The sequence below is a fragment of the Mustela lutreola genome, chromosome 16, assembly GCF_030435805.1.
Source record: "Mustela lutreola isolate mMusLut2 chromosome 16, mMusLut2.pri, whole genome shotgun sequence".
Lineage (NCBI taxonomy): Eukaryota > Metazoa > Chordata > Mammalia > Carnivora > Mustelidae > Mustela > Mustela lutreola.
This window is the reverse complement of record NC_081305.1, coordinates 49,028,366-49,099,381: the sequence shown is the minus strand read 5'-3', so window position 1 is coordinate 49,099,381 and position 71,016 is coordinate 49,028,366. Positions and strand designations below refer to the sequence as shown.

Genomic DNA, 71,016 nt, shown 5'->3' with positions numbered 1-71,016 from the left:
TTAACCTTGGAACCTATGGAACATTTTATAGACACCAACTATATATTATGCCATACAAAATCCTTAAGTGTCAAAGAATTAATACTAGTCCTATTTGATCAAAATACATTAAAACCAGAAAAATTTCTTTTTTTTAAAGATTTATTTATTCATTCCACAGAAGGAGAGAGAGAGCATGTGAATATGAGGGGGGAAGGGGAGAGGGAGAGAGAGACACTCGGACTTCCCATTCAGCAGAGAGCCCCACGCAGGGCTCAATCCCATGACTCTGAGATCATGACCCAAAATCAAGAGATGGATGTTTAACTGACTGCACCATCCAGGTGCCCCCAGAAAACTTACTTTTAAACAACTCTCGTGTAAAAGAGAATTTTTTAAAAAGTAGGTTATCTAGGAAACAGCAATAACAAAAATAGTGAGTATTAGAGTATCTGGAGGACAGCTGAAGCTATATTTCAGAGGAAAATTCATAGCCCCTAATTAGTGAATAAGACAAGTAAACAAATAGATTACGCATTTGTTTCAGCAAAATGGAGAAAAAAAATAAACCTTAGAAAATGATAATAATTGCATTAGGGAAAGCAGAAAATAAAGAATTGGAAAAGTGAATAATGGTAACACTAATAAATCCATAAAGCTGGATTTTAAAAATAAAATTAATGTCTATCTTACTTAATAATTTTTTAAAAAAGAACAGCTATACAAAATAAAGTTGAAAACTATAGCTATAAAAAAAGAATTATAAGATTATATTCTTCAGATTCATGGAAATACATTTGATAACATAAATTAAGAGATAGTTATTTGGAAAAGTAAAAATTTGTAAAATTTCACCCAACACAGAAACTGTAAAGAGACTACCAGAGAGAACATTCAGAAAGTTGTCAAAGATCCACTTTCCCAAAAAAGCCCTCATGCCAGGTTTTATCTCAAACTGTAAAACTAAGTGATCTCATCCATTCATAGTGGCATCTCTAAATCACTTTTTTCTGAGCCTGTCCCCATCTAGTGGCATGCTGTGTTTCTTCACTCAGAAGTTTCTCCATCTTGTAAAAATAAGTCTCATGTCCTAAGTCAAATTATCATCTTTCCCCCCTACCAGTATATTCTTTTTACTATTAAACCATCTCACTTTCCAGTTACCCAGACTTGAAAATATAACTGGAAATTCTTTCTGTGATGGTTAATAAGCCTCTGAATAATCTTGAGAATTTAGCAGAATAATTTTCTCAAAGTAAACACTAAATGAATCTTGGTAAAAGAGTAAGTGAATGAATAGATGAATCAAACCATTCTAAAAGGAATGAGTGACTGAAAATGAAAAAATAGACATTGCGTGTCTAAATTTTTTAAAGTACGATGGAGCAACTTATGCAAAACTAAAAAGCAATAACAAGCAGACACTGACATTTTGGACCCAGAGAATAGGAAAAGGTTATCAGAGAAGAACATAATTTGTGAGAGAATATATACAAGGAGAATAAGTTAGGGAGATCATGCTAATGGCACCTCAGTGCTTCCTCCCAGGCCTTACACCTTTAAGAAAAGTTACCCAGGAAACATCAATGATAAGCTGGAACCTCTCAGAACAGCTGAGCTTTTCCTCACAATGGCCTCTTCTACCTTTCTAGTTCTTTCCCACTCACCAGGGCATGTGCCTCTTGTCCCCTCCTTCTTCACCATCCAGGGTTCTTTTCCTTGTTCCAATAATGAGATCACATCTGGCTTAGAAACTGAAACTCCTGCTTACAAGAAATAAAGGGGGAGTTAGCTGGGCCCATAAGTCACATTACAGAAGGAAGCAGAGGGCAAGGTGAAGTATTCTGAAGAAAGGGGAAAGTGATGTTGTAACAACAGTTCCGTGAAGCTGCCAGTTCTACAAACTCAGCCTATTTTGGGAAGCACAAGAAAGGGAAACTTAGTGAAGTAAATCGGAGGCTTCCCAAACATTGGAAAGAAGCCCTATGTGTGGATTCTGAATTCTGGGGAAGCTCCTTACCCAGTGATACCAGGCTCCTATAGTTCTCCAACATCACCTTTCTGTACAAATTCCTCTGAGCAGGGTTCAGCCATTTCCACTCCTCTTGAGAGAAATCTACAGCCACATCCCCAAATGTCACCAAAACCTGAAATGACATGAATATATTCTTTTATGCTCAACTAGCCTTTTCACCTCAGATTGGCATAGCTTGAAGAGTTAATTTGTACTTTTGGAAAGAAATATTGCATATAGCAAAACTTTCTGGCAATATTTTAGGTTCTCTACAACACATGTCAAGCAATTTCTAAAATTCTCTGTGCTTGGTTTTAATATTTTCTCATGGAAAGTATACTATTTCTAACATAGCCTCTATTGATGGGGAAAAGAGCAAATGAGCAAAATAACTTATTCATACTAAATGCTAATGCATTTCTCAATATGGAAAATCAGGATAGACTAGAGCAGTGAAGAAAGGCTTTAAGGAGTAGGCGGGAACATGAGTTTCACCCTGTAATTTGTAGGTGGTCTAAACCTACATTTCCCGAGCTCTTCAATGGAATGGCTAATGTTCCAGCTGGATCAGTACATACATAAATATATTTGATGCTTGTAATACTGATTTCCTAAAACTAAACATACAGGTAATAAAAATTTAAGCAAGTTCTACAGTGATTTTGCAAAAATATAACTTAAATGAATATACGCCGTAAGAGAACGACAAGGGCAATAAGATTATCCACCAGCTCTTGCTAACCCCACTGAGTTTCAAAGACAGTTGGTAGCTGTAACAAAGATAAAATAATAGTAATTTTAAGCACTATTGAACATTTCAGATGTGATCATGAAGTACAACAAAAAATCCTCACAGCTCTCACTAGAGGAACATACCCAGTTGTGCAGGTCTCATATGTGAGTTTTTAAAATGTTAAAGTACAGTTCTCAAGTAATACTCCGTTGAATAAAGGATCTTTATAACCTGGAAGAAGACCTTGTCTGCTTCCTAAAAATTCAAAACGGGTGTTCTTCCGCATGAGGCACATCTGCTGCAGACTTCCTAGGGCTTTCATACGGTTTGCTTTTTTTTTTTTTTTTTTTAAGATTTTATTTATTTATTTGACAGAGATCACAAGTAGGCAGAGAGGCAGGCAGAGAGAGAGAGAGAGAGAGAGAGAGAGGAAGCAGGCTCCCTGCGGAGCAGAGAGCCCGATGCGGGGCTCGATCCCAGGACCCTGAGATCATGACCCAAGCCGAAGGCAGCAGCCCAAACCACTGAGCCACCCAGGCGCCCCTCATACGGTTTGCTTTACGCGGCTGTGGTGTGGCATGTCACAGAACAGTGTGTGCTCCTTATCTGGGCTGATACACAGATGCAATTAACGGTACACATCTGAAGGGCTGAACTGACTTGTTAAATCCTGAAACAGTGCCACTGGTTGGTAAACAGCTACTGCACTGAGCACTGCTAGTGACCATCACAGATCTCCCCACAACCCAGCAACTTAAAGGGGAACGCCCAGCACAGCAGCAGCCTCCAGTTTCCCAGCTGGGGTAAGTTCTGGTGTGTGCCCTTGCCTCAGTGGTTATTGAATATGAACATCATTCCTATTAAGTGTGACTCTGCAGAGTAATGGTCCAATTGACAATGCATTTAAGCACATCAATGATTTTATGCAGAAACATTTTTAATGGAGAAAATGAGTTCATATGTGAATTGCTAGTACCCAAGTAATGGACAAAAATGTTTAAGGAGACTATAAGGGAAGCAGAAGTTTGCCTCCAAGAAACATCAGTTACTTGCATCAGCTTGATCTCACAAGCCTCCATCTCTAAAACACTTCTTAACACTGGGAAATACAGGAAGTGAGTAAAAGCTTCAAGGAAGGAAGGGAACATGAACTGAGTCTTAAAAGATGAAACTTGTCCTAGACAAGGCTAGCTACTGTCAGTCATCAATTCCATTAAAACTCAAACACTTAAGTATAAACTAATATTTTGTGCAAACAAAAATGTTCTACACACATTTCCTCAGTAAACAGAGACGAGGCAGCTTTTGCTAGCTAAAGTCCTTAAAAAACCTTGTTTAGCTTCACACACAAACTAATGGATTCCAGGTTTCAACTGTCTGCTTGACCTTTTCCTCTTAGCCATTCAATGGGACTTGAATATCTTTAAAATGTTTCAGTATTTATTTTTATTTGATAAAACAGGAATTTCATACAATTTATAATCATTAAGGAAACTTAACAAATAATGTCCAGTATTTCTACCCTCAATGATTTTTCCTTTTTATAAATTGCAAGTCCTCCATCCCCACATCTACCCACAATGTCACCCTTCTTCCTAGAAACAATAAAAATTTACAGCTAGTATATATTTGTTCAAATAATTCCTTATACGGACATGTCGATGATTATCCGTGTTCATTATAACATCACTTTTGTTAAGTAGATAACATTACGTGGTATAAATATGCCATTATCTTTACTAACTCCCTGTTTATTTTCATTTACATGAATCCAAATTTTTCACTATGATGTGAGAACAGTGATGCACACTATTTTTAAATGTTACAGTGCAGTTCTCACTACTGTATGAATTAAAGATTCAACAAAAGTCTCTGTTTCCTTAAAATAAATCCAAGGAGGTATTCTCTCCACTGAGACTAGGATTTCCCAAACTTACTTGACCTCAGAAAAAATTTAAAATTACACTTTTTGATCTAGCAAGACTAGGAGCTAATGAAAAGATAATTCCGTCTGGGACTAAAGGGTTGACCTGCAAAGAAATACTAATTGTTCTTCGAGTAGAAGGAAATGGAAATGAAAATCAAGAAAAAATCAAGAGCCTCAAAGGAATAACTATAAATATAATATCTACTACTAATGATAAGTTGGAGTTAAACCACTATTGAGGTCATTTTTTGTCCAGGAAAGTAGTAAGGATACTAATTATAGAAGGAGGATTACAGAAGGAAGAAAGAAAAAAACATAATTACATAATTAGAAATGGGTAGGGGCGCCTGGGTGGCTCAGTGGGTTAAAGCCTCTGCCTTGGCTCAGGTCATGATTCCAGGGTCCGGGGATCGAGCCCCACATCCGGCTCTCTGCTCAGTAGGGAACCTGCTTCCTCCTCTCTCTGACTGCCTCTCTGCCTACTTGTAATCTCAGTCTGTCAAATAAATAAATAAAATCTTAAAAAGAAAAAGAAATGGGTAAATATCCTATAGTGGCCACTTAAAGAATAATAATGTATAATTAATAAGATAAGGAGAAAGTACTTGATTTATCCAAAAGAAGGCAAACAAGGAGAAATAAAGGAACAAAGAAGAGATGGAGTAAGTAGAAAACAAACGGCAATATGATGGGTTTAAATATGTCAGTAATTACATTAAATGAAAATGTACTAAACACTCATTAAAAGACAAAGATTCTCAGACTGGATTTCTTTATAAATCAATGTTTTGATGAAGACATGGGATTTGGGGAGGCACATGGAATCACTCAAGTGCCTTCCTGTGAGTACAGAGAATCATGGCTGGCACAGAGCTGAGAGGCACACAGCTGACAACCAAGAAAGTGTTTATAGAGGCACCCTTTAAATATAATCTTTAGAAATGAGAGGCTTTCAAAAACTGTGTGAGGCAAGGATCCTTGGACTTAATAAAAATGCAGTTTCCTGGGCCTCATCATCAGAGCCTGATTCATAAGGTCTGGGGCGGGGTCCCAGAAACACCATTTGGGCTGATGGGCTCTGTCTGTTCTACAGGTCATACCCTCTGCTTTCTGCTTTTTCCATTACCAATTTTGCATCAGGAAAAAAGAAGTAGCTGGCTCTTACCTCTCTGATCATACTCACAGATGAGGAACTCACAGTCTTGTTCATTTATGTATTAGTTTGATGAATATTTCCTGAATGCCTACTACCTACAGTGTTCCAAGCACTGGGAATGCAAAGGTAAACAAAATGCAGTTCTTCTTGTGGAGTTAAGATTCTAACAGAGGAAAAAGACATTAAACATCAGGTCATACAATGTCAGGTAGTGACACTGTGACAAAAAACCAGGGTGACTGAGAGTGAAGCGTGTTTGTTTTAGATGAGGTAGATGGTCAAGGTAAACCTCAATGAAGCGTAATGTTTAAAAAACAATCTAAAAGTGAGAATAAACCATGTCCAGATGTAAGGGGAAAGAATTACAAAAGAGGGAGGAGCAGATGCAAAGGTCCAGAGACAGGCAAGAGCTTGTGTGCCTGGAGCACAGGAAGGTGAAGACCTGGAGAACACGAGGTCTGGGGTAGCCAAGAGGGGGATCACGCAGGGCCTTGTAGACTGTAGAGAGAACACTGGGAAGCCAGTGACAGTTCCAGGCAAAGGGAAATTATATACCCCATCACTGTTCCCCAGTTCTCCGTTATTTTCTACACACTCTTCAAATCATCACTCATCAGCCTCTATTTACGCTGACTTTCAACATATTGTACAACTGCCTACATCTGATACAATCACTAGTGACTTAGGTGTGTCGTTTTCCTCCCTTGGCCTGTCTTTCCTCATCTGTAAAATGAATGACTTGGACAAGATCACCCAAAACTTGGCATATTTTTTTTTCAAAATTTTATTTATTTATTTGATAGAGACACAGCGAGAGAGGGAATACAAGCAGGGGGAGTGGGAGAGGGAGAAGCAGGCTTCCCGCTGAGCAGAAAGCCTGATGCGGGCCTCCATCCCAGGACCCTGGGTTCATGACTTAAGCCGAAGGCAGATGCTTAACGACTGAGGCACCCAGGCGCCCCTGGAATATATTATTTTATATTCACCTGCCTCTGTTATTTTATTAGCCTAGATGTATGCTGCCCAATACACAGCTACTAGTCACATGTGGCTATTTAAATTTAAATCAATTAACGTTAAAGAAATAAGGGAAATTGAGTGTGGTATATATTCTCTAGTATTCACTATTTTTCTGGAATTTAAAAGTATTCTAAAATAAAAATTCATTGAAAAAAAATTAATGTTAAAGATTGAGTTCCTCAGTCACACTGGTATATTGAAGTGTTCCATAGCCACAGGTAGCTAGTGGCTACCGTATGGGACAGTGCAGATATAGAACATTTCTGTCATCAGTCATCGCAGGAAGGTATTTTTTTTCTCCCTTTTTAAAGATTTTATTTATTTATTAGAGAGACAGCACTGAGCTGGGAGGAGAGGGAGAAGCAGGTTCCCCTCAAGCAAGGACTCAATGCGGGGCTCGACCCTAGGACCCTGGAATCATGATCTGAGCTGAAGGCGAACACTTAACCGACTGAGCTGCCCACACATCCCTTACCATAGGAAGTGCTGCTGGACAGTGTTGCTCTAGTGGATTTCTGCTTCTGGTTCATCTTCCTCTTATAGTCATTCTCTATATTTTCATCTAGCAGTTCATATGGCTTTACTTTTTACATTTAAAAAGAAAAAGATTTTATTTATTTATTTGACAGACAGAGATTACAAATAGGCAGAGAGGCAGGCAGAGAGAGAGGAGGAAGCAGGCTCCCCGCTGAGCAGAGAGCCCGATGTGGGGCTTGATCCCAGGACTCTGAGATCATGACCTGAGCCACCCAGGCGCCCCTACTTTTTACATTTAACCTATAGAATGTATTTAACCTCAAAGAGAGAGGTAGAAATCTTTTTTCTAAATGAATAATCCATTCAGTCTCCACTGATTAAAAATAATATCACAGGGACACTTGGGTGGCTTAGTCAGTCAGGCGTCTGTCTTCGGCTCAGGTCATGATCCCAGGGTCCTGGGATGAGGCCCACATCAGGATCCTTGCTTGGTGGGGAGCCTGCTTCTCCCTCTGCCTGCTGCTCCCCCTGCTTGTGCTCTCCCTCTCTGACAAATTAAAACTTAAGAAAAAAAAGAATAAAATAATGTCACTTACATTATCATATAATAAACAAACTAGTAGACATTAAACTCCATGAAAACCAAGACAGTGTTTATTTCCAGCATGTAGTATATAGCAGTAAGTCTTTAATAACTCTATATTTAGTGAATGAATAAATATTTTCCATTCTTATTTATACTTGTGTTTATTTCTAGACATTAGATATTGATCTTCTGGGCGCCTGGGTGGCTCAGTGGGTTAAGCCGCTGCCTTCGGCTCAGGTCATGATCTCAGGGTCCTGGGATCGAGTCCCACATCGGGCTCTCTGCTCGGCGGGGAGCCTGTTTCCTCCTCTCTCTCTCTGCCTGCCTCTCTGCCTACTTGTGATCTCTCTCTGTCAAATAAATAAATAAAATCTTTAAAAAAAAAAAAGACTAAAAAAAGACTAGATATTGATCTTCTTATTTATTTCTTCTGGCTCCCATTCCATACTATTTATTGTTTCATTATAGATGTATGCAGCCATTTAAAAATGTAGATTCAAATACTCTCTCCTATTCTCATTTTTTCAAAAGAAAGTCCTATTTTTCCATAAATAATTCCACTAATCTTAACTGGATGACCCAGAATGTCCACTAATAACTCAGAATGGCCTGTAGCAGGACCTTACCACTCCCATAGAACCTTATTCTTCAGAGCTGATGGAGTGCCCTACATGACCCACACTTTATTTTTTTTTTTAAAGATTTTATTTATTTATTTGACAGAGAGAGAACACAAGTAGGCAGAGAGGCAGGCAGAGAGAGAGGAGGAAGCAGGTTCCCTGCTGAGCAGAGAGCCCGATTCGGGACTTGATCCCAGGACCCTGAGATCATGACCTGAGCCGAAGGCAGCGGCTTAACCCACTGAGCCACCCAGGCGCCCTGACCCACACTTTAATACTCAAAACCCAACACATACTACTCTTCAAAATCACCTTGAGCAAGAGATCTTGTCATGCACCGTGACTAAGATAGCCCAACAGCCCTTGTCTTGTCTTGCCTTCCTCTCAAACCTAGGTCTGTGAAAAAGCTCTAAGCTAATGACCATGTCAAAATGTACCCTGACCTCCGTGAGTCAAACTCCTTACAGAGAAGACTCTCCTATCCCACCAAGGAGTGCATTTTTGCTTCTGAGAGCTTCTAACAGAACACCTAACCTGCAGGAGTGCTCAACTGTTTCTTGAATGAGGATGAAAATGCTGAGGATAAAAGACCTCCTCACTGGGGACCACGTTTTACTGGACTGGGAGAACATGAGTACAAGGTCACTGAACGAATGCGGCTTTGTTAGCTGGGAAATTTCAGAAGAAAAGCACGTTTCTATGAAACCTGAAAAACAAAGCACCTCAGGGAGAAGAAATCCTCCCTTACCTTGGACATGGCTTTAAGAACTTAAGAATTTATGACAGCTCCTCTGTCGTCCTACTTCAAGCTCCTCACTGGAAGGGCAGTGCCTGGAAAAATAAGGCTGGAGAGGTAGAAAGAAACCATAAATGGCACTATCAAGTCAGTATTATTTCCCCCCTTCACACAGGAAAGTGTCCGTCAGTGAAATTACTGTAATTATTCAAGGCTCCCTGGTAGTAAGTGAGCCCAATTGGAATCCAGGTCTGACTTTTTAGTCTTCCCACCAGATAATGATCGTAAAAGAGAATATGCTACCACCCTTATTTCAAAATAAGATAAAGCTACAAACAATGCCTTAGAGAAAGCATCTTTACACTGAGTAGGCATCAGAGGGATCCTTTGGTCTGGACGACAGTGGGCCAAAGAGCCGGAACACTGCTTGCAGTCCTGATTTATGACATACGGCACCTGGAAACCAATCTCTCAACTTTCTGAGCAGTTTCCTCAAGAAGAGATGAGGGAGGGGACTATGCATTAACAGTCACTGAAACTCCTCCTCAAGAGTTGTTTTCCGCTAAACCTCGGAGAACGAAGCAATTAACTCAAAAGCCGCGTAATGCTAAGAACCGCCAAGTCTGGGGATCAGAACACCTGCCCTCGGCTACCGTCTACCGCACACTAGCTCTGCAACCTGCATGACCCAGTAACCGCTCCAAACCTCAGTTTCCTCTTCGGTGAAATGGTACCTGCCTCCCATCCGTTGCTGGGAGGACCCTGAGACGGTCCACAGGAGGCATTTAGCATAGTGGTGGGCATAGCTTCGCGCTCGGTACCAGGAGTCATGCCTGTTCATGGACAGCACACAGTAGGTGGGCTGTCCAAGAACATACATGAAGAGTCTAGGAGAGGAAAGGAAAGATCTTCCTTCCGTGCCACAGAAGGCTGGAGACTGCTCGCCGGCCCTCCAGACCCGGAGTAGGGGCTCCCCCTCTCCTTCCCTACCCGAGCGTTCCCCTTCATCTCAGTCCCTGTCAGGCTCTCCTGCCCGACACAGTCTCCCCGCTCCGAGCACCCTGGCCTCCCCAAGCACCCGCCCCCCGACCCCGCCGGAGCCACACAGTCTTCGGGCGGGCAGCTCTCCCGGCAGCCTGGCACCAGTGCACGCCTGGTGGGTCGCACTGTCACAGCAACATAAGGTCCGAGAGCCTCACGCCGTCTCACATGGCCGGCCACACAGCCGCACACTCACCGTCACTGTCATGGTCACAGACGTTCGCACAGTCACACACAGGGGCACGCACACTGTGACAAGTTTTCACACACGGCGACACGGTCTCCCACGGTCCCAGGCCCCCTCGTACGCCCGCTCCAGCCCCGCAGGCCTGCCGGGGCGCACGCCTGCCCCTGGCGTCCTCACCGCCTCCTCCCCGCGGGTCGGCACCTCCCTCCGCACCGGCGGCGGCCGGGAGCCCAGCGCCCCGCGGGCCGGGGCGGGGCCTCGCTGTCGGCCGGACGGGCAGGCTCACAAAGGGGCCGAGGCGCTCGGGCGGGCAGCGGAGCCGGCCGCAGGGGCCACTGGGAAGTGGAGTCCGGGCCGGGCGCGGCGCAGGGCATCCTGGGACTGCCCTCCGTGGGGCCCGGCGGGCGGTTCCTGCTCCTGCCCCCGAGTCGTGCTGCGCGTTCTCCAAACCCCGGGCCTCCGAACCCAGACACAGGGCTGGCTCAGCCCGGCCTGAACGACCGGGTGCGCAGGCGCAGCGAGCCCAGTTCCCGAAGACACCCAAGCCGGGGTGCACGCCGGCGGGGGGGGAGGGGGCGAGGTGCGCGTGCGCGGTGGGCGGGGCCTCTGGTTGCGTGGCGAGAAGGGAGCTGGGGGCGCTGGTTAGTCCGGCGTGGCGCAGCAGGGGACTGCCCAGGGGGTGTGTGCGGGTGGGCGGGAGCGCGGCTTGCTGGGGTCTCTTCCCCTTCGTTCCTTTTCTGGCTTTCTTGTCTCACCATTCACTTATTGAACACCGACTGTGTGCCAGGCATGTTGCAGGCGCTGGGGGCGGAGAAGAGCCCCCACCCTCCTGCGGCGGGAGGAATTCGCTGGAGAGCTACAGACGCGGAAGGACAGGTGCTCTGACGGAAAGCGGCGGGGATCCGTCGTTCGGGCCTCAGCCACGCCGAAGTCGGGTTCCGCGCCTCAGGGCTTCCGCCGCAGCCACCGACGGCGAGGAGCGCGTGCGATGACAGTTTCCAGCGAGGAGGTTTATAAACGCGGATCGTTGTGGGGAGATTCCCTGAAACGTGAACAGTCGCAGAACGACGGGCGCAGACAGCACGGCCGCGAGCGGAAGGAGGGTTAACTGCACGTCTACGGGTTAGAGCACGGTCCCGCTTCATCAAAACCGTGGGGCGAGGAGGCCGTACCTCAAAGTGCTGGTGGGTCCTGTAGGGTTTTTAATATTTTATTTATTTGACAGAGATCACAAGTAGGCCGAGAGGTAGGCAGAGAGAGAGAGGGGGAAGCAGGCTCCCTGCTGAACAGAAAGCCCCATGCGGGGCTTGACACAAGGACCCTGAGATCATGACCTGAGCGGAAGGCAGTGGCTTTAACCCACTGAGCCACCCAGGCGCCCCGGATCCTCTATTTTTTAAAGGAGGAACGGGAGCTGTTGCGTTGCACTAAGACGGCGACACTGGAAAACTGTTCCTGTGTAAAAAGTTAGAAGGAACACAAGGAAAATTGCAGTTGGTTTTGTGTTTGAGTTTTGAAGTTCTGATGATTCCCCCCCCCCCTCCTTGTCGTTTCAGGCCATACAGACAAACCTTATGTAAGTGAAGACGTATCAATTTCCAGGTTTTTGCAAGCCATTTCTACATTTCACAAGTGTATAGAGATTGGGTATCTTTAGCTTGAAAGCGTGTGGTAACATTTTTCTTTTCAGCCATTATCTCTTAAGTTTCTTTTGTTGGCAGAACCGTCTATGAATCTTGGCGGTGGTCACTAAGTGAATCAAATTTACTTTGATATATATAAGAAATACAGTTTTCCAATTTCAAATTGATAATCAACAAACATGCCTGCCCAGCATCTAAGTTTAATGTCATAAACTACATAATCTTCGGAAGTAGAAATAAATACAGAATCCTCAGAGATAGAAGGACCAATTTAGGGGCGCCTGGGTGGCTCAGTGGGTTAAAGCCTCTGCCTTCGGCTCAGGTCATGATCCTGGGGTCCTGGGATCGAGCCCCGCATCAGGCTCTCTGCTCCGCGGGGAGCCTGCTTCCTCCTCTCTCTCTCTGCCTGCCTTTCTGCCTACTTGTGATTTCACTGTCTGTCAAATAAATAAATAAAATATTTAAAAAATTTAAAAAGGACCCATTTATTTTGCCTTCAGTTGTCATAATGAAGATGCAATCCATTTATTTTTTCATTGGTTAGTACTAGAGCAAGTCTAAATCTATGGTCTACTTTAATTTTTTAAGAAGCAGGGGGTTAAACTTCTTCTTCTTCTTTTTTTTTTTTTTTTCTTTTTTGGCTATGGATGTGTAATGGCTCCAGCACTATTTGTTGGAAAGGCTAACCTTCCTTCATTAGATTGCTTTTGTACCTTTATCAGAAATCGGCTCAGGGGTTCCTGGGGTGGCTCAGTCGGCTAAATGTCCCGTTCTTGATTTCAGCTCAGGTCACGATCTTAGGGTTGTGAGATGGAGCCTGCTTAAAATTATATCTCTCTCTCCCTCTTCCTCTGCCCCTCCTTCCTGGTTTCTCTCTGTCTTTAAAAAAAAAAAAAGAAGAAGAAGGAAGAGAGAAAAAAGAAAAAATTAAGTTCAGGTATCTAACAAGGACTTCTATCTCAGAATATGAAAAGAACACTTAAAACTAACACAAATGACAATTTAAAAATGGACAAAGGATTTGAATAGATATTTCTCCAAAGAAGATACACAAATGCTCCATCAGCACATGAAGAGGGACTCAACATCCATTGCCCTTGAGAAATACAAATCAAAACCACAATGGCACACCACTTACCACCCACTGGGATGGCTAGAATCAAAGTTAAATAACAAGTGTTGGTAAAGATGGGGAGAAATTTAACCCTCAGTGTTAACGATGGGAATATGATGCAGCTACTTTGAAAAACATTCTAGAAGTTCCACATAAAGTTAAGCATAGTTACCCTATGATCCCAGCAATTTCAGTCCTATGAACATACCTAAGAAAAATGAAAACTTACATACATGCAAAAGTTAGTACAGAAATGTTCATAGCATCATTATTCATAGTCGGCAGAGTGTAAACCACCCAAGTGCCTGTTACTACTCACCCATAAAAAGTGATAAAAGCAATGTAGTGCCAGTATACATGCCACATGGATGAACCTTGAAAACTACACTATGTGAGAGGAACCAATCACAAAGGACCACATATTGTATGAGTCTACTTATAGGAAATAATTAGAATATGCAAATTCATTAAGACAAAGTATTTTAGTGGTTGCTTAGAGCTGATGGGAGGAGACAAAGAATGACCACTAATGGATACAGATTTCTTTTTGTGATGAATGACAAAAATACTTTTAAGTTAGACTGTGGTGAGTTGTACAACCCTATGAATATAATAAAAAAAAACATTAAATTGTACACTTCAAAGAGATTGCATGGTATGTGAATTATATCTCAATACAATTGCTAAGAATTGTTAAACATTATTAAAATTGTTAAAAATTAGTTGAGGGGTGCCTGGGTGGCTCAGTCAGTTAAACGTCCCATTCCTTTTTTTTTTTTTTTTTTTTAAGTTTTTTTTTGGGAAGATTTTATTTATTTAACAGACAGAGATCACAAGTAGGCAGAGAGGCAGGCAAGAGAGAGAGAGGAAGAGAAGCAGGCTTCCCACTGAGTGGAGAGCCCAATGCGGGGCTGGATGTGGGGCTCAATCCCAGAACCCTGGGATCATGACCTGAGCCGAAGGCAGAGGATTTAACCCACTTAGCCACCCAGGCACCCCTAGACGTCCCATTCTTGATTTCAGCTCAAGTCATGACCTCAGTTGTGGGATCAAGCCCGGCATGGGTCTCTGCACTGGACATGGAGCCTGTTTAGGATTCTCTCTGCCTCTCCCCCTGCCCCTGCCCGGCTTGCACCTGTGTGCAGTCCCTCTCTCTCTCAAAGAAAAATAGTAACTGAAAATAAAAACTAGTTGGGTATATTTGTGTGGGCTCACTTCTGGATTCTCTTCTGTTCCCTTGACCTACGTTTATATCCCTTGGTCTCTGTTACCTGGTCTTGATTACATGTCTGTTTACACATTGTCTTGCACCAGTGGAGTTAAGTATTGGTGTTGGGTAATTTCTCCCACTTTGTTGTTCTTTGCCAAAATTATTTTAGCTATTTTATTTTTTTTATTTTTTTTTTAAAGATTTTATTTATTTGACAGACAAAGATCACAAGTAGGCAGAGAGGCAGGCAGAGAGAGAGGGAGAGGAGGAAGCAAGCTCCCCGCCGAGCAGAGAGCCCGATGTGGGGCTCGATCCCAGGACTCTGAGATCATGACCTGAGCCGAAGGCAGAGGCTTTAACCCACTGAGCCACCCAGGTGCCCCTATTTTAGCTATTTTAGAGCATGATTTTCCATGTGAATTTTAGAAAAAGCTTATCTATGTCTACGAAAGACCTTGCTTTTATTTCTTTCTACTTGGTTTGGGTTCATTTTTGCTCTCCCAGTTTCTTGATGTAGAAACTTAGAAATAATGACTTGAGACCTTTCTTTATTTCTAATGTAAGCATTTAGTGCTATAAAGCTCCCTCTTAGCACTGCTTTAAATGCATCAAACATATTTTGTTAAGTTATTGTAAAGACAACCTACACTCTTCCTCTTGTGTTTCTTCTTTACTACTCATCTTAGTATCCTGACACCAGAAATGTGAGGGCTTTTCTCCCCCCAACATCAAGCAATTCCGCAACACTAGCTGAGTGCCCTAAAATGTAGCTCAATTCTGACCCAGTGTGCCTGAGTTTAGCATCACAGCGCACAGATTAAGGGCTCAAGTCCCAGTTATAACCAATGCTTCTGACCAATGAGCTATAATTAGAGGTTCTCATGACCCCCTTCAAAAGTTTGATTAATCTGTTAGAATGGCTTACAGAGTCAGAAGTTTACTTACTATTTATCCATTTATTATAAAAAGATACAGTAAAGGATACAGATACTTCCAGATGAAGGGATGCATAGGGTACAGTATACAGAAAAGGCCCTTTTTCTGGTACATGACAGCTGCCTTTCCCTGTGCCCTCACATGGCAGAAAGGAGAAGGGAGATTTCCAGGGCCTCTGTTCTAAGTGCACTAAACCCATTCATGAGGGCTCTGCCTAGTGATTTCATAGTCTCCCAAAGGCCCTCCTCCTGATACAACCACAATGGGAATTAGCTTTCAACACATGAATTTTAAGGGCCATAAACATTCAGTCTATAGCACTGATGAAATGCATTCTGTTCACCAGGAAAGAAAACCTCTATATGGAAAGTAAACTCTGCAGGTTTGGTGTATGAGGCAGAGCGGAGTTCAGGATGCCACTCAAGTTTCTAGTGTGAATAGGCAGTGATGGCAGGTGGTTTAGTTGCACAACTCTATAAGTCTGGTTAAAACACGCACAGTTTGGGGCACCTGGTAGCTCAGTCAGTTGAGCACGTCTGTGATCTCAGGGACAGGTCGTAATCTCAGGGTCACGAGATTGAACCTTCCATCAAGCTCTACGTTCAGCCGGGAGTCTGCATGAGATCCTTTCCCTCTGCTCCTTCTCCTGCTCCTCTATCTCTAATAAATGAATAAATCTTGAAAAAGACACAACATACACACAGCTTTCTGAAATAAGGTCACGAAATAGGGAGAGAGGGAGAGAGAGAATTTTAAGCAGGCTCCATGCCCAGCTCAACCAACTGAGCCATGCACATGTCCCTACTCATTCTTTTAAAAGAGCCATGTAGTATGTACAATTTTTTATAGACTGTGAGGAAAACTTTAATAAATCTTCAAAGTACAAATATTACAGGGGCGCCTGGGTGGCTCAGTGGGTTAAGCCGCTGCCTTCGGCTCAGGTCATGATCTCAGGGTCCTGGGATCGAGTCCCACGTGGGGCTCTCTGCTCTGTGGGGGAGCCTGCTTCCTCCTCTCTCTCTCTCTCTCTGCCTGCCTGTCTGCCTACTTGTGATCTCTGTCTGTCAAATAAATAAAATCTTAAAAAAAAAAGTACAAATATTACAGATAACATTGATTCATCACACTTTACAGCATAACAAATTGCAAACAATGTACATGCATTTTTAGATATCCACATAATGTTCTACAGAAAAATAAAGAACAATTACAGTTTACAGTATGAAAACAACTTCTGAGTATAATAAAAGGTAGAATAAATGAAAAAAATTGGTTGGCCTCAGTACATAATAGAAACTAGCTACATGATAAGAGTATTTTCTATTTAAGATTCTATCCCAGACACTGCCCCTAAAATGATACTCAATATTCCCACTTGCGTGTCTCACAGTCATTTCAATCTATCACATTCCTAACCACCCATTCTTACCTCCAAAGATGCACCCCTCTCAGGTGTTCTATCTCAGTTAAGCACATTCGTTCTTCCTGTTACTCAGCTCGGAGTTTCCTCACATTATCTTTCACTTCTCCTGTTTCTCCTGCTATTTCACCCAATAAACCAGCCAATCCTGTCACTCCACCATTAAAATATACACAAAATCCAGGGGCGCCTGGGTGGCTCAGTCGCTAAGCATCTGCCTTTGGTTCAGGTCGTGATCTCAGGGTCCGGGGATGGAGCCTGCTTCTCCCTCCCCCTCCTCCCCTGCTCTCTCTCTCACAGATGAATAAAATCTTTTCTATATATATATATATATAATACAAACCCTTTCTCCTTATCCTCTGGTGCCGTTCTGTTCCCAGATTAGGCTGAGGTGGACATTCAGCAGAAGAGGGAGATGGTGGGCCTGGAGCCACAGTCACTTATGGGAAATGTAGTTCTTACCCCACAAATCAGGACTAGCTGAGAAGGCAACTCAGTTCATCTACCTGCGATCTGAGTCCAGTCTGGCCACGCCGGCTGGCTACTGAACCCACCCCTGGTTGGGGACCTGCAGCATGTTGCGGCTTTTGTGTCCCAGCTCGTATTTGCTCCCAGTGAGGTCGTCCCTCTGCCTAATGCTCAGAGTCTCGGAGGCGCAGCCAACCCACCAACCCTACAAGTCTGACCAAGGACCCTGATGTTAATTCTATCCCCTGTGGTCATTTCTTGGAAATGTCAGCCTAGCACAAGCCTGAAATGGGCCAGTGACCTTCTTCTCCAGGAACCATCCCGCCCTCTCCTCCAGGGGCCAGCTCAGACTTTGTTCGGTTCTGGTTCCATGAGAGCTTGTGGCCTCGTGATGTCATGAAGCAAATGTCCGTCTCCAAAGCTTTCTCTAAGGTTCCACCATGCTGGCTCCTCTACAACTCAGAGGGCATAGGGAGACTTTCCCCCACCCTCAGATTCCGAGTTCTTGTTTTGTGGAAATACTAACTCTTCTTCCACACTCTGCCCCAGAAATTCTAGTCACTCCGGCTTCCCAAACTGTTGGTTTGTGTCAACATAGCAAATCGGTGCTCTGCCTTGGTTCCTCCTGTTTACTCTGTGGTATGTAATAGGTCTTCGGAGAGAAAGCCATTGCAATGATAGGATCTCATTTACGTCCGTTCTTTCAGGGATCAAAGTCTTGCACTACTTATCAATATCTGAAAAGACTTGTTTCCTACACATTATCTCATTTTTTAAGAGCATGACGGCTGGTTTAGTGCAATTACACTATCATTGTTCAAGGCAGGGAATCCTCCCAGGGTTTTGAGCGTTGCCCTTTTTTTTTTTTTTTTTTTTTTTGGCACAGGAAAATTCCCATATTCATCGTGTACTTTCCCTGTTCCAGTCCTAGAATCAGACACGTCTCCAAGAAGCTTTGGTTTCTTTTACTGGAGAATGGTATTTAGAAACCAAGGTCTGGGCACTAGGTTTTTATGTTCATTACTCTGGGGCAACACTGCTTCCAGGCCCATTCACCAAATAGAAACAGAAAATATAAAAACACATTTTTAAAAAGACTTTATTTGACAAACAGAGGCCACAAGTAAGCAGAGAGGCAGGCAGAGAGGAGGAAGCAGGCCCCCTGCTAAGCAGAGAACCCAATGCGGGGCTCAATCCTAGGACCCTGGGATCATGACCTGAGCCAAAGGCAGAGGCTTTAAACCACTGAGCCACCCAGTTGCCCCAAAACACATTTTTGAAAGGAAATGGTAAGAGTTTAATGAGGAAGTTCAAGCTTTTTCTTTTTTTTAGAAGTTTTTGATTTATGGAAAAACTGCAAAGATAGTTCAGAATTCCCAAACACCCGGTACCTCTGTCCCCTACTATTAACATCTTATGGTAGTATGGTACTTTTGTTATAATTAATGAGCCAAAATTGATACATTACCAACTAATGTCCATACTTTATTCCTATGTAATTTTCATAGTTTTTATCTACTGTCCTTTTTCTGTTCCAGGATCTAATTCAGGATAGATTGTTTTTAGCAGTCATGTCCCCTTAGGCTACTCTTGGTTGTAGGGTTTCTCAGACTTTCCTTGTTTTTACTGAACTTTATAGTTTTGAGGAGTTCTGGTCACATATTATGTAGAATGTTCCTGAACTGGTATTTGTCTGCTGTTTTCTAATTCTACTGTGGTTATATGTTTTGGAGAGCAAGACCACAGAGGTTAAATGCCTTTTTAATCACATCTCATCAAAAGTATGCACTATCAAAATGATATCACTAGTGATGTTAACCTTGATCACCTGGGTGAGATAGACACCCACATTTAAAAAAAAAGATTTTATTTATTTACTTGACAGAGATCACAAGTAGGCAGAGAGGCAGGCAGAGAGAGGGAGAGGAGAAGTGGGCTCCCTGCTGAGCAGAAAGTCCGATGTGGGGCTCGATCCCAGGACCCTGAGATCATGACCTGAGCTGAAGGCAGAGGCTTAACCCACTGAGCCACCAAACTGCCCCAACACTCACATTTTTAATCATGAGTATATATCAATCCAACATCACAGCTTCTTTACCTTCCATCACCCCTTATTTATCTCTCTTGTGCCACAGGAAAACACCAACTCCCATCAATACATTTATCGAATGCTACAGTGCATACAGAATTGCTTCCAAATCATGACACTCATGTTATTATGAGAACAATTTCTAAATTAGTTCAGAAGTTGCTTGAAGTTTTTTGGTTTTTGTCTTTTGTATATTATCTGATATATACGAGGTTGTAAATATTCTCCTGTCATTTGTCTGTTGCCTTTGCTTATGGTGTCCTTTGCCATACAAAAGTACTTTTTAGTTTTACATTCTCATTGGTAGCAGTCTTTTCTTTCAAGTCTGGATTTTTCATCATCACTAGAAAGTCTTTTCACACATCCAGGCTACAAATGAAGGCAACTCTGTATGTTTCTGGTACTTGTATGAATTTAAACCTTTGATCGATTTGGAGTTTATTCTTTTGCATGATGTGAAGTATGAATCAAATTTTACTTTTTTTCCTAAATGACGATCTAGTTATTTAGTTATTCCCCAAGGTTATTTATTAAAAAGTCCATTTTTACCCCAGTGAATTGCCAACTATTATACACTAAATTTCCCTCTGTATTTGGTAGTATTTCTGACTTTCTATTTTCTTCTGCTGTCTGGCAATTCAAGAGCCAATACCAGAAAGTTATAATCATTAAAAAAATTTTTTTCTAGGGGGTGGGTGGTCGGGAGAGGGTGATGGGGTTATGGACATTGTTGGGGGTGTGTGTGCTGTGGTGAGTGCTGTGAAGTGTGTAAACCTGGCGATTCACAGACCTGTATTCCTGGGGTTAAAAATACATTATATGTTTATAAGAAATTTAAAAATTAAATTTTTTTTCTATATTTAAATTTTTAAATTTAATTTTTTTTTGGTATATTTAAAACACAGTGTTACATTAGTTGTAGGTGTACGATATAGTGATTCCACAATTCAATACATTACTCAGTGCTCATCAAGATAAGGGTAATCTTAACCTCCTTAATCTGTTTTGCCCATCACCAGACCCACTGCCTCTCAGATAACCATCAGTTTGTTCTCTATATAAAGAAGAGTCTTTTTGTCTCTTAAATGCCACGTTAAGAATAAAATTATATGGTATTTGTCTTTCACTTAGCATCATCCCCTCTAGTTACATCCATATGGTTGCAAATGGCAAGATTTCTTTTTCTTTCTTTCTTTCTTTCTTTTTTAAAGATTTTATTTGACAGACACAGCGAGAGAGGGATCACAAGCAGGAGGAGTGAGAGAAGGAGAAGCAGGCTTCCGGCTGAGCAGGGAGCCCGATGCAGGGCTGGATCCCAGGACCCTGCGATCATGCCCTAAACCGAAGACAGAGGCTTAACGACGGGGCCACCCAGGCGCCCCAAGGTTTCATTCTTTTTAAAGGCCCAGTAATGTTCCGTTATTGTACATATACCACACCTTCTTTATCCATTCATCTAAATTAGACAAAGTTTTTAGAATGCTTTATTTTTTTAATACTTTATTTTTTTAAAAAAGATTTTATATGAGAGAGAGAGATGAGGGAGCGCACACATAGGGAGAAGCAGGCTCCCCCCTGAGCAGGGAGTCCGACTGGAGGCTCGATCCCAGGACCCCAGGATCACGACCTGAGCCGAAGGCAGAGGCTTAACTGACTTGAGCCCCCAGGCGCCCCTTAGGTTTTTTCCTGATGTGATGTCCACCCACGGCGCAGGGCTCCCACTCGCCGCGCGGAGACCAGGAGGGGACAGGGTGTTTCGACCCGCCAGCGGGCGCCCCCGGCACGCGGCAGCCCCTTGCAGGGTCCGCCCGCTGTCCGGCTTCTCTTGCAGAGGACTCCTGGCATCCGGCACCTTACTTTCGCTCGGACATTACCGCCGCTTGTGCACTTCCGAGAGAGAAAACACTGCCGGCATTTTTGTTGGGTTCGAGCTGCGCTTCCAGGTTAACTCGGAGGAGCGGACCCTCGGGAAGTGTGCGACGACTTAGATGCTTCGGAGCAGAGGACGCACCGGTCACCCCGTCGTGTCATTCACAGGCCAGCGACATGTCGTTAGGACGTGTCCTAAGAGCAACAAGGCCAGCTCCGGCGCGGGAGCGCCCGGCTCCGGCGGCTCCGGGACAGCGTGGACGGGAAAGAGGCCTCGTCCCTCAGGCGCCTCCCGGGCCAGGCCAGCAGCGCGCGGGCAGCCCCGCCACAAGCGACCACGGGGGCTCGCGTGGCGCAAACACCCGGGGCTTCTCCCGCTTCCTCACACCGAAGTCGAGCCGCGCGGCGCCAGAGGACCAGCGGGAGACTGGACAGCTCCGGCAGACGCGCGGGGACGGGCGGGCGACTGCGGACCTTCATGGCCACACTGGCGCAGGGATCGCTAAAATCGACAGTAAAATTGGTGTCTGGAGCATTCTGGCTCACCCCGCGCTCTCCTTCCCGAACCACGTTTACTTGGAAACAGACGATAACGTTTAAAAGCGCCGCTTCCAGTCCGGGACGAGAGAAGAATTAGGCACAAACAACTCAGCTGCAAAAGACTGGGATCAGGTGACAACAATCGAAAAGGACTGCTGCCATGAGCAACTCCACAGTTTCACTTTTATTGGATAGAAAACAATAGCCATTAGAAGGATTGATGAAGGTCAAACGTTAGACATGTCTGGCAGGCAAGCAAGGAGGAGGGTAAGGTTTATAGTTAACCAAGCACATTCAAAGGACTCCTCTAACTAACAACGGGCACTTCTGGGAAGAGAAGGGAGCGACGACGAAAAAGGGAAGCAGGCAGTTTTCGTCCCACCCTGAGCTGACCCAGCGTTCCCGGGTGCTCAGCTTCCCTGAAGCAGGCGGTGTTCCGCCCTGGGCGGGCCAGGCGTTCAGGCTGCCCCGCTTCTGTGAAGGGGCGGCGTTCAGCCCTCAGCAAGCCGGGCATCCCCAGCTGCCCAGCTTCACAGCCGTACATCGTCCTTCTCCCCAAAGACCTGTTGTCAGTATATGTATTTCTTTTTTTCTTTTTCTTTTTTAAATTTATTTGACAGAGAGACATCACAAGTAGATGGAGAGGCAGGCAGAGAGAGAGAGAGGGAAGCAGGCCCTCCGCTGAGCAGAGAGCCCGATGCAGGACTCGATCCCAGGACTCTGAGATCATGACCTGAGCCGAAGGCAGCAGCTTAACCCACTGAGCCACCCAGGCGCCCAGTATATGTATTTCTTAAGGCCATATCTAAATGTGTTTGGCGACTAGTAAAATCCAAGGGTTACAGTTTAAGTAACAAATTGTTCCGAGGGGCAGCAGCAAAAAGTAGCGCTCAGGGGCGCCTGGGTGGACCCGTGGGTTAAAGCCGCTGCCTTCCGCTCTGGTCATGATCCCGGGGTCCTGGGATCAAGCCCCATATCGGGCTCTCTGCTCAGCGGGGAGCCTGCTTCCCCCCTCTCTGCCTGCCTTTCTGCCCTACTTGTGATCTCTGTCAAATAAATAAATAAAATCTTAGAAAAAAAGTAAATAAAAGTAGCTCTCAGATAAGCCCGGGCTTTTTCCCTTCTCCGAAACTTCTGGTAAAACGACTGCTCCACGGAAGTGACGACTGAATAAATGACATTTCACAGACGCTGCGACCCTCTCCCACGAGCGTGTACCTAGCGTGCGCCGGTACCACTCACACCCAACGACGGTCCCGAACCGCACACGACGCCCGTCGTCCCGCCACCTGAGGGCCGAGCGCGGCACACGCGCAGGCGACGCGCACACCGGCTCGGGGACCCCAGACTGCAACGCGCCCCCTCGAGCACTAGGCGCCGCCACACGCGGGCACGCCCGCGCCCCGCCCACCTCGAAACTCCGTGAAATCCGGCCTTGAGGCTCGGCTGTCCCTTCGTGCCTGGAGACTACGTTTCCCAGAAGAGACTGCGGCGACGACCCACTCGCGAGGCAGCATCGGCGGTGCTTTGTGCGCCTGCGCCATCTTCCGGCTCCAGGCGGCGGGCCCGCCGATACCGAGGAGGAAACGCAGCCGGGGCTCCGCGGAGTGCGGCCACGGTGGCACCTGAACCCGGGGAGGCGGCAGGTGAGGGGCTTTGGAGCTTGCCAGGCGCACCGGGGTCCCTGCGGGAGCGGGCGCCACGGCCGGGCGGGTCTCGGGGCGGGGAAGAACCGGAACGTCTCGCCCCAGCGTCGATGTCCGGCTTTCCGGGCACTGGACTACATTTCCCGTCGGCCTCCGCGGCGCGCGCTCTACCCGAGCGCCCCCTTTCCGCGTCCAGGCTCATAGTCCCGGTGTCCGGACCCCTTATGTGGGTGTGAAGGGTCCCCGACTCCCAGAAATGCTGGTGGATATTTACAGCCTTTCCTACGCGTGCCTTTTCTTTCTTTCTTTCTTTTCTTTCTTTCTTTCTTCTTTCTTTCTTTCTACCTTCCTTCCTTCCTTTCTTTTTTTAAATGTGGAACAAAGTCTTGTTGCATGAGATTCTCAAACAGTTGCAAAGACCTCAGAGTATTGAGCGCGACTCTTTCAGAAGCCCATGCTTCAACTTGAGACCGTTTCAGATGATCCCGTACTTTTACAAGTTGTGTCCGACGGTGGGGAAATGGTTGAGTAAATCACGGGCCGCTCGTGTCATAAGATGTGATAAATCTGTTACAGATAATGTTCAGGCAGTGGTCACAATAAGAAAAAGGGTGTGTTACCTGTTCCGCAGCGATCAGTTCCTTCATTTACGTGTTTCCTAGAAGTAAATATTTGTAACGTGCCGGGCGCTGCTCTGCGTTTCTTTGTAGAACGCTGCTGGTTGTGTGACGAGCTTGCCAAGTGCTTGAATGACCTCGTTCTTCATACTTGGATTCTTTTTTCCAGTTCTGTTTTTAAGCCCATGTGCCAACAGGTGGGGCGTTTGACCTCTTTTGCAGAATGTTCTCATGTTGTGTAAAGACACCACTTGTTAACGTTTCCCCCACATCATTTTCGACAGTTGTCTGTGTTCCATCATGAGGCTCTGCCAACAGTGATTCAGCCAGCTGCCTACCTGTAGACTTTTATGTACTCATTTTTGTTTTGTTTTCCAGTAAATTTTGTGCACACAGCTTTGCTCACTGTTCGTCTCTGCGCAGGAGCGCATTTATGTGATGGTAATGGAGCCATCATATCTGCCCATTGCAACCACACTCCCTCTATGGGCTCAAGGCAGGGTCCACAAAGTGGTGTCCACCAGGCCTTAGGTAGGGCTGTAAGGTTCTTCGTTGTCGGGGGCAGCTATGTACATAATACGCAACATGGCGCTTGCGCCTGCGGCCAGGCAGAGGACCTGCACACCACCTGAAAGATGATTGGCTATGCCCAGAACAGGAAGCCCTTGGACACTGTGTGCTTTCTATCATGCTAAGCGTTGATCATGCTTCCTTTCACGTGTACAGTCTGCTGATTGTAGGAGAGGGGATATAAATAGGGGTAAACATCCGGGTAAGGGGAGAATAATAAAGATTTGCAAGCTTGTCAATCCGTGTATCCTGGTCGTTCTTGCTGGCGAGAGCCACACTTCGTGAATTTGGAAGTTGGGTAAGGAGCCAGGGAGGTGTTACACTGGGGACATGACACAGTTAAAGGGTCTGTTTCTGGGAAGGCTTCAGTGTGGGCTGGGCTGATGCCGGATTAGGCAGACTGTGCTCCCTGGCCTGAGGACAGCCTTGCTCGGCCTTGGGACACCATGTGGTCTTAGTCACTGCACCAGGACTGAGCATCCCCATCACAGATCTGCATCAGTAAGAAGGTGGGATTCCCTGGATATTTAGGGAAAGTGGGAAGAAAGGGCCACTGTCTCATTGCGACAGCTAAAGTTATGCTTCCTAGAGTTGGGTAAGGGCCACAGTGTTCCAACTCTAGTTTTTGTGGGGAGTGAGGGGGTAAAAAGGTGGGGACTTGTAACCATGGCATTCTGGGAGCTGTAGGGCAAGCTTGGCTTCTCATGTTTGCTCTTTCCTCCCCCAGCTCTGCCATCTCAGGACTCTGCCCTTCCCAAGAGAGGAACCAGGAGGAGGACCCATCAGCCCATGAAATTCTTAAAGTCATGTCCCTTGTGAGTTTTAAAATCATGTTAATATTTGCTTTGTTTATCTTGAAGCCTCCCACCTGGGTTTCATCCAAGAATCCTCTTCTCAGAGGTCCCCATTTTAGTGACTAAAAAGACCAGGCAGCGAATTTCCTCTCCCACTGCCCCCTCCACTCTGACCAACGCCCATGGGTTCATTCTGTGTAGCATTCCGTATCTTCTGATGGTGTGATGTTCTGCCAGGAGGCTAGATAAAGCAGAAACACATTTCCTTGATAAAATAAAAACCGAGGCTAGATGAAATGGAGATGAATGCTTATGAGGGATATGACATGGAAAAGCATGGGGATAGGTCTTTCTTGGTCTCAGTTTCAGTGTGAGGCACGATCTCCTGCTGTGGGAGGGATTGGTGATTGGGTGTGTAATTGAGGCTTAGCTGGGTATCTGTGGGGGATTAGATGCCAGATTTAAGGTCCGGTTTGAGGTCTGACAGGGCATTTGGGTCATTCTATAGCAGCTTCTTCAGCTTGAGAACGAGAAGGGTGCAGATGTGAGGGCATTGTGAGGTAACCTACCAGACGGATGAGTTTTTCAGAATCCTGATAGGCTGAGCTTGGAAGAGCCTTCAGAGGTCTGGTCCAAACTCTGCATCCAAAATAAGAGGATGGCTGAGTCATTTCGTCGCTTGATAGAAAATCGTACAGCTAATAAGAGTAATCTTCATTTACAATTTTTCTATAGGAAAAAAAAGCAGAATGCTTTGATATGTTTTAACATAATGATGACCCCTTTTTTTTTTTTAAGATTTTATTTATTTATTTGACAGAGAGAGATCACAAGTAGGCAGAGTGTCAGGCAGAGAGAGAGGAAGGGAAGCAGTTTCCCTGCTGAGCAGAGAGCCTGATGCGGGGCTCGATCCCAGGACCCTGAGATCATGACCTGAGCTGAAGGCAGAGGCTTTAACCCACTGAGCCACTCAGGCGCCCCTGATGAACCTATGTCTTCACCTAATTCTCAGTGTATATGAAAATCCTATTTTCCAAGCTAGAAAACATTTCTTTAATAAAACATTTGAGGGTAAGTCTATCAAAAATTGTTTTCTTTTGTTGTTATTGTACAAAAGTAGAAATTACAGGTCTCTTGTTGAGAATTTGTGGTACACCAAGGACAGAGTAGGCGATGTGGTCTGCTACACTGCTTGTCACAAGTGGGGAAACTCCCACTTGGTTGAATTTTAATTTTCCTCTCAGATCTGTGTACAGAGCTTGGGTTTGTAGGAAAAAAGGGATGCTCAAGAACATCTCGACGACACTGTTTTACTCATGCCCGCCCTCTCTGGTCACCTGCTCACACTGGAGGACTCCAGCCCCAACCTTCTTTTTCACCAGAACGCCCCATTCCTGCAAAAACCTCCTCCGTCTCCTCTCATCCTTCCAAGTAGCATTTCCTTGAAATATGCCAATAACACATCTGCCTGTTGTTTCAGGATTCAGACCTGTTCAGGGACGTGGCCGTAGTCTTCTCCCGAGAAGAATGGGAACGGCTGGCTCCCGCTCAGAGGGTTTTGTACAGAGACGTGATGCTGGAGACATATAGCAACCTGGTCTCACTGGGTAAGACGGCCTGGCCGGCTAGTTTCTGCGTTACCCTTGGCAGATCTGTTCCTTATCCATTTCCGGGGACCTGTTGAGTGGTCAAAGAGCAGCTACCTGGGCTGCTGCTGAATCTGCCCCCATCCTCGGGTGACTGTCACATCTTCCTCTGGGCTCTCCTGCGACCACCTCTTCTGCTCACTGATCAGGTCCTGGATCCGAGTTCCGGGGTCCCACATCATAGCCTGGTGACGTGGTTTTTTTCCCACCTCCAGGTCTTGCCATCTACAAACCTGACGTGATTTCCTTCTTGGAGCAAGGCAGAGAGCCCTGGCTGGTAGAGGAAGCAGCAGGAAGAAGCCGGTGTCCAGGTGAGTGAGGCCTGTGTGGGAAGACAGAAGCCACCACAGATAACCGTCTGGTGGGTGGACGAGAAAAGAGGACCTTTAAGTAGAACATTTTCCCTCCAAGATGCCAAACTCAGAGGCCAGGTGCCAGTTACCATCTTTGTAGCTTGTTGGCAGCATTTCACAAAAGTGGTTCTTCTTTTCTTCCTGAAACATTTCTGTGTATTTGGGTCATCGCTACTTCCTCATTAAACCTCCTTCAGCGTCCTTTGAGGGGATTTTCCCATTTTTTTAAAATATTGGAGCCCCCCCCCCCCCAGGGCTCATACTTGGTTGTCTTCTTTCCTGTTTATTTTTCTTTCCCGAGGATCTTCTCCATTACCATGCTGTAAATACTGTTTGTGCCTGTCTTGTCCAGTACAGAGCCACTGGCCCCATGTGGCTGTTGCACTTTAAATTAATTACCATTAAGTACATTGAAAAAGATCAGTACCTCAGTTGCCCTGCCACTGTTCAGAGGTTCAGTAGCCCGTCTGTGGCTTGTGCCCACCGTCTTGGACGGTGCAGACAAAGAACGTTTCCACCCTCGTCAGCTGCCTTCTCGTCATGCCCAATTAGTTTTCACTGGGGATTGAACTTAGTAAGTCCAGAAAGGAGTCCTTGATCCTCCCTAACAATTTTTCTTCCACACTCCAGTAATTGGATGCTCAATTCTTCTACTTGCTCAAGTCAAAAACTCTTAAAGCATTCTTGACTTTTCTTATTCGGTCTGTCAGCAAGTCCTTTTGACTCTACATTGATATAAGGCCAGAACTTAACCACTTCTCATCGATACCACTGGCACCATTCTGCCCACGGCGCCATCATCTCTGGCTAGGAATCCTGCAGTAGCCTCCTCCCCATCCCTCTGCTTCTGTCTTGGCCCACTACACTGTATTGTCCACACAGCAGCCAGAGGGAGCTCAAAACTTCAGTGCGGGTGTAGTGCATCTCTGCTCAAGACCTATTAGCAAATTCCCATCTCACTCAAGAGAAAATCTAGAATCGATTACCGCGGCCTCGAAGCCTCTATCTGCCATCCAATACAATAGCCACCAGCCACATGTGCTGTTTAAATTTTAACTTTAAAATTAAGTAAAATGTAACATTCCACTCCATGAAGCCTGTAGCCACATTTCTTTCTTTTTTTTTTTTTTCTAAAGATTTTATTTATCTATTTGACAGATGGAGATCACAAGTAGGCAGAGAAGCAGGCAGAGAGAGGAGGATGCAGTTTCCCTGCTGAGCAGAGAGCCCGATGTGGGGCTCGATCCCAGGACCCTGGGATCATGACCTGAGCTGAAGGCAGAGGCTTTAACCCACTGAGCCACCCAGGTGTCCCTGTAGCCACATTTCAAATGCTCCGTAGCCTTGAGTCGCTAGTAGCCTCGAGTCACCCCACCATATGAGGGTACCGTGGAACATTTTCAGCATCATAGAAAGTTCGTTGGTCTGTGTTGCTCTCTGATCGGCCTCCCGCTTCCTCTGGGATGTCCTCTCCTGCTTCTCTCCTTGTGGCTCATTCCGCTCCAGCCACACAAGCCTCTCCGCTCTTCTTTAATGTAGGAGCTGGCAAGTGTTTTCTTGTTTCAGGCCTCGTGGGCCCTGTGTGATCTCCATCAGGGCTGCTCCGCTCTGCTGCGGCAACCTGAGCACTCGGCCAAGGCTTTGAGGCTGAGAGCGCGTCCTGCCTCAGGGCTGCTCCCTTGCTCTTCCCTCTGCCTGGGGGGTTCTCGCTCTGGATGCAGGTCCTCAGTTTCCGCAGTGTTGACACAATGTGGTGGTGGCGGACGGGGGGCGGGCATCCAGTGGACGGTGGGGTGATGGCAGCCTCCGTGGCTTTTACTCACTAGTTGCTAGGAATCCTCTCCCTCTTCAGCTGTGACAGAAATGTTCCAGATACGGCCTGATGCCCCCCAGGGTCAAAGTCTTCCTTGACGGAGAACCAGAGTTCAAGTGTGACAACACGAGACCAAGAATGTGTTGTTGTTGACAAAGTTTCCACCAAAAACACTTTTAACCAAATGCAGTGTTCTGTCAGAGGATGTTGGGTGGGGAACGAGGAACCAAACGTTACGGACGCGGTGGGTTCATCCACACAGAGGTGGTAGTTGGCCCCTGGGAGCGAGCGAAGTGGGGTGCAGAGTGAGCATCAGGAAAGAAGATATGGGGGCGCCTGGGTGGCCCAGTGGGTTAAGCGTCTGCCTTCAGCTCGGGTAGTGATCCCAGGGTCCTGGGATTAAGGCCAGCATCCGGCTCCTTGCTTGCGGGGAGCCTGCCTCCCCCTCTGCCTGCCACTCCCCTGCTTGTGCGATCTCCCTCCCTCCCTCTCTCTTTCTCTCTCTCTCCTGCAAATAAATAAAATCTTCTAAAAAAAAAAAAAAGGAGAGAAGAAGAGAACAGATGTGCTACTTTTGTCATTCAGTCTGGCAGCACATGTTTGTTTGAGGGGCTGAGTTTTATTGACTTCTTTGATCTGTGGGTGTACATCATAATCAAAGAGGATGTCCCCCTTCGACATTGTACATGAGTCTCCTGTGATTTTTCCTAGCGCATTTGTGCTGCTGACAATGATCCCTGTGGGGTATCCTGCGTGCCAGACAGCATCTCTCAGTATCTTCCGGTGGTCATCCATTTATGCAAACAGCATCTGTTAACTAATATCTTTTTGCCACTAATCTGTATAGCCACCTTTATCATCCACTCTGTTAACCTCTGCATCTGTTTTTGGACTTCCTGTTCTGTCTCATTAATCTCTTCATCTGTGTGTCCAAAAGCAGTTTTCATTATTGAAGGTTTTGAGTATCTGGTAGACTAGTTCCTCCTCATTCTTATTTTTCTGAATATTCCTGGCTCTCCTCCTTTATTTTTCTATCTGAACTTTCAAATTAGAATACCGGTTTTAAAAAAATCATGCCGGGGCGCCTGGGTGGCTCAGTGGGTTAAAGCCTCTGCCTTCGACTCAGGTCATGATCCCAGGGTCCTGGGATCGAGCCCTGCATCAGGCTCTCTGCTCTGTGGAGGGTCTGCTTCCTCCTTTCTCTCTCTGCCTGCCTCCCTGCCTACTTGTGATCTCTTTCTGTCAAATAAATAAAATCTTTAAAAAAATAAATAAATAAAAATTAAAAAAAATAAATCATGCCATTATTCTTATTTGAGATCACAGTAAATTTACAGAATGAAGAGAAAACTTGTCTTTTTATTGATTTTTATCTCTTTAAGAACATGATGGGTTTTTCCCTTCATTTATGTCCACCTCCTGGTTGTCCTAAAGTTTTGTTAGTATGGATCTTGTACATGGGTTATTATATTTATTGCTGGGTATTATTTATTTATTGCTGTTTCTGGAAATGGGGCTCTTTCATCACTATTATAACCCAACCAGTTGCGTTTTTTATATGGCAGAAACCATTCACATCTTCAGATTAATTTTGTAGTTAACTCAACGTGCTGAATTTTCTTATTATTTATAACAGTTTTTCATATAATACTCTTGAGCTTTCCAAGTAATCAGTCACATCATCTGTAAATGATGATAATCTTTTTGCTTTTTATAGCTCTTGGGGTTTGTTTTTTTGTTTTTTTTGTTTTTTTTTTTTGCTCAACTAGAAAACTGATTATGTAGTACCTTGAACATTGTTAATGGGGGTAGTTTACATCCTAATCATGTTCTTGACCTTAGTAGGAAAGTTTTTTGTGTCTTTTCATTAAGCATAACATATCTAGGAATGAAAGAGAGATATTTTATTTGGTTAAAGAAGCATCTGCCTTTTCATATTAAATTTTCATTTTTTAACCTGTGAAGTCTGAGTTATGTGAATTGATTTCCTAATACTAAACTCCTAATACTGAACATTGAATCTAAACATTCAAATGTTGCATTTCTTGAGTCAGTTGTGGTAATTTATATTTTTAGCTGGAAAATTCTCTTTTTAATTTTTTAAAAAATACTGTAAAATACACATAAGAAAATTCACCTTTTAAACCATTTTAAAGAGAATAGTACAGGGGCACCTGGATGGCTTAGTGGGTGGCACATTTGACTCTTGATTTCGGCTCAGGACGAGATCTTGGGGTGGTGATTGAGCCCCATGTCGGTCTCCATGCTCAGCGCACAGTTTGCTTGCAATTCTCTCTCTCCCTTTGCCCCTCCCCCTACTTGTGCTCTCTAAAGGAATAAATAAAATCTTTAAAAATAAATACATAAGATAAAGGATATAGTACATTGGCATTGAGTACATTCAGAGTGTTGTGCAATGTCCCCATTATCTAGTTTCAGAATATTTTTATCACCCTGTGGTTCTCACCCCTTTGCTGCTGGCACACAGCTCTTAAACCCTTGTCGTCTCTGAGATACTAAGTGTCTCTTCTTATATGCTAATGAGATTACTGTGTTTGGGGACACCTGGATCACTTCAGGATGGGGGCTGGTTGAGAGCGAAACCAGTTCTGTAATTAGAAGGTTGAACTGTCAGCTCCATCCCCCAAACTCTGGAGGGACTGGAGTTTTGACTGAATCACCAAAGGGCAAGGATTTAATCAATCCTGCCTATGTAATGAAGCTTCCATTTTAAAAAGTCCCTAAAGTACAGTGTTTGGAGAGCTTCTGGGTTGGGGAACACATGGCAGTGCTGGGAGGGTGGTGTTTGGGATCTTCACACCCCTCGCCCTGTACCTTGTTCTCTGCATTTCTTTCATCTGACTGAGCCTGAGTTACACCCTTTGTAGTAACCTGGCAATCTAGTAAGTAAACCATTTCCTCAGTTCTGTAAGGCATTCTGTCAAATGATGGAACCCCAAGAGGGGTTGTGGGAACCTCCCATTTACTGGGGTGGTGTGAGGGGGGTAAAGGGAATAGTGGTGGTCTATAGCCTGAGCTCTTAACCTCTGGGATCTGATGCAGAGAGCCAGATCTCTGCAGCGAGCCAGTGTGAAAACAGACTTAATCTGTAGGACACCCAGTTGGTATCCACTAGAGTTGGAGGATTGCTTGGTGTGAGGGAGAAGCCCGCACACATTTTGTCACCAGAAGGATCAGAAGGGACATATGGGTAGTGGAGTTGTGTTGAGAGGTATGTCTTTCCTGAACACAGCCTACAGAAAGCCCCGTACTTACTTAGTCACTTCTGGTTGCCCTCTCCCCTCAGCCAGGCAACCTGTAATCTGCTTTCTATCTCCATGGAATTGCTTCTTATGGACATTTCACATAAATGGAATCATAGAATATGTGGCCTTTTGAGTCTGGCTTCTTCATTTAGCATCATGTCCTTTAAGGTTAATCTGTGTTGTAACATGTGGCAGGATTTCAGTGGACATTTAGGTGGCTTCTACCTCTTGGCTGCTGTGAATAATGTTGTAGTAAACATGGGTGTTGAGGTGTCTCTTTCAGATTCTCTCAATTCTTTGGGATATATACTCAAGTAGAATTTCTGTTTCATATGGTAATTCTATATTTAGAACACTCCATACTGTTTTTTTTTTTTTTAAGTTATTTCTTTTTTAGTAATCTACACCCAACATGGGGCTCAAACTCATGACCCTGAGATCAAGAGTTGCGTGTTCTTCTAAATGAGCCGGTAGGTGCCCCTCCATACTGTCGTTTTCTTTCCTTTCTTTATTTTTTCTTAAGATTTATTTATTTATTTTGAGAGAGCGAAAGTTTACGTGAGAGCTGGTCCTGAGGGAGAGAATCTTTCAAGCAGACCTCCTGCTGAGCAAGTTGGTCTTGATCCTGAGATCACAACCTGAGCCAAAAACCAAGTTGGACGCTTAGCCAACTGAGCCACCCAGGTGCCCCTCCATATTGTATCTATAGTGATGGCACCATTGACATTCCCACAATCAGCGCACAGTGGTTCCAGTTTCTCCAAATCCTCATCAATGCCTGTTGCTTTCTGTTTTGTTTTGATAGTGACCATCCTAATGGCTTTGTAGCCTTATCTTATTATAGTTTTGATTTGCATTTCTCTAATGATGAGTGATGCTGAGCATGTTTTCATATGCTTCTTTGCCATTTGTATACCTTTTTTGGAGAAATGTCTATTTAAGTCCTTTGCCAATTTTTGAATAGGGTAGTTATTTTGTTGTTCAATTGTAGGAGTTCTTCATAGATCCTGGATAGTAACCTGTTGTCAGATACATGATTTAGAAATATTTTCTCTTCTGAAGATATACCTTTTTTTTTTTTTTTTTTTTTACTTTTTTGACTGTTTCATTTGATGCATGAAAGCTTTTACATTTGAGGCAGTCTCATTTGTCGATTTTTGCTTTGTTACCTGGCCTTTAGTGCCATATCCAAGAAATCATTGCCAAATGCAATGTCATGACATTGCACATTCCCCCTATGCTTTCTTCTAGGAACTTCACATTTTTAGGTCTTACATTTAGGTATTTAATCCATTTTGAGTTAATTTTTTTATATGGTATAAGGTAAGGGTCCTGCTTCCTTCTTTTGCATGTGGATATCCAGTTTCTTCAGAACCATTTGTGGAAGAGACTGTCCTTTCCTCATTGTGTTGTCTTGGTTCCCTAGCATAGATCATTTGGCCATATGCATGGAGGTTTGTTTCTGGGCTCTCTATTCTGTTCCATTTGTCTATACATCTGGCCTTTATGTTAGTACCACACTGTGTTGATTACTGTGGCTTTGTGGTATATTTTGAAATTAGGAAGTGTGAGACCTCCAACTTTGTTCTTTTTCAAGATTATTTTGGCTGTTGGGATCCCTTCAGGTTCGTATGAGGAAGCTAAAATATCTTGATGCTGAGACTATATATGAGATTTTTAGACATATTTCTTCGGTTGTCCAAAACAGTGACACTAATGCTAAGTAATGAACTTTAAGGTACTCTGCCAGTTCCTGTCCATTAAGTTAACACAGAAGAGACCTCACTATTCTTGTTGTGATTTTGGAACTTAATAGGGAGCTGAACAGAAGCCAGAAGTCAGAAATTATGACTGTCAGTATTACCTTTGGATGCTTCCAACACAGTATATAGTTAGGGATGGCTTAATGTAGATGAGTGTGAAAGGGCTCATATAATAAACAACATCATACTTGGCCATAAATCAATACAACTGTGTCAGGTGTCTGTGATAGAAAAGTGGGAAAAGTGGTGTTCTGGAGAGAGGAGTGTTTTTAGTGGCCTGTCCTCAGAGACAGCCAGGGTTTTTCCCCATATTGCCCAAAAAGCAATTTTTTGCCTTACTTTAATTCCTAAAACCAAATTCCCATTTGGGCATAGGTAAGCGTTCTCAGACTTGTCTTCTATTTCTGCCAGGCTGGCTTTAATGGCCCTTGTTCCACTGCGATCTTCCAGCTGTCATTTATAGGTTGGCAGGCGGATGTTGCTCATTGTTGAGTAGGTCAGCCACTAATTCACGAGTTGCCATCATCATGGCCGATTCGAAGTCTGTCTCACTGGAGTTGTCAGAGCACAGTGAATAAACCCAGAACCTTCCTTCTGAACAACCACACATGGTGTCTGAAAAAAAATATCTATACTTTGTGTCTTCTTCACATAGTCTTGTTCTTACAACTTCATGTGGACGCATTGGGGTTATAGTACGAGGTTGTGAGATGACACCAGCGTCATTCCCACAAACTGATATTTCTTTCATAGACTCTTCATCATGTTTCATTGTCAAACTAATTTTTTATTCTAGCAGTTTTTCCTTAATACTTTCACAGATAACCAAGTGAATAGTGTTCTGTGATATGCCACTGTATGAAGCAGACCTGTTCCTATAAAGTATTCTTTAGTCCTCTGTCTATTGCACTTTTTTTTTCTTTTTAAGATCTTATTTATTTATTTGGCAGAGAGCACAAGCAGAGGGGGCGGCAGGCGGAGGGTGAAGCAGTCTCCCTGCTGAGCAGAGAGCCCGATGCAGGACTCCATCCCAGGACCCTGGGGTCACGACCCGAGCTGAAGGCAGACGCGTAACTGGCTGAGCCCCCCTGGGTACCCCTGTCTACTACACTTCATAAGCACATTCAAAAGCACCCATTTGCTCTCCCCACAGTTCCTTGCATTAAGCTATAACTAATTCTTTATTAGCCAAATGGGAACGGTTGCTGTGATTACATAAAACAGGCCACTGCAGCTGAAACCACGTCATAGTTAAAACCAGGATCGAGTACACCATTTGACTTTTCCTTGTAGTCAGAATAGGCAGCAAAGAATGTTGCTCCAAAGAACTCGCCCCATTAAGTTGTGGCCTGATCCTCTAAACAAGGAATAGAGCCCTTCTTTTTCCGGGGTCACATTTAGGCAATGGAAAGGTCCTGGAGAGGCTGGTTTAGTAGACCACCAGGTCTAAGCCATGGTATTCAGTTGAACTTCAGAGATAGAAAGCATCACAGCAGGACACCACAGCTGTGTTACTGTAGCTCCCGGTAAAGAGGTGAGACCAGCCTCCCTGTCCTACCACTTCCCCGCCCAAGCAGATGTGCCATCGTGTACCCCTGGCCAGATGAAGATCCAGCCACCCTTCCCCATCATTTTTTAAAATCTCTTTATGGAGGTATAATTTATAGTCAATAAAATGCATACATTCTAAGTACAATATTTTGATGAGTTTGGACTCATCTGTGCACTTGCATAACTGTAACCACAGACTAGAGAACACAGTCACTACCCTGAAAAGTTCCTTTGTGCACCTACACACGACTGCTCATTTTCCTAGCCCCAGGCACCCAGTGATTTCGTCTGTTACTCTAGATTGTATGTGTTTTCCAGGGGTTCATAGAAACATTCTTTTTTTTTTTTTTTAAGATTTTTTAAAAGATTTTATCTCTTTATTTGACAGACCAGCGAGAGAGGGAACACAAGCAGGGGGAGTGGGAGAGGGAGAAGCAGGCTCCCTGCCGAGCAGGGAGCCCGATGTGGGACTCGATCCCAGGACCCTGGGATCATGACCTGAGCTGAAGGCAGGTGCTTAACGGACTGAGCCACCCAGATGCCCTGAAACATTCATTTTTTAAAAAAACATGGTCGCTAACATTTTAGATCTACTCTTATAACCTCCCTCTGACTACTTCATCTCAATTTATCTTATTTCCTCTGTCTCTGTTCTACTTATCCATTTTCTAATTGCCCAGCCACATTCAAGGGTTTATAGGTAGAATCATGGGTTTAAGTTTTCTGGTTTTCACTACAGAAGTTCCTTTTTCTGGAAATGGGGAGAAAACCAAATACTTGTTTTTTGTTTTTTGTTTTTTCTGTTTTTACAGTCTTGGAGTCCAAGTTTGATAGCCAGGCATCCTCCCCAGAGCAGCACATTTATGAAATGCAGTTACCACAGTGGGAGATAATGGAAAGCCTTACAAGTTACGGACTTGAGTGCTCGAGGTTTCAAGATGATTGGGAATGCAGAAGCCAGTTTGATGGACAACAGGGAAATGCAGATGGACAGCTGAGTCAAATGGCGATCAGTCGTGAAGAAATACCTACTTTAAACCAAGAAACATCCTTTCCTTTTTATCAGAAAATTCATCCTGAAGAAAAACCTTATGGATATAACAAATGTAGAAAAGACTTCTGGCAGGAAGACTTCCTTATTAATCATCAAGACATTCATGCTAATGAGAAACCCTATAAATGTAAGGAATGTGGCAAGGCCTTTAAATATGGCTCACGACTAATTCAACATGAGAATATTCATTCTGGCAAGAAGCCCTATGAATGTAATGAATGTGGAAAGGCCTTCAATTCCGGCTCAAATTTCATACAACATCAGAGAGTTCATACTGGTGAGAAACCTTATGAATGTAAGGATTGTGCAAAGGCCTTTAGCCGAAGCTCACAGCTGATTGAACATCAGCGAATTCATACTGGTGAGAAGCCCTATCAATGTAAGGAATGTGGCAAGGCCTTCAACAGGATCTCACATCTTAAAGTACATTTTAGAATTCATACTGGTGAAAAACCCTATGCATGCAAGGAGTGTGGGAAGACCTTTAGTCATCGGTCTCAGCTGATTCAACATCAGACTATTCATACGGGCAAGAAACTCTATGAATGTAAGGAATGTGGGAAGGCCTTTAACCAAGGCTCAACGCTTATTAGACATCAGAGAATCCATACTGGCGAGAAACCCTATGACTGCAAGGCGTGTGGGAAGGCCTTCAGGGTGAGCTCACAGCTTAAGCAACATCAGAGAATTCACACCGGAGAGAAACCCTACCAATGCAGGGTCTGCGGTAGGGCTTTCAAACGGGTCTCACATCTTACTGTACATTACAGAATTCATACGGGTGAGAAGCCGTATGAGTGTAAGGAATGTGGGAAGGCCTTCAGTCACTGCTCACAACTGATTCAGCATCAAGGGATCCATACTGAGGGAAAGTCCTGTGAATATAAGGGACTTGGGAGGACTTTACATTGCGATTCAACTGCTGGTCAACATCAGAGAATGCATAAGAAGGAAACCCAAAGGAATATAATAAATGTAGAAAAGCCTTCCATCAGCACTTACCCTTTACTAATCATCAGAGAGTTGATGTTAGCAAGCAGCCATATCAGTGGAAGCAATGGGGAGAGCCCATTAGCTTAGGCAAGGCCCAACTTACTCCTTAAATTTTGGAGAAAGACTTGAAAAATGTACTGCAAATGGGAATGCCTTCATTCAAGCTGTCCTTTATCCTGAGTCGTAATGTTCATAATGAAAAATTTTATGGTTATAAATTGTTTAGACCATGATTATTAAAGAAGCAAGGAAAGGTTGAAAAAGATTTTGTCCCTAACATATTACAGGATCACATTTATTAACCACACTGTAATAATTTTAACAACAGCCAAAAGTTTGTTTTTTTTAAAAGATTTTATTTATTCATCTGTCAGAGTGAGTGAGCACAGGCAGAGGGAGAAGCAGGCTCCCCGCTGAGCAAGGAATCCAATGCAGGACTTGATCCCAAGACCCTGGGATAATGACCTGAGCCGGACACAGATGCTTAACCGACTGAGCCACCGAGACATCCCAACAACAGCCAGAAGTTTTAATTTTCTTGGCGATTAGAAAGAAAACCCAGCCAAATTACTCTTGGGTTCAACTTTTTTTTTTTTTAAAGTAGGCACCACACCCAATGTGCACCTCAAACTCATGACCCTGAGATCAAGAGTCACATGCTCTACTGACTAAGCCAGCCAGATACCCCATTACTCTTGGGTTAATAAAGAAATAAATCATGCAAGTTATCATGCATGATAATGAAAAGAACTATCACTGAGAGATTTACATTCCAGGAGTTGTAGGATGTGGACAAAGTTACTCAGAAGAATTTGTATGGTTTTTAAATGCATGCAAAGCATGAAAACCTGAAAGATTATCCTCAAATATATTAAATGTACTATTCAAGAAGCCAGAAAAGACAGTCCCAAACACTAAGGCAATGAAAGAACAAATTGGTACAAAATAAAAATAATGAAATTAGAAACTGGTTATCTTACAATAATCTCAGTTTTTATTTCTCCCTGACCCAAGAATAAACAAAATTTAAGCTAGTACTTCTCGATTTCCATGTTTTAAATTATCTTTCATCACTTCCGTCACAAACAGAAGGGGCTTGTTGGCTACATAGCACCCGTACCTGATTCCCCTTCCTTACTGGCAGCATCTGTGTCTTGCCTTATACTCTGATGCTATCAGATGTTAACTTTTCAGCTTCTTATGCAGCTCAGGATGGCCTGTATGTTCCAGGGATCTGTAGGGACTTGTGAAGAATTTCCTCATTCAGAAGACAGATCTATTAGGAAGACTCCCTCTCCCCTTTTCTGCTTTTAAATATTCTCCTGTGAAAGCATAATGCCCGGAGCTGTTGAAGCCATGTTGGAACCAAAAGGAGAAAACTGAATAGCTCAGAGGAGCTGACCCAGAGCCACCAGGCCAATTTTGGAACTCTCTGTGAAGCCTTGTTACGTTTAAAAAGAAAAGAAACCTTTATTGCTGAAATTACTTTTAGTTGTTTTGTAAACATGTAGCCAAAACCATCCTAAATTATGTAACTTCAAATTTTATTTTACTATGATTGGTAAATGTGGCCTGAAAATATCTACTTTGAATTTGACATTTCTCTTGGTGGCTAGATATAGGATGGATTTTTGTATATCTTCTGTAACATTGAAAAAGAGTATATATTCTACTTTTCTTGGTTATAAGATTCTGTTTAAGCCAGTGGACTATAATGATAAAATCCTCCAGCTTCTTACATAATTTGGTACACTGGATCAGAATTTCCTAAAATGAATTTCTTAAACCCAAATCTTGAATTTTCAGAGATTTTTACTTTTTAATTTATGTTGCTGGATTTTTAAAGACCTGCAACTTGACCCCTATTGATGAATTGTAGCTTTTATCATTATGTAATATCCTACTCTGCCATGTGTAGGGGTTGACAAACCAAATCTGGCCTGCTGCCTGTTTTATAAATAAAGCTTTATTGGAACCCAGCCATGCTCATTTATTACACATGGTCTACTGCTTTTGCACTACCAACAGCAGAACTGAGTGGTTGCAACAAAGACTATAACCACAAAGTCTATATTGACTGGCCTTCAAATAAAAAGTTTGTCAACCCTTTGGCGTTTTATTTCCATACTGGGTAACACCCTAATAATGATTTGTCTTTGTTCACCTGGTATATTTTTGCTCATCCCTTTATTTTCAACCCCTGTCATTTCAGTTATTTCTTAAAACTGAAAAAAAGAAACAGCTGACTTTTTAAAATACAAAGTATGATTTTTCTTTTGGTGTCAAATTCGCCTTTAAAAAAAGATTTTATTTATTTATTTGACAGGTCACAAATAGGCAGAGAGGCAGGCAGAAAGGAAGAGGAAGCAGGCTCCCTGCTGAGCAGAGAGCCCAATGTGGGGCTTGATCCCAGGACCCTGGAACCATGACCTGAGCCAAAGGCAGAGGCTTTAACCCACTGAGCCACCCAGGCGCCCCTAAAATTCACATTTTGATGTAATTCAACTTCATCTCTTTCATTTTATATTGTATGTCCTATTTGTGTTATTTTGGTCTTTTCCTTTCCTTATGTTGGCTGGTTATTTCCCCTTTTGCTAAGTTGGAATGTCCCGCGGTGCTTAGGTAGTGGTTATCTCCCTTTTATCATCTTTTTCTTTTCTTCTTCTCCTTCTTCTCCTTCTTCTTCTTCTTTCTTCTGTCTTCTTTCTTCTTTCTTCTTCAGGTTATTTATTTGAGAGAGGGAAAGGGTCAGAGGGAGAAGCAGACTCATACAGGACTCAATCCCAGGACTCTAGGAACATGAGCTGAGCTGAAGGCAGTCGCATAACCAACTGACCCACCCAGGTGCCCTTCTCCCCATTCTTAATCATTATTTGGGCAGAATGAAAGCAGTATTAAACCTCCTCACCAATCATTAATTGCCTTTGCCACTCTCCTTCAAGAAGAGAACACTCTTGCTTTCTTTTTCCTTTCCTTCACAGCTCATTCTTTCACATTTCCTCCATTTCACTAACAAATTGAATCTGAAGCTTTTAGTTTTGCTCTTATGTCATTTATTTGATGCCTACATTACTTTCTGCCAGACCCACTCATGATATCCATTTCAACTTAAATATACTCAGGTAGGGGTGCCTCGATGGTTTAGTCAGTTAAGCTTCTGCCTTCGGCTCAGATTATGATCTCGGGGTCCTGGGATCGAGCCCCACATTGGGCTCTCTGCTCAGCCGGGATTCTGCTTCTCCCTCTCCCTCTGTGCTCCCATGCTCTCTGTCTCAAATAAATAAAATCTTTTTATTTATTTATTAAACTTTTAAAATTTTTGTTTGACAGTACAAGTAGGGGGAGCAGCAGAGGGAGAGAGAGAAGAAGCAGGCTCCCCACTGAGCAGGGAGCCTGATGTGGTACTCAATGCCAGGACCCTGAGATCATGACCTGAGTGGACGGCAGATGATCAACCTACTGAGCCACCCAGGTGTCCCAAGAATTAAAATTATAATCATGGGGGTGCCTGGGTGGCTCAGTGGGTTAAAGCCTCTGTCTTCAGCTCAGGTCATGATCCCAAGGTTCTGGGATCAAGCCCTGCATTGGGCTCTCTGCTCAGCAGGGAGCCTGCTTCCTCCTCTCTCTCTGCCTGCCTCTCTGCCTACTTGTGATCTCTGCCTGTCAAATAAATAAATAAAATCTCTAAAATAGTTATAAGCATGCAGGGCAAGTAACATGGGAGGAGCAGAATTTGGGAATGGGGTATGTGTTCGAAGTCTGTCCAAAATGCTCAGTATTTTCATGAACATTGGAAGGCAGACACGAGATGAGAGAAGAAGAGAATTGCAACCTGTTCTGGAAGGCAAGTCTGACCGTTCATGTTTTCTTTCCTCCTTGGTTCTGCCTTCTCAGGACTCACCCTTCCCCAGGAGAGGAACCTGGAGGAGGACTCAATGGTCCTTGCTATTCTGAAAGCCATGGCCTAGGTAAGTCATGCTTTCTTTTTCCTTCCTCAAACTGTGCTTATTTTATATGAATGTAGGAAAATTTTTTGGAATTTCCTGCCTAAGTTTCACCCTATGCACAGAAGGATCAAATAACCCTAAGTTCTCGCTAAGAATCCCTCTCTCTCTGACCTGGGTTTGTGTGTTCGCATCTCGTGTGGACTCAGTTCTGCAGGAGACTCGATGGACCAGAAATGCGTTGCTTGGGTAAAATGTGAAAGACTCCTATGTGAAATATGATTTAATGGACTAATCAGTGTTTAAAGAAACCACACATAATAATGCTTTAGTGTTAATCTCAGACCAGGGTTTCCCAGTTAGACAGGATGGACAGTGGTGGTGGTGGTCTCTGCTGTGGTCCGAATATGTTCTTCCAATCCATATGTGATGGTATTTATGTGACTAGGTCAGGACAAATGGGATTAATGTCCCTATAAAAGAGTCTTAGAGAGATCCCTTACCCTCTTCCACCATGTGAGGATGTAATGTGAAGTTGGTCATCTGCAACTTGTGAGAGGGCCTTCACCAGAGCTCAGTGCTGCTGCCACCTTGATCTTGGACTTCCAGGCTCCAGAACTGCGAAAAACAAACTTCTGTGGTAAACAAGCCATCCAAACTGGGGTACATTGTTACAGAAACCCGAACAGACTAAGATGGGTCTCAGCCTCAGGATGTAGTGACAGTGCTTTTTCAGACCTTTTGGATTGGGGGTGGCATTGGGAATTTGGTTATAGAGACATTGCCCTGCAGTTCCTCCAGATGGATGCCTGACCCAAGGTCGGATTTGATGTTGAGCTACATGTGTGGGTCGTGGGCCACATCTGTGTGAGCCTGGATTACCCACCCCATGTGCATCCTATTGTGCAGGGACAAGGGAAAAGCACACTTGTGGATGGGCTAGGTGAGACTAGCCAGAGTGTGCGAGCAGAGCTAGGAAAGTCCCTAAAGATCTCGTGTTCAACCTCAAGGGCCCCCAAATAAAAGAAAGGTTGAGCCCCTTAGTGCAAATGTCATGGGAAAGTGTGCAGCAAGTGAAAATAAATCTGGATTAAACAAGTTGACCTAGTAAGGAAAGGTAGCTTTCAGACAATGATAAACCCGACTCTTCAATGTATTTTATTATTTTTTTTAAGATTTTATTTATTTATTTGACAGATCACAAGTAGGCAGAGAGGCAGGCAGAGAGAGAGGGGGGCGGGGAGCAGGCTCCCCGGCAAGCAGAGAGCCTGATGCAGGGCTCGATCCCAGAACCCCGAGATCATGAGCTGAGCTGAAGACAGAGACCCTAACCCACTGAGCCTCCCAGGTGCCCCTCTTCAATGTATTTTAAAATAATTCACCACTCGTAATTCCTAACAGACTCTGTTAACCATTTTGCAATGATTCTATGAAAAAAATGCTTCTCTTGCTCAGGATTTCTCAAGCTCAGTACTAATGATATTTAAGGCTTGTAGTTCGTGGCTGTGCTATCTTATAGATTGGTGAATGGTCAGCAGCATCTCTGGTCTCTACCCACTCAGTGTCAGCAACATCCCCATCCTCATGGTGCTAAGCAGAAGGGCTGCAGGTGTTGCCAGCTGCCTTCTGGGGTTGCGGAATTGCCCCTGAGAACCATTTCTCCCGTTTGGATTTTCTCGAAACATTATGAAACCATGCAAACTCTTAAAAATACATCAATGTTCCCATATTCGCTCTCTAATTTCCGAGCAGAAGGAATAAAGACAATTCAGACATATTAGGAAGTTGTGCATTGAACTTATATAGTTTAATTTATTGGGGAAGCATTGAACTTGAGGTCTTTTTGTTCTTTAAAGTGTCTTTCGATGGACATATCTCCCTTGATGAAGGAAGTTGTGCTGCTCTCAACAGAAACACCAAGTATGGACCCTTCCCTTGAATTGCCACAGTTGCCTTACTGTGCTCGCCAGCCTCAGCTCTGCCATGTCCGTTTCCGTCCTTCTATTTTTCTAGTCATAAATATTTACTTCAATGGCACACATTCTCGGTTTGTTGTTTCAAGGGTCAGTGATGTATAGTGATGTGGCAACAGTCTTCTCAGGTTGAGGGGGGCAGGCCGGACCCTGCTAGGATTTGTGCAGAGACGGAATGCTGGAGAACTTAAGCAACTTCATCTCTAGGTAAGATGTTAGGACCCCGGAAGGGTGTAATTTGTCTACTGGAGTATCTGCTGCCTTTGGTGTGAATTTCTGAGGTGCCTTTCAAGACTCTGGTTGAATTTCCACTCTGCTCTCAATGAGATTGTACTGAACGGGGATGTATAGTTCTGTAGGATAACACCTAAAGAAGCTTCTTCTCCATTACAAAAATGACTTCCTTCTCTTCTCTAGCCTTATTTTCTGGTAACCAGGAACTGGAAATTAATACTGAGACACCTCCTTTGTGACTCTGCTGCATTTCTTCTTGGGTACACAGGATTTTCTATTTCTAAGCCCAATGTGATCTCCTTATTGGAACAATGGAATGAATCCTGGTTGGCAGAAAGAGATGTAATGGGAAGCCCATGCCAGGTGAGTGACGGATTATTAAGAAGGGTGGTGGCGCTGTAGGTCAAGGACCAGAAGGTGAAGGGGATGGACTCCTTTTGGGAAGATGCCTGGAAAGGTCCTCTCAGAGTCCCTGGTGTTCAGAACAGAGTATTACTCCTATCAGCGTGAGCTCCTGGAGGGGCCTCTCTTGTACTCACATACACCACTCCCCGAGCCTGTCTCCATTGAAAGTGAAAGGTGCTTTCTTTAAGTATGACTTTATGTACCCAGGGAACATTATTTCTTCCCAGCTTCTCCCCTATTCTTTTTTTTAATAGTTGAGTAATTATTTCCATCTAAAACTATGTTTCCAAAAATAACTTATTTTGGTTACTGCCCAATGATTTTTTTTCTTTGACATGTTTTTCCAGATTCAGATTTTGTACATTCTTTCACCCTTTCTCTTTTTAGACAGAGGGGAAGGGGCAGAGGGAGGGAGAATCTTAAGCAGGTTCCATACCCAGGGTAGAGTCTGACACAGGGCTCAGTGTCACAACCCTGAGATCATGACCTGAGCTGGAGTCAAGAGTTGGATGCTTAACCAATTGAGCCACCCAGCCAACCCACTCTAATCTTTCTTTTTTAAAAAATTATTGTTGGTATTATCATATACCTTATCTCTTAAAAAATATTTTATTTATTGAGAGAGAATGAGAGACAGAGCATGGGGGTGGGGGAGGGTCAGAGGGAGAAGCAGACTCCTCGCTGAGCAGGGAGCCTGATGCGGGACTCGGTTCTGGGACTCCAGGATTGTGACCTGAGCTGAAGGCAGTCGCTTAACGAACTAAGCCACGTTTTCTCATTTTCCATTTTGAGTAAGACTCTGTATTGACCTGGGCCCTAAAGTTGCTTCTGATTCATCCTCAGATGTAGGATTACACCAGCCTATCATTTCTGCTGTCAAACATTTTTTAGCATCTTAAAAAATTCTATATAATCAAATTTTTTGTAATTATTAGCATACCCCTGTGAGAAATACATTAACTAGAGTAAGAGTACATTATTTGTTTGTGAGGGTTTTTTGGTTTTAACCTTACAGTGCATAGTCAAAATACTGCTTTCTAAATACACTTAAGTTAGTTCTTTTTTCCCTACTCACTTCACTGGGGCTGTATTCATTTGTGGTAGAGGCAGGTTCACTCATCACTGTTTGTATTCTATTTTGGTTATTTATGTGGAGGCTGTGTGAAACATTACCATTGCTCTAAGAGTCAGAACTGTACAAAACAGCAGACTTTTAGAAAAGTATGGCATCTCCCCCTTATTCCTGCTACCTACTCCTTTTTAAAAAAATATATTTTAAGATTTTTTAATTTAGATTTATTTTTATTTGAGAGAGAGAGGCAGAGCGAGAAGAAAGGAAGGGAATCCCAAGCAGACCCCCTGCTGAGTGAAGAGCCTGATGCAGGGCTTGATCTCACCACTCCGAGATCATGATCTGGGCTGAGACTAAGAGTCATATGTTTAACTGACTAAGCATCCAGATGCCCCCATTCCTCCTTGCAACCTCACCACCCCCTCGTAGTTTACATTCTCACCCTTTTTCATTCTTTTTCTTCCAGTATTTCTTGTGTACAACTGAGTAGATACATGTATATTTTCTTATATAGCCTTTCTTACAGAAAGTGTCACATATTCTATATACTCTTCTGCACTTAGCTTTTTCCACTTGAGAACATATCTTGGAAATTATTTATAATTTTGTGGAGTTTTTTCATTCTTATATGCAGCTGTGTAACACCGGGTGTAGATAGATCACAGTTTACTGAACCACTACCCCAGATGTGGGTGCTTAGATTGTTTTCAGTATTTTAAAATGATGAGCAAGCTGTAATGAATGGTCTTGTGCATGTGCATTTTCATGTTGTTGGAACTGTATCATCAGGGTAAATTCCCAGATGTAAGAGGATTTTGGTAGGCAAGACTCATGCTTTTTTTTTTTTCAAAGATTTTATTTATCTGAAAGAGATCACAAGCAGGCAGAGAGACAGGCAGAGGGAGAGGAAGGGAAGCAGGCTCACTGCTGAGCAGAGAGCCCGACGCGGGGTTCAATCCCAGGATGCTGGGATTATGACCTGAGCCGAAGGCGGAGGCTTTAACCCACTGAGCCACCCAGGTGCCCCAAGACTCATGCTTTTTAAATATCATGCCAGGAAATTGCCTAACAAGTATGCCCATTCATCCATTTTCTAGAGGATTTGTACCTTTGTTTGACTTCTTGCTTATTATCGATTAGGAGTGAGACTCATGCAGTTAGCTTAACTTGGACATTGCTGGCCGGCAGAAAAAAAATAACCCCAAATGCTATGATTTTCATAGTCTGTACAGCATTAACCAGTTCTTGATGCATTAGCTCGCTCATTTCAGCATCTCTTTGTGTTTGTCTGTGTATTCATTTATGGACTTCTCCTTTGAAGCTGCTTGGCCATCATGCTGGTTCCTTACTTTTTTTTAAAAGATTTTATTTATTTATTATTTATTTGACAGACGGGATCACAAGTAGGCTGGTTCCTTATTAAGGAGTTAACTTATTCTGAAAAACCTTATGAATGCAAACAATACAGGAAGTCTTTCCATCACTGTTCTGGTCTTCCTCAGCATCATAGAATTCACACTGGAAAGACCCTATGAAGGTAAAGAATGCAGAAAGGGCTTTAGTCTTACTTCACTCCATACCCAAATTTAGAGAATTCATACTGGTGAGAAAACCTGTGAATATAGGGATTTTTTTAAATGCTGTATTTGGCTCTCAAAAATTAACTTACAACATTGAGCTCATACTAGGGGGAAATTCTGTCAATATGCTGTATGCATAAAAGCTTTTTGTTACTTCTCCCTAATTATTCAACATGAGAGAATTCATACTGGAGAAAAACCCTGACTGTAAGGAATACGGGAAGGCCGTTAGAGGTACCACACAACTTAATGAACATCAAAGTATCCGTGCCCACGCCAATGAGAAGTCATATAAATGTAATGAACGTGGAAAGGCCTTCAGTCATCATTCGTATCTCCCTCAGATCAGAGGATCCACACTCGTGAGTCACCTTATGAATGTAAGGTTTGTAGAAAGGCCTTTACGCAGGGCTCACTACTTTATCATCACCAGAGAATTCAGACTAGCGAGAAACCATGTAAGTGTAATGAAAACTTATAGTTGGATTTCATAATTTCATGGATATGTTAGCAACTATATGGTGAGAACCCATATCAATATACTGAATGTGGAAAAGCTTTTAGTCACTTAACACTAATTATTCAATGTCAGAGAATTCACACTGGTGAAAAGCCCTATGTATGTAAGGAATGTGGCAAAGCCTTTAGTCAGGGTTCACAACTTCTTCAACATCATTCTTTATATATGTAGTAATATGGGAAGGCCTTCAGATACTGTCATCTTCCTCAACCGTAAGGAATTCATGCTACAGAAAATTCCTATAAATAAGTAAAGATTTCACTGTTTTTTTTTTTCCCTTATGGATCATCAAATAATTTATGGTTATGTACAAACTTTGTCCAGTGTGGAAATGTTTATTTGTTCAACTCATGTTATATTTATCAAAAGACTAACATCATCACATTCATCACTAAAGACCGTATTAAAATGGTAACGTAGAAAAGTCTCCCAGGGCTAAGCCTCTGCCTTCAGCTCGGATCATGATCCCAGGGTTCTGGGATCTCTCTCTATAAAATTCTCTATAAAGTTCTTGTGGGAGAGAAAGAAGCAGACCCTCTGCTGCCGATCAGGTGCCCAATGCAGGCTCAATCCCAGGGCCTTGGGGACCATGACCCCAGTGAAAGGCAGATGCTTAACTGAGCCACCCAGGTGCCCCTTATTGTGAATAATTATGTGTGAAAGAGATTTCTAATACATTAACATTACTCGTTCCAAGTGTTATATTTTTATATTAACATACACTTTGACATGCTTACAAACAGTATACTAATTTAGTATTTTTCTTTTTTTTTTTTTTAAAGATTTTATTTATTTATTTGACAGAGAGAGATCACAAGTAGGCAGAGAGGCAGGCAGAGAGAAAGAGGAGGAAGCAGGCTCCCTGCTGAGCAGAGAGCCTGATGCGGGACTTGATCCCAGCACCCTGAGATCATGACCTGAGCCGAAGGCAGCGGCTTAACCCACTGAGCCACCCAGGTGCCCCACTAATGTAGTATTTTTCAACATTTACTCAATATTGTAATGTTGGTATTTAGTCCTTCCCTATAATTTCAGATGCTAATGTGTATCATGGTATCTCATTGTGTTTTTTTTAAATTTTTTAAAGATTTTATTTATTCTTTGACAGAGATCACAAGTAGGCAGAGAGAGAGGAGGAAACAGGCTCCCTGCTGAGCAGAGAGCCCGATGTGGGGCTTGATCCCAGGACCCTGGGATCATGACCTGAGCTGAAGGCAGAGGCTTAACCCACTGAGCCATCCAGGTACCCCTCATTGTGGTTTTAATCTGCATTTCCTTAATGACTAATGATACTGGGCATGTTTTTATGTGACCATTTGCCATTACTTAATCTTTAGTGAAGTATCTGCCCAAATCTGTTACCCATTTATAAATTGGTTTGTCTGCCTTCTTTTGAGTTGAGTGTTCTGTATCTGTTCCAGATACAAGCACCAATGTGCATATGTGATATGTAAATAATTTTCTCTAGGCTGTTGTCTTTTCATTATCTTAGTTTTGTTTTTTGAGGGGTAGAAATTTTTAATTTTTTTAAAGATTTTATTTATTTATTTGACAGACAGAAATCACAAGTAGGCAGAAAGGCAGGCAGAGAGAGGGGGAAGCAGGCTCCCTGCCAAGCAGAGAGCCTGATGTGGGGCTCGATCCCAGGACCCTGGGATCATGACCTGAGCCGAAGGCAGTGGCTTTAACCTACTGAGCCACCCAGGTGCCCCAGAAATTCTTAAATTTTAAAAGTAGGCTCTGCACTGGGTGTGGAGTCTAACATGGGGCCTGAACCTATGACCTTGAGATCACGACCAGAGCGGAGATCAACAGTCAGACATCCAGCTGAGCCACTAAGGCACCCAGAAATTCTTAATTTTGATGAGGTTATATTTATCATTTTTATATTTTATGGTGAAATAGCAAAGAAATCTTTGCCTAATCTAAAGTCACAAATACTTTTTCCTGGAAGTTTTCTAGTTTTAGGTTTTACATTTAGCCTTATTTAGGAGTTAATTTTTGTATATGGTACAAAGTGGCATGGATCAAAGTTGTTACTTACATGTACATATCCAATTGTTCCAGGGCAATTGAAAAAACACTTTCACTCTCTACTGAATTGACTTTGCCTTTTTCCCTCCAAATCAATTGACAAGGTATGTACCCGTTTATTTCTGGACTCTAGTCTGTCTCATTAACCTCTTTTTCTTTCTTTATGCCAATATTTGTCTTGATTACTGTAGCTTTTGCATTTCCCTGTGAATTGTGGAATCAGCTTGTTGAATTCTATTTAAAAGCCTACAGGAATTTTGAATGAGATGGTGCTGAACACATAAATGAAATTTGGTGAGAAGTGATGTCTTAATAATATTGAGATTTCCAAGGGATGAACGTAACGTAGCTATTTCTTCAGTATTTCTCTCAACTGAATTTTGTAGTTCTGAGTGTACAGATTATTTAAATATATCCTATTTTTTGGTGCTATTTTAAGTGGTATTTAATTTCAATTTCTAATTTTTTAATGCTAGCATATAGAAATATGACTGGTCTTTTTTTTTTTTTTTTAAAGATTTTATTTATTTATTTGACAGAGATCACAAGTAGGCAGAGAGGCAGGCGGGGGAGGGGGGAAGCAGGCCCCCCGCTGAGCAGAGCCCAATGTGGGGCTCAATCCCAGGACCCTGAGACCATGGCCTGAGCCGAAGGCCCTCCAGGTGCCCCAACGCAGCCATATTTTAATAAGGATAGAGGCCATTATAAAATGAGAAAAGTCCTTGGTATCCGGCAGATGGGATAAAGACAGCCACTCACATTTCATGGAAAATCAGAGCCTGACTAAAGATTCCCAGCAAAACAAGAAGACACATCCAAGACCAGATGCTGAATTAAGGGTTGGATGCATTTACCCACCCAAACCAAATTCTGGTAGTTCTCCAACATCACAGTAATGTACAAATCTCTTTGAGCAGAGTTCAGTGATCTTCATTCTTCCCTGGAGAAGCCAAAGACCACATCTTTGAATGTCACTGATCCCTGAAATGACAAACACTTCCTTAAAAGAGTCTAATTGAATAATAGGACGTTGGGAGGCATGAAAAGGAGCTGATCAGAAATCTGTATCTCTTAAGAGCAGCTTAGCTTTATCACTAAAGGGGAATACTGTGACATACTATTTGTTCATTACAATTTGGGTGCAGAAAAATATTTAATGGGGTGTCTCGGTGGCTCAGTGGTTTAAAGCCTCTGCCTTTGGCTCAGGTCATGATCCCAGAGTCCTGGGATCCAGCCTCCACATCCGGCTCTCTGCTCAGCAGGGAGCCTGCTTCCCCCTCTCTCTGCCTGCCTCTCTACCTTATTGTGATCTCTGCAAAATAAATTTTTTTAAAAATCTAAAAAAAAAAAAAATTGAATGGTAAGGGAAAAGTTCAAGATAAACAGGGTGATTAAAAAGAACTGAATACCTACCACAATGGTTTCTAGAATCCTACATATGCATATGAGCACACCCAGACTCTGCTGAAAGCCACTCATAATCAATTCTACTTTAGGTAATCTAAAGCAGGTTATGTTTAGTGACCTCTAGGAAGACTATCAGGCTAATTCACTCTTTTTGCCAAAACGAAATGCAGTTCCCCTTTCCTAGAATGTGGGTTGGGCCTACAACTTGCTTTCATCAAGAGAACATGACAGAAGTGACGAGGTGCCAGCTCCAGGTCAGAAACTAAGAAGGCTGTTTTATCCTCAGGGAAGCTCAGGGGAGGAGTCTAGCCATCCTGCTGGAAAGGCATTAAGAGACCAAGTGAAGAGGGACAGGGTCTGAGAGTACATGAAATAAAGCTGAGGAACCCACTGGCAGCGAAAACAGAGGCCTAGCAACGGGACTTCCAGTTAGGTTTCACGCTCTGAACGAAGAGGCCACCTTCGGTATCCAAGCAGCAGGTACCGAATAACAGGTAAATCGTTCCTATCCCGCCCAGTTTGAACTCCTCACCCCCAGAAACAGGACATAATAAAGTGGTCCTCGCCCTGGCTACTACTCCATTTTGGGTAGACTTTGTTATGTAGCCACAAACGTTAAAGACATTTAAAAAGAAAACCTCTGGCCCCACATGGTGTCGCTGAGGCCACGTCACCAAATCGGGGCCATACTAACCCCAGTGCACTTTCATCCTCTCCCAGAAATGCAGTCTTAACCTGCCATGCAGGAACCTCCGGGTCACCACAACGGTCATCGGTCACACGGGTCCTCTATCCCCCAAAGGAAGAGATGACCCACCTAATTAGGACCCCCGCCCTTGCTCCAAGGGAAGATGGCCTTGCCCGGAACAACCCTTTTCTTTTGCTAATAACCCTCTCGGCCCACCCGCTTCCGATAAAGTCCTACGTGGCCCTCCTCGGTGCTCAGGGTACTCGCTCGTTCGCTGCCAGGTGCATGCATCGCTTCACGAAGGCGATCGGACCTTCGGTTTACTCAGTTTTGTTCCCGGGCAGCGCCTCCGACCCGGGCGCAGACGCGCCGCCTCATCTGCCTCCGCCCGAGCCTGCCACCAGTTCGGTTCCATCCCCAGCTGCTCACGGACAACGAGTAGTAGGGCTGGGGAGGCCTGGGTCACAGCCGGTCTTCCTTTACCAAACCCGCACACGGTAACTCAGAGGTTCCAGTCACCTGCCCCTGGCCGCACGGTCCTCCCCACGGAGCCCTCCACAGCGCCACTACTTGCAGCCGTATCACAGGTCAACACTAAGGAAATTTTACGGTACTGGACACGGAATGAGCGGATCTGAGCGCGGGACGCCCCGGCCAAGCCCCATACCCGTCCTGGCAACAAGCGGCGTGGTGAAGACCAGCCCCAAGGAGCAAGAGAAGGCCAAGCACCCGCCCAAGGTGTCCGAGGTTCTGCGCGGAAGGGAGGGTCCACTTCACAGCCCTGCCTCGCCCACCGGCCGCGGTGGATTCTGAGAGTCCGCTCCGCTGCGGTGTGCGCATGCGTGCCCCCGCCGCCGTGGTCTCGGAGTCCCAAACGCCCCGTTGTCCTGCCCAGCCAGAAGCAGAGCTTCAGTATTGAGGGGCGAATATAGAACCGGGAATGCCTGGGTTAGGAACGAACCAAAAGCCCTTATCCAAAAAAGCATGGTCTCCTTTCTCCCGGTCTCGGGACTGGCATGGGTGAAGTAAAGTTTTTGCGGATGAGGATGCGCATGCGTACGGGCGACAGCGGAAGCGGTGCTTCAGCTTCCTGTGTCTCCAGTGGGAGCGTTGGGAGGGAACGCGGTCGGGAGTACTGGAACACGCATGTGTGCGGGCGGGCGTGCGCAGCGGCGGAAGGAGGTTTGCTGCGCAGCCGCGTGGAGTCCCACGCCGCCGCTCTCCGCGGAGTGGTAGAGGCGTTCGGAAGTGGCAGGTTAGGACTTCCGCGCCGTGCGGAACAGACGCTCTGGGGGCGCGTCGGAGGGGCTCGGGTACTGGTGATCCCTGCGGGCGGGGGCCCGGGGGTCAGCGTCGGGGTGTGGGCGGCCTCGGTGGGGCCCTGGAGGCGCCCGGGTGGGGGCTGCAGGGACCGCTGTTGGAGCTCCACGGAGGCTGTGTGACGGGAACGTCGTCCGTCTCTCCGAGCCCCGACTCGCTCCCGCGGGAGACCGGACGCGGTCTCTCGAACAGCGGACAGCGTCCGACCTTTCGGTGCCGGGAATGGTGCCCTGCCCCGCCCAAACAGGCGGGGGCCTGGCTGCCATGGAGTGGTTGCCCCCCGCGCCCCGAGATCGCGGTTTTCAGAACCAGCCGCGGCCCTCATGTCTGTGCGATGAGGAAGACGAAGTGTGTTTTGTTGCAGTTGGCAGTTGTGCTGGCTGGAGAGGACGCCGCGGGCTCGCTTCGTGTAGTAGTACGGCGGTCCCTGCACCAAACGCGCGCTGGGCAGGTGCCGGGCGCAGTGGAGCGTGCGCCTCGACCGCTGGGCCTCGGGCGGCGCGTCGCGCTTGCAGCTGCTGGGGTCCGCGCTCTTCCAGGTGCTGCCCCAGCGCCCTCTCGCGAGCTCGATCGCGGGCCTGCGCCCAAATAGGGTAGCTCCTGCTGCTTTTCCTGACCTTCATGGGCCAACCCTACCAAAGCCTCTCAGTCATTGGGGTGTGGCTAATTCCGTGTGGCCGTGCCTGCCTGTCCTCAAGGATAGACGTTTGTCCTTTTAAAAATGCTTTATTGGAATATGTACAAACTGCAAGTGTATATCATAATATGTCATTGTTCAAGGAAGCAAATTTAATTTTACTGTTTTGACTTATTACTTGCCCAGAGTTAACCTAAAAATTAAAGATCAGTTATTTTACGGGCAAAAGATAATTTTTTTCTCAGGAATAGCAAATACTTGCAGTTAGGGATGTGCCAACCAGGGCACAATCACAGGCAAGCCCAGAGAACAAAGGCGAGGAAGGGAAAAGAAAGAACACTCCTGTATACAGGAGACGGGAGAGTTGGGAACTTTGTTAGAAACAAAATCTCCGTGGGAAAAGACTTGGAGTTGGGAGTGTAGTGGCTTCTCATGGCTGGGCTGTTACTGGGGGGTACCGTCCCTCCACATGCTGGGATAGGAAAGTAGTCTCAAAGTGCAAGGTCCCTCGTCACCTGTTAGTCTGCAGTTGACAGGAGTGGTGGGACATGAGAACTACTGCTGCTGGCTCCCCTCCATATTAGTGAGGTTTCCTCTTACTGAGTTTCACACTAAAATAGCTGAAAACTCTTACTTAGTTCTCAAATTCTTTCATTAGCAGTATCACAAGTGCATATGGTAAGATGTCTGTTCCTTACACTTGGTTCAGAAAGTCCTGCAGAAGATGATGACCTTAGGAAAACTACCATTACCCTACAGGTCCTCTTTCTCCATTATTTGCCTCACCCGAGGATTTTTTTTTTTCTTTTTTCCCAAGCCCAAAAACTCTCCAGCAGTTCATACTCTTAGATGATGTCTAGCTTTACTGGTGGACTGTGGGTAGGCAGGCCTGTTGGCATTTACACCCCAAGTGTCCATTGCCCTTCTTAAGCATTCATTATACCTTCAGAAATGTTTGTTCAACAAATCAAGTTGATACCTTACCTGTTAATTGGAAATACTCTGTGTACTTAATTTCTGTAAGGAAGGTTGCTGTGAGAAACTTCTTCGTATCTGGCTGAATCAGTTTTTCATCCATATCCTTTTTACTTTGATGATTCCACTTCTCTTAAAAATAGAGGATAGGAGTAAAGGACAAAAAGATGTGAAGATGAGAGGTAGGAAAGAATTGAAATGGTCAAAAAAAAGACAAGATGAAAATGACCTTCTCCCAGTGAACCTGAAGTCATTTCCTTGCAGTGTTAGTTCAGTGACCCCAGGTGGGAGTGGTACCACAGCTGGAGTTCCCACCACAGCTGGGAGACTCTAGGGATCTACTTTTTCCTTTACCTCGTGGTATTCAGTTGAAACTTCATATTCCTCCTGTGTCCTGTAATGACTAAATCACCATGGGATTGAATTTGATACTGGGAGCAGCATTTTCAGAAGGATTTTGATAAACTGGGTCTCTACTTAGTGGAAGGCCAGAATGGTGGGGAGTCTGGAAATTATGTCTCTTGAGAAGGGGTAGAAAAATCTCTATGTGTTTGCCTGGAGAGGAGATAGCTGCAGAGATATGTGAAAGTATGTCTCTGGTAAAAAGGAATTTCAATTGCTATTTTCATCTATGAGCTCCAGAAATAGAACCAGGTAGAAATAATAGAGTAGCAAATTCTGACTAAAACACTTTTTTTTAAGGGGTGCCAGGGTGGCTCAGTTGATTGTCTGCCTTCAGCTCAGGTCGTGATCTCAGGGTCCTGGGATGGAGCCCTGAGTCAGGCTCTTTGCTCAGTGGGGAGCCTGCTCATGCTTATGCTCTCTTGAACTCTCCAGCAAATAAATAAAATCTTAAAAAAATAAAATATTTTTTAAAAAGTAATTAAAATTTTAAAATTGAAGTATAGGTGACACACAGTATTATATTATGATGAAACAACTCTGTAACATTCAAGACAATAAGTAGAGTTACTGTCTGTTCATCATGCCAAGTTATTATGATTAACTATATTCTCTATGCTGTACTTTTCATAACTGACTAGACTGCTTTTAACAAATGGCAATCACAAAACTGGATAATCTTTCCAATGAGGTTATTACATAGGTTATTATGATGATGATTACTTTGCTTTTTGACATATCTTCAAATTTTTAAAAATGTTACAATAAATTATAAAGTAAAAAGAATTTCCCATCCTCTTTTTCTAATTCCTCAAATGCTAACCTTTTACTGCCTTCCCTTTATCCATATATTTCTCTCTAAATATGTTACTTTGAAATATATATAATATATATAATATATGTTGTTATATATTATAGTTGTTATATGTGAAATATATGTTATATTTGAAAGTAAGTTGCTGACGTGATGCTCCTTAACCTAAATATTTCAGTGTGAATTTCTTACATAACTGCAGTGAAATTATCAAAATCAGTTAATTCACACTGGTGTAGGGGTGCCTGGGTGGCTTAGTCAGTTATGCATCTGCCTTTGGCTCAGGTCTGGGATCGAATCCCGAATTGGGTTCCATGCTCATTGGGAGCCTGCTTCTCCCTCTGCCCCTCCCCAAGTTGTGCTCGCTCTCTTTCTCAAATAAATAAATAAAATCTTTAAAAAAAATTCACAGTGAGGGGCGCCTGGGTGGCTTAGTGGGTTAAGCCTCTGCCTTCAGCTCAGGTCATGATCCTAGGGTCCTGGAATTGAGCCCCACATTGGGCTCTCTGCTCAGTGGGTAGCCTGCTTCTCCCTTTCTCTCTCCCTGCCTCTCTGCTACTTGTGATCTCTCTCTCTGTCAAATAAATAAAATATTTTTTAAAAATTCACAGTGTTATAATTCTGTCATTTAATCCTAGGTTGATTATCCTTGTGAAGTCTTTTATAGCAAAAGAAAATTGAGTGTCATACATTGCATTAAAGTGTCATGTCTCTTTAGTCTCCTTTAACCTGACTGACATTTCCTCAGTCTTTGTGTTTCATAACATCCCTCTTTTCTTTTCTTTTTTTTAAAGATTTTATTTATTTATTTTACAGACAGAGATCACAAGTAGGCAGCGAGGCAAGCAGAGAGAGAGAGGAGGAAGCAGGCTCCCTGCTGAGCAGAGAGCCTGACGCGGGGCTCAATCCCAGGACCCTGGGATCATGACCTGAGCTGAAGGCAGAGGCTTTAACCCACTGAGCCAACCAGGCACCCCGACATCCCTCTTTTAAAAATGTTGTTATGATGGGGTACCTGGGCTTCTCAGTCGGTTGGATGTCCAACTCTTAGTTTTGGCTCAAGTCATGATCTCAGGGTTGTGGAATCAAGCCCTGCCATCACTCTCTGCACTCAGCATGGAGTTTGCTTCATCGTCTCCCTCTGCTTCTCCTCTCCCTTGCTCATTTCTCTCTCAAATACATAAATATGTTATTAGGAAATAATTTTGAACTTAGAGAAGAGTTGTAAAAATGGTACAAAACTCCCACAATCTCTTTATCCAGCTGCACCTGAAGTTAACATCTTGTATAACCATCATGAACACATGAAGTTAATATTGATAAAAAACTAATCATTCTTCTATTGACCTTATTCTAATTTGGCCAGTTTCCCCACTCCTGTACTTTATGTTGTTCTGGGATCCAATCCACATTACATTTAGTTGGCATGTCTCCCAAGTCTCCAGTTGCTGAAGGTTCCTTAGGTCTTCTTTGTTTTTCATGACCTTGACACTCTGGAGTCTAGGTCAGTTATTTTGTAGGAGGACCTTTAACTTCGGTAGGTCTGATGTTTTCTCATGATTAGATCAAGGTTATTCATTTTGGAAATGAATACCACAGATGTCATGTGCCCTCCTATGTACATCGTAGTTGTCAGGCAGTACCTGATGTCAGCTGGGAATGCTTGCTTTGATAACATGATTCAGGTGATGTCTGACAGGTTTCTCCATTGTGAAGCTACTATTTTAGTCCCTGTAATTAACAAGTATCTTGAGAGGAAGTACTCATAATTACTTGATTTGCTCAAGCTGTCCCTGGTTTTGCTATGGGGAGCACCCTCTATTTGGTTCCTGTGTGTTTTAGACATGCCCCATTATTTTATGAGCACTTCCTTTCTAGCACAACGAGATGATAAAGGCACATTTTTCACTTTGCCTGTCTAGACCTGGAGTCTATATCTCCATGGCATCCTGGGGTTTGTTTTCTTCTCTTTCCTTCCCTTCCCTCCCTCTACCCTCCCCCTTCCCTCCCTCTTTTCCTCTCCCTTCCTTACCCCCCCCCCATTCCTTTTCCTTCTCCTTCCTTCTTTCCTAGAGACTGGTACTTAGAAACCAAGGGTTGGGGCTGAGTAGGGGTTGAGTGTGTTTATTACCGCTTGGATGTTATTGTTTCTAGCCCTGATTAGGGGACAGATGGGATATCCTAACATACAGCCTACTATATACATGCATATGCACATCTTTTTTTTTTTCTTGAGATTTGCTGTCTGGTCCTATTTATTTGTTACTTTTAGAAAATCTCATTATTGACAGGTCTTAGAGGTAGAAGCTCTCAAGAGGACAGCCTCTGCCTCTTGGCAGTTCGTTCCTGGTGTTTTTCTTTGGCCTCTTTCATTCTTTTGGCCAAAGTTTAGCATATTCTCCAGCATCTTCCTTTTTTCCTCAGTATGCTGTTTCTTCAGAGTGACGCACCAACATTTGCGTTGCAGGACACATGGATTATCAAGACAATCTTGGGTGCTTTGATTCTAGGTCTCTTTACCTTCTTAATTTAGGGGCTTTCTCAAAACATGCTGGTGAATGTCCTCTTTAGAGAGATTGAGAAGTTTGCAGGTTCTACTAGCTCTTTGAGGCCTCAGGTGATGAGGCATGGTAATATCAATGAGTCCAGGAGTATCCCTTCTTTCTACTAAGTGGAGAACACCCTTATTGACATCCACAGTGCAACCCTGAACAGATTTGTTCTTTCTTTCTCCAGTCCTGCTTGGTCTGTAACGGGAATGCCCCTTACTCAGATAGCCAGTGGGTATGGCCGAGGGTCAAGACTCCCTGCTTCATGGCAAAGCCTTGTCATTCCCAACAGAGATTTGGATCACATAACCCTTCCATTCTTTACCCAGAGCCTCGGCAGCAACTTCTGTGACCGTACAGCCCTTGTGAGAGCTGTGAAGTGCGCGTTCATCATCCGCTTTGGTCAGGCTCTGGGAGACCCAGCCAGCAGCCGGGAAGGAGAGGCTCAGCTCCATCCTGAAGCAGCCAAATACCCATGCCTCTGTTTCACAACTTGTCTACATTGGTTAAAACCAGTGCACTCATGGATAACATTACAGCACAGCAGCATGGAGTTTCTTCTGTATTTCTGCTTTTCTGTCCTTAAAACTTGGTTCTGTGGTAGAAGGAAACCTGACTCCCAGTACCCACGGTATGTTATTTGTTATTTGCTTTGTCCCAGCCTTGCTTGTTTGCACGGACTATCGGGATTGCTAACACAGAATCATCTGGGGAGCATGGAGCCTTCTTTCTGCCTTTAGCTGAGGACATACTGGCCAAATAACAGAGTTCATGTCGTCTTAAGTAGCTGACTTACCATTGTGATGGGTTGGTCTTCCTGCCCAAGAAAAGGGGGAATCCTTGTGTTGTTGAAATCTACTTTGTCTTTCAGCCATATTTGAAAGATGGTTGTATAGGTTTTTGTCATACAGTTTTTGTTAAACTTCTAAGTATTTTATCTTTGTTGACCCTAGCACTAGGGGTTTTCCCTCCCATTATGTCCTCTCTTTACTGTCTGAGGTTACCTGGCATATTTATTTCTCTATCCTAATTGTCCACATTGCCACTTCACTGGAAACTTCTTGTTTTGCTTTGTTTTCATTAGTTCTCATTGTCCTATCCAGTTCCATTTCACGGATGAGAAGCGATGCCAGGCAGCTCTTTCGTGCTTCTTAATTATGCTGGGATGTCTTGTGACCATGCGGTTTTTTCAGAACAAGGCATTCATAAGCCAGTGATGCGAGAAGCTGCGGAGTAGCCCTGAGAACTCTTATCCCTCCCTTCTTTTTCTCCAGCTGGTGTCTCAGGATCCAGTCCTTCTCAGGCAGAGACATTTAGACAAAGAGGAATGGCTGCTTCAGCGCCAGCAGAGCATCAAGGTAATACACGCAAAGCTCTCAGAACAATAAGTGTTGTTCGATCATCATTACCAGGGGCCATTTGGAGGAGTGGATGTTGGAGACATCGCAACATGATCTCTCACACCTTTAAGAACCAGTAATGCTCTTAGGAAGGTGTGTGGCTGGACATGCTGCTCTGTTTTGATGTTTTACAGGGGGGGAATGGATATGAGTTTAGGCAGCAGAGTTTAGCCTTTTGTTTTGTTTTGTTTTGGTTTTTGGTTCCCTTTTTGTCCTCAGCTCTGCATCCACAGGACTCCGGTCTTCAAGAGAGGGGCTCCATGAAGGGGAGGGTAACCCCGGAATTCTAGAAGGCACATCACTGGTGAGTTAGGATTTCATTTTTCCTTTTCTGTGGTGAGACTATTGTCAGTATGTGTGAACTTGAGTCCAACTGACTTGTCCTCAGGATTGCAGACGGGGCTAAAACACAGCTACGCGCCATGAAAGAGGTAGAGTTAGCAAAGTGGCTGGGAAATGAGAAGAATAAAGTCATTAGTGAAATGGAGAGCTTTGTGAATAGTGTAGACTTTTAGGTGCCCCAAACTTTAATTCCATGTCCAACGGCAAATTTAAAAAAGAAGTGAGATTTTCCCTTGTTTCCATACTAGTTGGAGAACAGTTTTCCTATTTCACACATACAGATTTAGAAAATTGTGAAATACTCTTACAAAAGGAGAAATCCAAACTCCTATAACCGGTTTTAACATATTGGTGGAAAATATAGTATACTTGTTTCCATCCAAAGAGCTGGGGTTTTTTTTGTTTTTTTTTTTTTGTTTTTTTTTTTTTACTGTCTAGACGTATGTACATATACTTGTCCAAAAAAGATCTGGATCCTGTCATACACGCCATAACACCCACACCGTGCAAGTCTTTCCGCCAAGACCTAGCCCTTTTCTCCAAGACCTTGTGAATAAGAAAGTGTTTGGAATTTCAGCGATCAGTAATGTTCCAAGATGTGGCCATCAACTTTTCCCAAGAAGAATGGCGATTCCTGAACCCTGCTCAGAGAAAATTGTACACAGTGGTGATGTCGGAGAATTATCAGAACCTGGTTTGGCTTGGGTAAGTGCATCGAGCCTTGAATTCAGTGTCTGGTCTCTGGTGGATCTTCTTCCTTTCAGTAGAATTCTTTGGGGGAACTACTGTGGTCTTTGCTTTATTTTTTTGTTCCATGTCCCATAAAGAGCAGTGAGAAGTGGGCAACTCTCTTGTTCTCATCTTTCAGGAAATCTTTAAACTTTGCTTGGTCATTTTCATAAGGGCTTTTCTTCCTGAGGGCTGTGGTAGCGGGGCTCAATTCTCAGGTAATAATGGCATGGCCGTTTGCTGTCTCTTTTTCTTTGCCCAGGCATTTCTATCTCTAAGCCTGATGTAGGTTTCCTACTGTAGCAAGGGAAACAGGTGTGGGGGATGAGAAGCAAGGAGGCAAGATCTTCATGAGCAGATGAGTGGGGAACCAAGCAGGGGGAGGCGACACATGCATAAGGCCAGCTGCTCTGACAACAGCCTTGAGGTGTTTGGACACCTCCCTTCAGAGAGCCCTTTAGTTCAGTTCCAGAGTGGATCTGGCTTTCATCTGTCTTTTAAAATAATTCCTTCCAGCCTCCAGATGGAAGTGAGTCTCCCCTCGCTTCCGCAGTTAATGATCCGCTTCCTGCCTTTGCTCTCCAGGTGGTTTCTCACTGGCTCATCTTCCTGCTTTTTTTTCTTTTCATTCATATGGCTATTCTTTTGAAAACATTCGTCAGGGCTTCTGTTTTCTTTATGCAAAAAATACTCATTCTGTCCTCTGAGTAACTGGATAAGTGTATCCATCCAAGAGCTATTCCGTGAACATGGGGTGCCTGGTTGGCTCAGTGGGTTAAGCCTCTGCCTTCAGCCCAGGTCATGATCTCAGGGTCCTGGGATAGAGCCCCACATCGAGCTCTCTGCTGAGCAGGAGGCCTGCTTCCCCCTCTCACTCTGCCTACTTGTGATCTCTCTCTCTCTGTCAAATAAATAAATAAAATCTTTTAAAAAATAAGGAAAAAAAGAAAGCTATTCCATGAATAAACATATTCGATCTTTAATTCTGGCCAAGAGTGGGGGTTTTCTCTAAGAGTGTATAGCCCAGCCAAGGAATTTACTATTTAATAAAGGGAATTACAAGATGTTCTTAAACGCCTTGGCAAAGTAGGAGCCAAGGTTAGAGAATTTTTTTTAAAGATTTTATTTATTTGAGAGAGAGAGACACACACACACACAGAGGGAACACAAGCAAGGGGAGTGGGAGAGGGAGGAGCAGGGACCCTGATGCGGGGCTCAGTCCCAGGACCCCGGGATCATGACCTGAGCCAAAGGCAGACACTTAACAACTGAGTCACCCAGGTGCCCCAAGGTTAAAGAATGTTAAACAGGATGATGACTGTACAGGCTTTGGAGTGGCCAAGCGTTCGCACATCACTAGTAGATGGTCTGGGGGTCTGGCCACTTAACCCGTGTGGCTTCCCTGTACCCTCTAGACCTTTTCTTACCCAATCCTGGATGCACCTCTTACATCTCATGGAAGATGCTGCTGGTCTACCCACCTGAGAGCTGGTGATGTGGACACTGCCCGGTTCGTGTTGGCAGCTTTGGCCCACGTAAACATAAGTATTTGATGGCTTCCTTAGTCTGTTTGAGCTGCTTTTAACAGAAATGCCACAGATTGAGCAAGCATTTGCTTCACTCTCATTTGTAAAAGACTTATTTATTTATTTTAGAGAAAGAGAGAGCATGCCCAAGTATGGTGGGGAGGGGCAGTGGGAGAGAGAGAGATTCTTTTTTTTTTTTTTTTAAGAGTATATTTTATTTGTTTATTTGACAGACGGAGATCACAAGTAGGCAGAGAGGCAGGTAGAGAGGCGGAGTGGGGGAAGCAGTCTCCCCACTGAGCAGAGAGCCCGATGCGGGGCTCTATCCCAGGACCCTGGGATCACGACCTGAGCCGAAGGCAGAGGCTTTAACCCACTGAGCCATCCAGGCACCCCAGGGAGAGAGATTCTTAAGCAGACTCTCCTCTAAGCAAAAAGCCTGATGTGGGGCTCAGTTCCGTGACGCAGAGATCACGACCTGAGCCAAAACCAAGAATCTGATGCTTAACTGACTGTGCTACCCAGATACCTCAACGGGCATGTGCTTCTAATGGTTCTGGAGGCTGGGAAGTGGACAATCAAGGCACTGGTAGATTCATTGTCTGGTGAGGTCCTGCGTCCTAGTTCACAGACATCCATCTTTTGACTGTGTCCTCACATGAAGGAAAGGGAGAGGGAACTATCTGGAGTCTTTACAAGGGCACTAATCTCATTCATGAGGGATCCACCCTGATGACCTGATCACCTCCCAAAGGCCCACCTCCAAATACTGCCCCACTGAGAATTAGGATTTTAACATCAGAATTTGTTGGGGGGGGGGGGCACGTGGGTGGCTTATTCAGTGAAGCATCTGCCTTTGGCTCAGGTCATGATCCCAGATCCTGAGATGAAGGCCCGAGTCAGGCTTCCTCTCCCTCTGCACAGGATCCCTAAAATCTTCTTTTCGTGCCAGATCCCCAAGTCTTCATACAATTTGTCCACCACCTTCTGGAGCACATGTGTCTTACCAGGTCATCTGGATTACTTGCCACTTTGTATTGTTAATTTCTCATGAACATGATGTCGTGAACATAGTGGACCAGTGCAGTGTTCTACACAGTGATTGGACAGTCCATAGTCTTCAGATTATGCTGTTAGCAGAAGAATTTACGTCATTGCTGGGCCAAGACCCTTGGGTCAGTCTGCTTGGGCTGCCATAATAAAGCCCCCTAGACTGGATGGTGTAAATACAGAAATTTATTACCTCGGGCTAGAAGTCTGAGATCAAGGTGTCAGCAGGATTGGATTCTCTTAAGGCCTCTCTCCTTGGTTTGGAGTTGGCCATCCCCTTCCTGTGTCTTCCCGTGGTCTTTCCTCTATATGTGTCAGTGTTGTAATTGCTTTTTTTTTTTTTAAAGATTTTATTATTTATTTGACAGACAGAAATCACAAGTAGGCAGAGAGGCAGGCAGAGGGAGAGGGGGATGCAGGCTCCCTGCCAAGCAGAGAGCCCGACTCGGGGCTCAATCCCAGGGCCCTGAGATCATGACCTGAGCCAAAAGCAGAGGCTTTAACCCACTGAGCCACTCTGGTGCCCCTGTAATCTCTTCTTAATAAGAATACCAGTCATGGGGCACCTGGTGGCTCAGTGGGTTAAGCATCTGCCTTTGGCTCAAGTCATGATCCTGGGGTCCCTAGATCAAGTCCTGAATTGGGTTCCCTGCTCAACAGGGAGTCTGCTTCTCCATCTCCCTTTATCCCTCCCCCTGCTCCTGCTCTTTCTCTCTCACTCTCTCTCAAATAAGTAAAAAATCTTAAAAAAATTAAAAAAAGTCCTACCTCCAGGGGCACGTGGGTGGCTCAGTTGGTTAAGCAGCTGCCTTTGGCTCAGGTCGTGATCCCAGGGTCCTGGGATTGAGCCCCATATCAGGCTCCCTGTTCAGCAGGGAGCCTGCTTCTCCCTCTCCCTGCTGCTCTGCCTACTTGTGGTCTCTCTCCATCTCTCTAATAAATAAATAAAATCTTAAAAAAAAAGAAGTCCTACCTCCAAACATCTGCTTATCTCTGAAATTTTGTATCAGTCATTATCTGTACTGATTGGATATGTACTTTCTTTTTTTTTTATTCAAAGTTTTAAAAAAATTAACATATAATGTATTATTTGCCCCTGGAGTAAAGGTCTGTGAATCATCAGTCTTACAAAATTCATAGCACTCACCATAGCACATACCCTCCTCAATGTCCATAACCCAGCCACCTTATCCCTACCCCCGTCCCCATCCCCCAGTAACCCTCAGCTTGTTTCATGAGATTAAGAGTCTATTATGGTTTGTCTCCCTCCCAATCCTATCTTGTTTCATTTTTTCTCTCCCTACCCACCACGACCTCCTGCTCTGCCTCTCAAATTGCTCATGGTTATGCACTTTCTTGTGTCATCGGTGTTTCGTTATTGAAATGATTGGATTGAGTGAGTAATGGCTAGTTAGAGCATGTGACAATAAAAACCTTCTAAACTTATAAAAATGGATTTATTTTATTTGTTAAGTATTCAGTGACATGCTGTAAAAAGAAAAAATTCATTATCTCTTTGTATTTTAATTCTCACTACCCTAGAGGACCAGTGGTAGTAATATAGTAGGTGTACATTCACATTTTTATCCATGCTAACACACAACACACACACACACACCCTCAGGGAGCATCTTATTATTTCTTGCTCTTACAGAATAGATACCTTTCTACACTTGTTACTCTTCAACTTGGTTTTTTCAGTCAGCTTTATCTCTTCCAGTCGATATAGCTGAAACTCATTATTTTTCATACTTTCATAAATGAGCCAGACTATTTGGACATAATGTCAACTCAAATAGACACTATTAATGGTTGTTTCCAGCTTTTTGCTAAATAGTATGACAGTCGGGCGCCTGGGTGGCTCAGTGGGTTAAGCCGCTGCCTTCAGCTCGGGTCATGATCTCAGGGTCCTAGGATCGAGTCCCACATCGGGCTCTCTGCTCAGCATGGAGCCTGCTTCCTCCTCTCTCTCTCTCTCTCTGCCTGCCTCTCTGCCTACTTGTGATCTCCCTCTGTCAAATAAATAAATAAAATCTTAAAAAAATAGTATGACAGTCAACGTCCTTGTACATCTATATCTTTATTCTTTTTTTTTTTTTTTGACAGACAGAGATCACAAGTAGGCAGAGAGGCAGGCAGAAAGAGAGGGGGAAGCAGGCTCCCCCCTGAGCAGAGAGCCCGATGTGGGGCTCGATCCCAGAACCCTGGGATCACGACCTGAGCTGAAGGCAGAGGCTTTAACCCACTGAGCTACCCAGGTGCCCCACATCTATATCTTTAAATACTACAGTCATTAAGCCGAGATTGTCAACAGTGGGAGTGTGTATGTTTACTTATATTAATATATTTATATGTTAATTTTCAGAGAGTGAGTCAGTGTGGGAGCGCAAGGAATTTTCTCTCAGGAAAAGTTTAATAAAAGAGGAAACATTTCAACATGAAATAGTGATGAAACGAACAATCAGCACATGTAAAGAATACACAAAAACTTCCTGTACCAACACACACCTTTTTGTCCATCAGAAGATCCTTAAGGAGGAGGGCTGCTGGTGCCACGAATGTGGGAAATCCTTTTGCCGTCGATCAGCTCTCATTCAGCATCAGAGAATCCACACAGGAGAGCGACCCTTTAAATGTAATGAATGTAGTAAAACTTTGAATCAGAGGGCACACCTTAACCAGCACGAGAGAGTTCACACAGGTGAGAGACCATATGAGTGTAAGGAATGTTGGAAGACCTTCAGCCAGATTGCCCATCTCGCTCAGCATCAGAGTACACATACTAGAGAGAAGTCCCACAAGTGCCGTGAATGTGGAAAGGCCGTTAGCCGTTCCTCAGCTCTGATTGTTCACCAGAGGATTCACAGTGGGGAGAAACCCTACAAATGTAAGGACTGCGACAGGGCCTTTGCTCAAAGTGCACAGCTCATTAGACATCAGAAAATTCATTCTGGGGGCGCCTGGGTGGCTCAGTGGGTTAAGCCTCTGCCTTTGGCTCAGGTCTCATCGAGCCCCGCATCGGGCTCTCTGCTCAGCAGGAAGCCTGCTTCCTCCTCTCTCTCTCTCTGCCTGCCTCTCTGCCTACTGCCTACTTGTGATCTCTCTCTCTGTCAAATAAGTAAATAAAATCTTGAAAAAAAAATTCATTCCAGTGAAAAACCCTACACATGTACTAAGTGTAAGAAGTCCTTCGTACGCCTCTCTTCCCTCATTGAGCATCAGAGAGTTCACACTGGAGAAAAACCGTATCATTGTGAGGACTGCACAAAGACCTTTTGCCGGTCATGCAACTTACACTTCGCAGGAGAATTCATACTGGCGAGAAACCCTATGAATGTAAGGAATGTGGCAAAACCTTTTCCTATAGGTCCCATTTCATCATTCATAGGAGGACTCATACAGGGGAGAGACCTTACGAATGTCACGTGTGTGGGAAAACTTTCAATAACCACTCTTCACTTGTCACACACCACAGGACGCACAGTGGGGTGAAGCCATTCAGATGCCACACATGCGGGAAGGCCTTTAATACTTCATCGCTTTGTCAGCATAAGATTCATACTGACGAAAAGCCCTTTGATTGCCCCGAATGTGGGAAGCCTTTCAGGTGCAGGTCACAGCTTACGCACCATCAGCGAATTCATGGCGAAGAATGTTAGCGAAAGCTGGCGGGACTTGGAAGTGTGCACATTCTCGTTAGGTAACAATCAATCAAGATCTTGGTAACAGGTAGCAGAAATGATGCCAATTCTCTTAAAAAGCAGTTTATACAATGGCCCAAGTTCTCATTGTATGGACAGAATAGCAATGAACCCAGTTGTGAAAGTGAAGAGGACAAAGGGAATCTGGTTTAAGAGTGGAAAGTGAGACCTCTACCCCATGACCTGGGCAGCTCTGGCCTCCTCCTCCCATAGGAGGCCTGCACGGTGCCCTCAGTAGTGAGCAGTCATGAGCAGTAGTGCTCTACAAATGAAACTGCACTGGTCCTCAGTCTCTGTCATGTCTCGTTAAGTACTCTGAAGCCAAGATCACAGTGCTTGTTCCCTAACTGCCAAAGAGTAGATGGGAAGATCTCTTGGCTTTTGCTTCTGTCCTAACAAGAAAGATGCTGTATCCTACCTCGTTCAGCCACACTGGAGAGCTCCCCCTCAAACGAGAGAACATTAGACCTCATACAACATGGAAGAACCAGTAGCTACTACTTGATGCTTTGCTTCCTAATAATGGTGGCCAAATATGGTTCCAGATGTAGGTTTGGATTACCCGACCATGGTGTCACCCAAATTTTCTCCCACACATCCTACAGTCACTGAGTTTTAGAGATCTTGTCACTGTTTTTATTGCCCAAGAGCAAGAATAGAGAGAGGCAGAGACTGATAAAAGAGCATCCCCAGGACCGCCTGTAAGAGGAGTCACAGAGATATTAGAGATAAATATTCCTAAACTGAACACACACGGCTTTTTTTTTCCCTTGAATTTCTCTCAACTGCATATATGACAACATTTGTAAATTACATGTATTGTTTTAGAGAAGAGTGAATGAACTCACCAACCAAGCTAACAAGAAGAATATTGCCAGTACCTCAGAAGCCACCAGTGTCCTTGAAAAGCCATGTCTATTATCCTCAGTACCTCAGGTAAATAATTTGCAGAGTTAGGTTATCATTCTCTGGCTTTTCGTTGTTTTCTCACGTTGATGTAATCCTAAATGAAATGTTCTGGTTTTGAACTTGAAAGTGAATCGCACTGTGGAGTCTTCATGACTCTCATCTCAAACTGATTTTGAGATTTACATCTACATTAAATGAAGTTCTCCTTCTCCACAGCATAACCACCCTGTGTAGATGGACCAGCAGTTGTCCCCATTCCTCTGTTGGTGAACACCTGGGTTGGTCAGTGCTCAGTTTTTGCCCTTGTGGGACATGCACTGATGATCTCCATGACTTCTGGTCCCATTTACAAGCCTGCCTCTGGAGTAGAGTTCTTAGAGCGGACTTCTGAACTGTGCCCATGTGCACTAATTCCTCCAGGCCCTTGTGGTACTGTACATGCTGTACTTGTAGCAATGTTTCTGCAGTGAGAGTTCCCAGGGATGGGTACATTCTAAATCCATGGGGCCTCACTTTAAGTGAGATCCAGGTGAAACCTAGCACGACTTGTGGTCTTGTGCTGACTTTCCTCCTCAGACCTTTCTCAGACATTGCCTCAGGTGCCATAAAAATAGATAAGCAAGTTACTCAGTAACACTCTCAGCCTCATGAGTTCAGTATCATGACGTTGCCTTACTTTTCTTAATGACAGGACTCAAAATGCAAAGTGGTGGGACACCTGGTGGTGCAGTCTGTTGAGTGTCTGACTTTTGGTTCTGGCTCAGGTCTGATCTCAGGGTCGTGAGATCCAGTCCCGCATCAGGCTGCACGTTCCGCGTGGTATCTGCTTGGGTCTCTCTCTCTCTCCCCCTCTGCCTCTCTGTACTTGTGCTCGCTCTCTCCAATAAATAAAATCTTAAAAAAAAAAAAATTCAAGTGGTAACCTAATTTAAATTTTGTGCAAAGGACAGAGAATTCGATTTTACGGAGTTCAAATTGTATATACAGTTCTACAGTATAGTGTGCAAATTGGTACAAGAAAATGAACATTGATTATTGTTAACACCAAGAAGGGAATGAGGGGGTGCCTGGGTGGCTCAGTGGGTTAAAGCCTCTGCCTGTGGCTCAGGTCATGATCCCAGGGTCCTGGGATCGCGCCCTGCATCGGGCTCTCTGCTCAGCAGGGAGCCTGCTTTCCCCTTTCTCTCTGCCTGCCTCTCTGCATACTTGTGATCTCTGTCAAATAAATACATAAATAAATCTTTAAAAATAAAAATGAACAGGTGATTTCAAGGACAAGTTGAGTCAATACATTCAAGTTAGGGGAAAGGTCTGCAAACTCCCTGGGCTTATGAAAGTCAAGACCTGAGTTTTACTCTCCCAGTAAAAGTTAGATGTTACATCCAACTCTGTCGAGAAGTGTGTCCTACTTCCCTTCCTACATTATTTTTCTTTTCTTTTCTTTTTTTTTTAAAGATTCTTATTTATTTATTTGGGGGCGCCTGGGTGGCTCAGCGGGTTAAGCCGCTGCCTTCGGCTCAGGTCATGAACTTGGAGTCCTGGGATCGAGCCCCGCATCGGGCTCTCTGCTCAGCAGGGAGCCTGCTTCCTCCTCTCTCTCTGCCTGCCTCTCTGCCTGCTTGTGATCTCTCTCAATAAATCTCTCTCAAATAAATAAATAAATAAAATCTTAAAAAAATATATTCTTATTTATTTATTTGACGGGCAGAGATCACAAGTAGGCAGAGAGGCAGGCAGAGAGAGAGGAGAAAGCAAGCTCCCCGCTGAGCAGGAAGCCCGACGTGGGGCTCGATCCCAGGACGCTGGGATCATGACTTGATCCGAAGGCAGCAGCCTTAACCCACTGAGCCACCCAGGCGCCCCCTACATTACTTTTTCTAATACTTATTTTACTCATTAAACCATTTAATATTTGTTTGTGTATCTCCTGGTGTCATAATGTAATCTCCATGAGGACAAGAATTTTCCCAAGTCCTTAGGTGCCTTAGATGTTGTAGGTCATTAGTAGATATTTATCAAGTAGATGACTAAATGAATGGAAGGCCTTACTTAATTCATTGACTTGATCTCCAGTTTTTATGCAGATCTGTTGAAAGTTTCTATTGCTGTACGCCTCAGGACTGATTGCTGTCAGTCACGTTCAGACAGTGGTCCCATCTGCACTAGTAATTCAGATTCCCTATGCCTGGTGGCTTGTGTGATGTTGAGAACATCCAGGGACAAAGACTGAGATCATTGTTACTGGGAAAAGTACATCTGTCAGTATTCAGAGGGCCTGGAGAGCTTTCTGCTGCAGTGTGTAACTGGTCCTCATAGAGGAACCCTACCTCTCCTAGTCCATCTCATCGTTTGCCTGGCTGAGATCTAGAGTCTAGTTATAATACTGCCCAGACTTTGACTTGGGGAGGGATAATAGGGAAGGTGTGAGTGACACTCCAGAACCAATACAAGCATTCCCTAGGACTTCGCATCCAACGAGAGTAGGTCAGACTTGTGGCTTATCAATATACCAACATGGATTAAATCAGGAGAGGTCACTACAGTTCTGGAGTGACTGATATAGACATGTACTAAGTAATATATGGAATGTCGAGTGACATGACAAATCTGTTTCCATACTCTCCTGACAGGATGTGGAAAGGTTTAATGAATTACGGTGCTAGAGTGGATTGTGGGCCTTTGCCTGAGGCAACACTGGGAGACTCTTAAAAAGCATTTTCATAGCGAATGGCTGTTCTTGAGAGCCCTCTGATCACAGGACCTCCTCCGGTAGGGTGGCTTCTACATGGGTTTCATGTATGTCGGCCATTGATTTTTCCTATGTAACAAATACAGTCTCATCTCTCTCATACCTCCAGCCTCAGAGAAGACCACTTTGTTGTTTTTTCTTCTACATGGGACCAAGCACGGTGGGCTTTTTTGTTGGTGTTGTTGGTTTGGCTTTCCTCAATATTGTGAGAGATACTGATGTGTC

General features: G+C 44.2%; 3 protein-coding genes and 2 long non-coding RNA genes across 8 annotated transcripts in view; 4 read left to right on the top strand and 1 right to left on the bottom strand.

Moving 5' to 3' along the window:
- The window catches only part of ZNF583 (zinc finger protein 583), a 15,797-nt gene extending 5,159 nt beyond the window's left edge, over positions 1-10,638 (bottom strand). Inside the window, exons 1-4 of one of the 3 annotated variants that reach the window (XM_059152365.1) lie at positions 10,486-10,638; positions 9,261-9,357; positions 2,000-2,126; positions 1,647-1,745 (exon numbers count right to left, since the gene is read on the bottom strand). In XM_059152365.1, the coding sequence (XP_059008348.1) occupies positions 1,647-1,745; positions 2,000-2,126; positions 9,261-9,269 (235 nt within the window). In that variant the 5' untranslated portion in view covers positions 9,270-9,357; positions 10,486-10,638. Of the gene's footprint in view, positions 1-1,646; positions 1,746-1,999; positions 2,139-9,260; positions 9,358-9,610; positions 10,302-10,485 lie in introns of those variants that run through there. The other 2 variants (XM_059152364.1, XM_059152366.1) reach the window with 2 other exon arrangements.
- A 751-nt stretch (positions 10,639-11,389) lies between these two features.
- LOC131818214 (uncharacterized) lies at positions 11,390-12,596 on the top strand. Its single transcript, XR_009348723.1, has 2 exons — positions 11,390-11,660; positions 12,033-12,596. It is a non-coding gene; the product is annotated as an uncharacterized LOC131818214 (long non-coding RNA).
- Positions 12,597-22,856: 10,260 nt separating this feature from the next.
- On the top strand, positions 22,857-37,475 carry ZNF582 (zinc finger protein 582). Its single transcript, XM_059152442.1, is given in 6 exon segments — positions 22,857-23,411; positions 25,326-25,413; positions 26,873-26,999; positions 27,254-27,349; positions 36,597-37,267; positions 37,269-37,475. Coding segments are annotated over 5 exon segments (978 nt in total). The 5' UTR covers positions 22,857-23,411; positions 25,326-25,404; the 3' UTR covers positions 37,344-37,475.
- A 10,990-nt stretch (positions 37,476-48,465) lies between these two features.
- Positions 48,466-65,819, top strand: LOC131818220 (uncharacterized). 2 transcript variants are annotated; one of them, XR_009348731.1, is made up of 9 exons: positions 48,466-48,802; positions 49,627-49,697; positions 51,287-51,494; positions 52,033-53,001; positions 53,373-53,547; positions 59,660-59,743; positions 60,005-60,089; positions 60,566-60,832; positions 65,798-65,819. It is a non-coding gene; the product is annotated as an uncharacterized LOC131818220 (long non-coding RNA). The 2 variants fall into 2 exon arrangements; XR_009348730.1 differs by having other exon boundaries at positions 51,287-52,943.
- Positions 65,820-65,880: 61 nt separating this feature from the next.
- LOC131817657 (zinc finger protein 883-like) lies at positions 65,881-67,091 on the top strand. The gene is made up of 2 exons (XM_059151198.1): positions 65,881-66,319; positions 66,703-67,091. The coding sequence occupies exons 1-2, from the start codon at positions 65,881-65,883 to the stop codon at positions 67,089-67,091; spliced, it is 828 nt and encodes a 275-aa protein (XP_059007181.1).
- The last annotated feature ends 3,925 nt before the right edge of the window (positions 67,092-71,016 follow it).

Excerpts from the sequence above, each read along its gene's own strand:
- LOC131817657 (XM_059151198.1), top strand. The coding sequence starts at position 65,881 with ATGAAACGAACAATCAGCACATGTAAAGAATACACAAAAACTTCCTGT. Across the intron at positions 66,320-66,702 it reads TGGGGAGAAACCCTACAAAT|ACCTTTTGCCGGTCATGCAA; the intron begins GTAAGGACTGCG and ends GACTGCACAAAG.